We start from the raw sequence: 72,089 nt of genomic DNA on the forward strand, positions 1-72,089 counted from the left end.
TCCATCCCTTCTTTTAATTATTCCACTCCATCAATTCTTTGATATTAGTGTAACTCTTGCCCTGCAGTGAGTTGTCCTGCAGCAAGTTGGCCATGGAAAGTTGGCTGGGGTGAGTTAGCCATGATGAGTTAGCCATGGCGAATTGTCATAGACCCGACAAATAGCTGGTCCCTCAGCTAACGTGGCCCATACCTTGAAAGGCTTTATTGTTCTGACTCAGTCTTCACAGGTAGTGATAAAATGTTTACTCGTGAGTAAAAGAAACCCCTTTTAATAACGGGGCAGTAACAATCTTTTATTCACATGGATAAACAAAAAATCAAATGTAAACCTGGATTTAGTCAAGAAATCTGAATTGCTTGCTTTACACTGGAAAAAAAAACAGTTGTCTGTGACAAGTGGCCATTTCCAAACCCCTCCTATTTATTTCCTAACAGGGAAGGGCTGGCTATTGTCTTCACCTCTCCCTGAGAGAAGGCTTGTTGTAGGAGTAGAGCCTTCTCTGTGGCGGGCCCAGCCCTGTGGAATGACCTCCCTCCGGATATTAGAAATACCTCTGACCTCTGCTCCTTTCGTATTAAGCTTAAGACCCACCTATTCCAAGTAGCTGACCTGGCTCAACTTTGATCTAACCATATCGCTCCTGACGGGTTTTTAATTGGGTATTTTAATTATATTTAATTATCTAGGGTTTTTTTAAATACTGTATTCTAATTATTTTTTATTCATCAGCCGACCTCCTCCTTGTGTATGTCTCGGTATATGTCTCTGCTATATGTTTGTTTTGTCCACATATTTATTTCATATGTTTCATTGTATGCCGCCCCGAGTCCTTCGGGAGAGGGTGCGGCTAAGAAATAAATATTTATTATTATTATTATTATTATTATTATTATTATTATTATTATTATTATTATTATTATTATTATTCTTTTGCTCCCCCCTCTTCCCCTCTCTGCATATTTGCGCATCAGGGAGAGCAACAGATTCCATCTGTTGCTCTCCCTCACTCAGCTCAGGCCCCAAAGACAGCTGTTTCTCCACTTGTGGGCGGACAGAAGGCCCTGCCGCTACCTCTGTCTCTGATACTGTTTCCTTATCACATCCTTCCAAAGGCCCCAAAGCTGGCCCAGGCTCTCCCACCACCTCCTCATCTGACTCGGCAGCTAGCTCTGCAGGCAGCAATGGGCCACAACACTTGTAGACGATAGCATGCTTTTCTTCATTTGGAGTGATATATATATATATATATTTGTTTTCTGAGGTTTTCGCAGGTGTTTGTATGTAGGTCTTTGGTTGTTCGGGTTTTCTCCCGCGTAGAATTGGAAGTATCTTCACGACGTTTCGATGAAGTCTCATTCATCATCTTCAGGCTGCTGCTTCCGGCTTGGTGCTTCCAGGAGCACTTGCTCCCGGAAGCACCAAGCCGGAAGCACCAGCCTGAAGATGATGAATGAGACTTCATCGAAACGTCGTGAAGATACTTCCAATTCTACGCGGGAGAAAACCCGAACAACCAAAGACGTACATATATATATATATATATATATATATATATATATATATATATATATATATATATATATATATATATATATATATATATATATATATATATATATATATACATACATACATACATACATACATACACACACACACACACACACACACACACACACACACACACACACACACATATATATATATATATATATATATATATATAATCTTTGTATTGCATACAAATTTGCAAATGGGTAAATCACACGCTGCTGAAAATTAAAACAATACTTACTTAAAGCAGAAGAATATGCCAAGGGAAATCAACAGCGAAACAAAGGAAAGGCTAAGGCCAGTAATAGCAATGTAGTAGGCATTCCAAGCTGACTGGAATAAAACAGAAACAAAGGTGGAATCTGAATGTAGAAAGTTGTCGTCATGCACAATAGTTCCTGCTGCAAGTGTTCCATGAAATATAAAAGCTGAAAGTAATACATACATTTACCACTAATAATTATCACAATAAATATATCATGATTTAGGGGCCAAGGGTATTACATCACAATATTTATGTGATGTTTGTTCAATTTCTATGGCCGCCCATCTCAATCAATGACTCTGGATAGCTCACAATTCAATGTAATGCATTTGAAAATATTAAAAACATTTTAAAACAGTGAAACCAACAAAACCACTAAAAACACTTCCAAATTAAGTATGCACAGGAGCAAGATACTTCGCTCTTGACCCATTCAGCACCCCAGGCAAGGGAACATACAACCCAGTTTTATTGGGGTGTACAAAAGACTAACAAGGTGAGGTTGTTCTGATCTACAAAGAGAGGATGTTCCATAGAGCATGGGCCATTTTAGTCAAAGCTCATCTTCCAACATTCTTTGGGTGACAGGATTTGCAGCATGCCTATTCTGTTTCACTAGGTTGGACTGGTAGGGACCTTTGAAATTTATAGTTGTTTCTCTATAAAGTGGGCAACCTAGTGGCTCAATAGTTAAGATGATGGGCTTGTCCGCTAGAAAGCCGGCAGCCCAGGTTCAAGACCTGAGGATCATGTATTGGGTGAGCTCCTGTCCTTGTCCCAACTTCTGCCAAACTCGCAGTTTGAAAGCATGGAAATGTGAGTAGATAATAGATATCACTTCGGTGGGAAGGTACTCCATGACGTCATGCTGGCCACATAAGTGGGGAAATGTCTTCAGACAGCACTGGCTCAATGGCCTTGAAACGGAGAAGAGCACCGCCCCCTATAGTTGGCAACAGGGTCAAATCTGCAGGGACTTCTTTACCTTTACCTTATACTAAATGGAACTCCCATTTAATATTATTTAGCTTTTGCTTGTAACAGATGAACTGCATTTAAGATATTTAGGTTCATTGGAAAAGATTTAGGAACACAAACATGGTGTAAATGACTTCTCTATAGTAAGTTATTCCAAATGTCTTTCCCAGAGAATTTTCTGAACAGAATGGGAAAATAAAGTGTACATCTTAGAGCCATGATGGCAAACCTATGGCACACATGCCAGAGATGGCATGCAGCGTCCTCTGTGTGGACACGTGAGCCATCACCCCAATTCAGCTCCGCCACGCATGTGCGCGCGCACCTCCCACCAGCCAGGTGGTTTTCAGGCTCTGCCATGCAGGGCCACGGGGCATGTGCGGAGGGCATGTGCAGGGATGAGGGCACCACATGTGGAGGGTGCGCACACAGGGGGGGCTGTGCGCACATTGCATTTTGGAGGTTCGGCCAGGCATATGTCCTTTGGGCACTCTAAGTGTACATCTTAGAGCCATGATGGCAAACCTATGGCACACATGCCAGAGATGGCATGCAGCGTCCTCTGTGTGGACACGTGAGCCATCACCCCAATTCAGCTCCGCCACGCATGTGCGCGCGCACCTCCCACCAGCCAGGTGGTTTTCAGGCTCTGCCATGCAGGGCCACGGGGCATGTGCGGAGGGCATGTGCAGGGATGAGGGCACCACATGTGGAGGGTGCGCACACAGGGGGGGCTGTGCGCACATTGCATTTTGGAGGTTCGGCCAGGCATATGTCCTTTGGGCACTTGGTCCGGAAAAGGTTAACTATCACTGTCAGAGGATTCAATTCTACAGGCCTCAGTAATTCTGTAGGTTAGAATCAACATCTGGAGTTTTGTTGTTTGGCAGTTGGTTCATTGCCCATATGATATCATCCTCAAGGCCAGTTCTATTTCTACTTCTCTTACCTTGTCATACTGGTTAATACCAGGGCAGAGGCTGTAATTTGTCCATTGTCTCTGGCTCTTAGGATGTACAAACCAATGTCCATTTTCTTCACAGATTTTAATTGCTTTTTCTTGTTGAGAAAAATAAAATCAAATCACCACCAGCATTATTTAAAAAAACCAATACAAAAAATATACCTTTCTGGCACAGAACAATATTTTAAGTATTGTTCAAGCACAATTAAGTAGTGAAAAACACACCTTCTACCTTTAGGTTCTTGTGGTTTTTCTGATTCTTAAAGGTCCCAAATTTTTAATTAAAGGTTATGAGAAATTATGGCCACCCCATGTTTTTCCACAAGCATTTTTACCTGCACAGCAAGCTTTTCAAATGCACATCCCTCAACAGGCATTTTTTGTTCCTCCATTGACTGGTGAGTCAAAACTAAAAATGTCAGGACAAAATTATAAAGCCTGGGTCAGTGAGGTTTCAATTTTGCTTCACAGAGAAGGTACCCATTGTATGATGTTTAATCCTCCTGCCCAGCCATGGACTCCTGCAATAAGAGTCTTAGAGACTAAGGCTTCCACAACATTATTAATGTCCACGGATACTGAACTGCAGGTTATCTTTCCGCCTAATGCAACAGCCCAACAAATTTGGGCCCATTTGGAAGATTGCTACAGTCCCATTTCAATTGAATCCTCATGTTTGCTCATGTCTGAATTCATGGTTCGAAATTGAAACCTGGTGAACAAATTGGTGGACATTTGACCAAACTGAAAGGAACGAGAAGAGAATTGAGAGAAAGAGGCCATTTTATTGATGATGTTCAAATGATCAGCCTTATCTGTCACTGCGTTAATTGTTTGCTAGCTGAACTGAGATATACTGCGCAGGTCATAGGCCCTTATCAGCAATGATTTACTGCGCATGCTTCTTAACACGTTTCTAAATACATCACACATTCCAGAGACTTCTTTACTTTTGATCTTCTGTTCGTCTGCCAAGAAGGTGGACGATAATTGCTCTTGCCAAAATGTAACAATTAGATAGATTTGTTTATTTTCTTATTTTCATATTAAAGGTTTTGTTTTCATTAGAACATGTTCTCGGGTTTTTATTTTTCGCTCTTTCTGAAGATATGCTGTTTGGAAAGCCGTCGATTCTAGACCTCGTTAGCTCAGGGTGAAATTTCCCCTGACATTATCATTAACTCATTGAATTATGAATGGAAAGATGCCATTGCAAAGATTAACCACGTGCCTATTGCTCAACACACAGTCAATAATGTTTGCAGACTTTTAATTGAGGAGGAAGCTTTAATTTTAGCCATGCCACATTTATGAGGGCCACCTGCATCGAGAGCTCCAGCTAGACATCCCTTCCGAGGAAGAGCCTACGCTCCAAGGATGCCAAGATGCTACATCTGTAACTGTATGGGACATGACACCCGGGATTGTCCCCAATGAGTTCCAGCCCCCATCACATACCAGCCCAGAGGAACAAACTCCAGAGGCAGAGGTAGAGGCGGAAGACAAGGTCGTCGTAGTCCAAGGCATGATCCACAAGCTCCACTCATCACAATGGCCTTAACTAATGATCCACAACCTGATCCAGAGTACGACAGACAGCTTCTGTGGACTTTAGACAGTGGAGCAGTGTTGCATGTTACCTACAGAAAGGAAATCTTCACAGAGATGCACGAGCCTGAACCTGATCTACTTTATTCTTTTTCCAATCATCCTTGTAAGGTCATGGGAAAAGGAACTGTTTATGTTGAAGAGCTCGATGCATTCATCCCTGATGTTTATTACATACCTTCAGCAACTAGTAATTTGCTTAGTCAAAGTCACTTGTCTAGAATGTTAAAGTTCCAGGTTCACCACCTCGAAAAAGCAAGTTACATAGTTAAAAATGGAGATATTGTTGCTGAAACCATGCTAATTGGTGGTGTTTATTACATAAAACCAAAGCCTAAACCGCAAGCACAGGCAAGTATACCAACTCCAAAAGAGGAGAGCACAGGCCCAGAGAGAGATGCTTCAGTGAGAGGTCCTGTTGCTACTCCAAAGGCTCCTAAAGCCAACAAACAGAAAATAAGGAAGCAGGTTGCTCAGAGCAAGCCTGAAGTTCTTCATGAAACTGTTAATGTTGAAAATTCACTAACTGGTAAACCTTTGCATTCCAGGTGTATCCACAAATGGCATAGAAGATTGGGTCATGCCAGTTTCCGTATTCTTAGGAAAATGTTGGAGTTCGCAAAAGGCTTGGATCTAAAGGGGTGTAAGTTGTTTTTGGATTGTGCTATCTGCAAGAAGGCCAAATCCAAAGCAGCAGCTGTTCCCAAACACGCTACACACCTGTCAACACGCATTTTTTATTTGGTACACACTGACATAGTGGGTCCTTTTCCACCAACAATTGGTGGTAAAAAGTATTTTCTAACAATTGTTGATAATCATTCTAGATATGGATTTGTATATCCTATGAAAGAGAAAAGTGAGACCTTTCAGATCTTTAAAGACTTTGCAGCATTTGTTTCTACCCAATATCAAGTTCGCATCGCCAGAATCCAGAGTGACCGTGGTGCTGAATTCATGTCTCAGCGTTTCCAGGATTGGATGCGTAAGAATGGAATTCTTCATCAGACATCCACTCTATACACACCGGCTCATAATGGAGTTGCAGAACAAAGACAAGGGGTTCTACAAACCATGATGCGTTGTCTCCTAAAAGACGCCAATCTCAGTAACATATACTGGGGTGAAGCTATCAAATATGCAAATTACATTGTCAACCGTACTTGAAGCAATGTAATAAATCAAACTCCTTTCTTCATGATGTATGGCTATAAACCTGATCTCAAGAACCTCCATATTTTTGGTTCATACGCTATGGTGAACATTCCCTTAGCTCAAAGAAGAAAAGGAGGTCCAGCAGCAAAGAGACTGAGATTTATGGGTATTGATGATAATTCAAAATGGAGCAAATTTATTGATCCTAAATATGTAATTGTGATTTCTCAATCTGCTAATTTTGAGGAAGATATTGACTGGTCCAGGATTCATTCCATACTGCTTCCCTTTTTCTGTCTTTCAGCTCACCCTAGGAGCCATCTAGGCAGAAAGCCATTTTTTAAATGTTGCCTTTGTTACATTTGTGTTGCATTTGTGTTGATAAATGAATAAAGGGAGACTAGTATAGATCTATTTCAAGTTATTTAGCTCTCATCAGCTAGCCATACCTTACTGGGAATCGAACTTGGGCTGTATTACATATCAGGTAGTTGTGTTAGCCACTAAGCCACAGGCTCTCTTCCTTTATCAGCTAAGCCAGGGAAATAGGTATGTATTGTGTCACAACCCCTGGAATGCCCAAATATGGGAGGGAGCATACTGCTTCCCTTTTTCGGTTTTTTTGGGGAGTCTCCCTTTGGATTAGGTTGGTAATTGTTTGGTAATCCAAAGGGAGACTCCTCCCAAAAACCGAGACACAGAACAGGACAACAGCATCGCCCTCCTCCCTTACATCAAAGGCACCACAGATAAAATTAGCAAAATTCTCCACAAACACAATATCAAGACAGCCTTCAACACTGACCAAAAAATAGCCAACGTCTTAAGAAACCCCAAAGACAAAATCTAGCTAGAAAACCAAGCAGTTTACGAAATACCATGCAAAATCTGCCCTGCAACATACGTAGGACAAACGAACAGGAGAATAAATGCACACATTGCAGAACACAAGAACACAGTAAGAAAAAAAGAAAAAACTTCCTCTGTCAATGACTAAATTATGACCATCGGAATTCATGCCAAACTCCTTAACATTATATATCCAAGTTTATACCACAACAATATATACGAGTTTATACCCCAATGACTACTGCAACAGATCTTGAAATAGAGGGCTTTTATGGCATGAATGTTTCCAATGAACTATGAAACAAGTGCCCCCAAAAGACATTGTTTATATCCTGGGCAACTTTAATGCAAAAGTTGGGAAACAAGCAGAGACAAGAATCATTGGTTGTTTTGGACTAGGTGAGAGGAACAATGCAGGTGATCATTTGATCCAATTTTGCCAAGGAAACAGATATAGGATCATGAATATATGGTTCAAGCAGAATAAGCATCACTACTACTACTACTACTACTACTACTACTGCTGCTGCTGCTGCTGCTGCTGCTGCTGCTGCTGCTGCTGCTGCTACTGCTCCTTCTTCTTCTTGAGGAAAAGAAAGGCAACATGGGGAATCAAAATGACAGGCATGGTTCAAATTTCTCAATGCAGCCTACCACTTCTCTAAATTAAATGGAGAAGTCAGAAATCATTTACTATTCCCTGGGAAAGTCATTAACTCATAAAATCAATTAATTAATGAGCATTAATGATCTTTTAAGGTTTGGAAGAATGTGAGCAGATAGGAATTCTACTTGGGGTCCTTATGAGGTGGAAGTCCAGCTGCTAACCTGCATCTTAATCTTTACAGTACCAGTGAAGAAAGAACTGATTATTTACCCAGATTGTTAAAATTCTTATAGTAAGAATGGACAATTCTGTATGGCCGTTTCTCCTGCAGGAGTGTCATCCCAGCATAACCAGCCATCCCATGTTCTATTGCAGTAAAAACCTAAAAATTAAAGAGAAATATGTTCAGTTTTTAATTTGTAATACATTTGTTCTTGTTCATATCAGTTTTCCAGAGAACGATCCGAGAGGATAGATTATTGCAGTAACGGCTAACCTTCTCTGGACTGAGTGCCCAAAGTGTGCATGCCTGCCCGAACCCCCAAAATGCAATGTGTGCACAGCCCCTGTGCACATGCCCACAAGCATGCATGTGCAGACCCTACATGTGCCCCCAGAACCCACATGTGCCCCCTGCACATGCCCCGTCCCCTTATATGTTGGCAGAGACCTGAAAACCAGCTGGCTGGTGGGAGGTGCGCGTACATGCGTGACAGAGCTGAACTGGGGCGACGGCTCACATGCCCACAGAGAGGATGCCATGTGCCACCTCTGCAGATGTGCCATAGGTTCACCATCATGGGATTATAGAAAGAAGGGAGTTATGTTGTAGAATAAGAGTAAATGTATAGCAGTAGTTATAAGTGCTGCAAAGAACATCAGAAGCTTCCTTTTGTATCTTTTTTTCTTTCTTTTCTATTTTTCTTTTTCTTTTTTGCTTTTCTTCCACTTTTAGATTTTTCTGTGATTTTCTTTCTTTTTCTTTTTTCAAAGGTTATATTAGTTTGCATATACTTTTATGAACAGGTTGGTTAGGCAGATGCAGTTTACATATGAGGCTGTGGAACAACTTCCCTCCCTAAGTTTTGGTTGCTCCAACAGTGGAGGTTTTTAAAAAGAGATTGGACAGCCATCTGTCCGGAGTAATATAGAGTAGGGGTGTCAAAGTTGTGGCCTGCAGGCTGGATGTGTCATGCACTGGCCGCACCCACCCCCAGTTTAGTGAAGGGGGGAAAAGTCACAATACATCATGTGATGACAACGTGACAATGCAAGTTTGACACCCCTGGTAAAGAGTCTCCTGTTTGAACAGGGGTTGAACTAGAAGATCTCCAAAGTTCCTTCCAATTCTTTTATTCTGTTATGTATACCTATTAAGAGTCTAGATTACCTAAACTGATATAAGATTTAAATTAAATTTGTTAACCTATTGTATTTGTTGAGAACTTTTGAAATAAACTGAAATCTTTTGGTGCACATGGGAATTACTCTATGTTATAATTTTTAATTAATAAGTTACTTGGCCTAGATGCAGGCACAAATATGTGGTTTGTCTTATAATAGGCTTTCTCTGGTAATTGATCTGGTTTTATTGATTTGTATGTTGATCTTGTTGTTTGAGTAGTTCAGTTTTCTTAATGTCTGTTTTAATTCCATCAAGTGAATGTCTCTGTCAAGGAGGTCAGATCAGAGGTGGTTGAAGTGCATAGTCTGGCTGTCGATGAAAGATTTGGTGGTGGGTTTTGGGTAGAAATAGAAAATTTAGGAAGAAACAATTCCTTAATCATGGAATCATCAGAAAGAAGCCCCAACTCCATCCATGAAGAGGAATTTGTCTTGGAGGATTAATGGAGCGAGGCCTTGTGGGAAAAAATTAAGTTTTAGCCAAAGATTTAATGCAAAAAATACAGACTCTTGCTTTGTCTTTAATCAATCAAAATTATATTCATATTGGTAACATAACAAGAGTACTCTTTTTCCTGTATTCTCATGCACAGGAACTTGTATAAATTTCTGGTAACATTCAAATTGTGCTTTCATAATCATTTCCTCTGTTTTCATTTCTTGTCTTGGATGAAAATGCTTAAATAAGAACCTGAGGGTTAAAAAAAGATAGGACAAGATTTGCTATTAAATGTACCATTCAATTTACTCTAAAGTACACAATAGAATAAAAGAAATATCTGTGAAGAATGGAAATTTCTGTTTCTATTACATACCCCAGTTCAAAATTTGTTTCCTAACTTCTTCAGGACAGAATCTGTAAACATGAAGAGTAATATTATTAATATATTTAAATACACATATAAGATCAAACTCTGCAACACCATACTCACATCAGCAGCTCATGTTCCTTCTTTCTTCTTGTTCCTGTGATTTAATAGACCTAAAACTGTTCACATGTGAAATATAGTTCAAGATATTTTTAAGAAAAAAATGTTTTAAGAAACTGTATATATTAGTATATCCCTTGATTTTGAAAACCTGATGAAAACTGGTTAAGTCTTGCTGTAGCTTCCAAGAAATAACTGTTGAAAAACAGATTAAACGTTAAATCTATCATTTGTGTTATTACAGAGATCCATCTACATATTAAGCAAATTTCTCCAGAGCTTTAGTCCATTAAGTTCAATATCACAGGGTGTAATCTTGATTAGCAACCACAACGTTGAAAGGGAAGACATTATATTGACTTCATCTTGTGATTTTTTCAGCCACTACTAACTGTTGGAAGTAATGTCCTTCTGGGTTCAGTTCCAAGTGCGAGAAAAGACACTGGAAACATGGAGGCTGCTTAGAAAGATGGCTTAATGATGGACAGGACCACATGGCTTTGGGTGAAAAAGAAGAGCGAGAGGAGGGGTTTGCTGGGTTTTTAATACTCTGTTCAGCCCCACCTCTCTGTTTCCTGTTCCTGTGTAAGAAATGTATTCTGATTGGTTGTCAGACTCCCATGGGGCCATGCAGGACCAACTCTCTAGACTGAGTCCAGGTTCCCAGATGCCATGTGGTGAGTTCCTGTAGAAGGCTAATACTATCATAGCCTTAATCCCATCACCCTGGAGCTGAAGGGGAGAACTCTTTATTATGTATAGACTGGCTTGGGCATCTTAATGGCCCATTGACAAAGGCGGATGGGCAGGAAGCTGCAAGGAGTTACTTTGTCTTTAAAACATGTTTCTCCCTTTTCACATCCAGGGAAATATAATTTCTTTTCAATATTTCTTAGGATATTTCATTTTTCTAGGAGAGGTATGAGTGTTAACTTCCTATAATTAACCATGCAGACATTTCTTTAGCATGCACCCTGTGTGTGGAAGGAGATGCAATTGGCAGCAGGTTTTGGAAGTGAGGTGCTTCAATGCCCATTGCAAAAGCTCAGGCAGGCAGCCTCAAATCATGGCCATAGAGATGGCACAAATAAGATATGAACCAAGACAGGAAGGCTGATTAACAGGTAGGAAGCACTGAACAGAAAATCCAAGATCGACCAAAATATAGAATGGATATTAAAGTAGAATAAAATATGGATTAAAATATAGGAATGAAGACATGGAATAAAAGGGACAGTTAGAAGCTTGCTTAAAGGGACAGGGAAATGTCATCAGCCTTCAACCACAACATGTTCCAGCAAATATCCCTATGTCAAAAGTCCAAAACCACAAGGTTCAATTAAAGTTCGTTAATGGCACGTAGTCCATACCAGTAACAAAAGGAGAAGTAAGACCCCCATCTCCTTATAAGGCTTTTTCCTCAAGGTAACCAATAAGAAATGAGTTAAGTGTTTCCGTGTTATGCTGTCTTTGAGAATGTATAAGAATGCATGCTTTGATAATGAAGGTCGTTCAGAAATTTGCAACGTTAACCATGGGCTAACTTTTCTGAACCTGGTTGCCAAATAAACTCCTCCTGTATCCTGAAAAGTCTAATGCCTATCATTTTCTGCAACAATATCATAGTTTCATAATGTAGAGTTGATAGATGGAATATTTGCACTAACTGTTTAAGCTGTTCCTTGGTCTGTGCTCATGCCAGTTTGATTCTAAACTGACTTTAGAAAATTCTGCCTGGTCTGGACTGTATTGAGACATTTTGATATCAGTTTGCAAGTTATTTATTCTGGACTGTAGGATATCATTGCATAGTTTCTGTTTTAAGAAAGTAATTGCCAATCATTTTTCTTACTGTGGACAGATAATCTCATATATATATCTATATATATCTATCTATATCTATATCTATCTATCTATCTATATCTATATCTATATCTATATCTATATCTATATCTATATCTATATCTATATCTATATCTATATCTATATCTATATCTATATCTATATCTATATCTATATCTATCTATCTATCTATCTATCTATCTATCTATCTATCTATCTATCTATCTATCTATCTATCTATCTATATATGCTGGTTTTGTTGTATTCGGATCTTTTCCCGTGTAAGGTTTCCGTGCAACCTTACACGGGAAAAGACCCGAATACAACAAAACCAGCATACCTACACCCGTGAAAATCTACGAAAACAAACAAATCTATCTATCTATCTATCATCTATCTATCTATCTATCTATCTATCTATCTATCTATCTATCTATCTATCTATCTATCTATCATCTATCTATCTATCTATCTATCTATCTATCTATCTATCTAATGTGCATCTTCCTCTGCTCTTCACCCACTTACACACACACACACACACACACACACTCACACACACACAATTTATATATGGTTAAAATTAAAGCTTCAAAATGCATGCACAACTTTTTTTTAAAGCTCTCCTATTGCTTTTTTTTTTTTTAGAGCTACGTTTACCATGAGTGCTAGAATTGCAAAATTGCTATGACTATTGGCCTGTAAAACTCTAATGGCTATTTGGGAACTAAGAGTGAGACCCTTTTACCCCAGATGATTGGGATCTGGCAAATTCTGAAACTGCAATCTTCTTTACAAGGCTTGAAAATAACCAAAAGTTTAACACCATTTGTTCCTGCCCTCCATAAATAGATGCCAATCTGTTCTGGTAATGAGGCAACTAGGCAGTATGGATGAATCTAGAATGTGACAAATCAAGACAAGAACTAGAGGATGGACATATCAGCAAATGGCATCTGATACAGGCAGGGAAGGGAGGCTGCAAATATTTCTAAACCAGGTCAGACCATCATGGTACTAGCTTCTACCTTGCTTCTGTATATTTGTACAAGTGTCAAAAAGCATGTAGGCAGTCATAGCATAAGTTACCACATGTATTCAATGAGTAAACATGTTATTTGTCCTTCTAGATCAGACCGTCATAGTACTAAAGTAGACTGACAGAACAGGAAATAGTTTTATGAGTAACCAATTACTAATTATATCAATAAGATAATTCTGGAAGGAAATAAAGGGCCTCAAAGATCTTTATCACTGTACTGGAAAAATGCTTCAAGACGGGGGAAATCAAGGAAGGGCAGCAGATCAGTAGAAGACCATCCATTTTGATACATTTTGTTCAGTTCTCAGTTAACAGTCCCAAATAGAGTTGGGCCCTGAAAAAAAACACTTGTAGTAAAAGCCAAAGCTAAGTTAAATGGACCAATAGTCTTCCTAAGGCAGCTTCCTATATATTGACCAAAGATAATCCACTTCATTCCAATCTTTTCTTTCATCATCCTTATTCAATATCTTCACAAAGTGATGGGTTACTAGGAATTCTAGTTGTGGGGTCATTAGCAGCATGATGAATTCTTAACTGCAGCCTATCTTTCTCCCTATCTGCTACATTCATTGAGCACCCATTATTTATTTTTATTTTAGCAGCAATATCAAGAGGTAATAGATGGTTAATCTTGATTAGGTTTATGAAACTAGTAAGGTCATTTTACTGAATTCCCTTTTTATCTTCTGAGATATTGATTGGAATGAAATTCGTACAGTATTTTTAAAGTATTTAAGTACAATTCAGTATATTTGCTTTTTCAGTTGCCAAAAATAGTCAAAAGTCTTTTATTTTACAGTGAGCTGCTATATATTACATAGTTTCAAGCTGAAACTTTAGATGAAGTACTATGTGGAGTCATGGTGGACCTTACGCTGGGACTAATATCTCTATGGTGCCCCAAACTAAAATTCTGTTATCTACATCTGTAGTACCAAGAGATGCTTCCAGTATTCTGGTCAGGTTAAAAACAGGAATCTGTAAAATTGAAGATAGAGCATGGAGATTGATGTTAAACTGCTGACAGAAGGTCCAGTTCTTCTCCTCAGGATTACCCCCATTAATAATGACCAGTGAATGCTCCTTAAACTTGAATGATGCCATAGAAGAAAACCAAATCAGTTATCAGCTATCATTAGAGTTTCTACGATTCCTGGGCTATGACCTTGCCAAATGCATACTTCTTCAAAGATTTAATGACATTCAACTTCAGGCAGTAACTAGCTTGTCACAGAGAAATAGGACTTGGGTGACAAAGGGCTTTTGGGAAACAGCCAATTATCTCTCTTTACTGACATTCTCCAAATTAAGAAAAACTTTCTTCTGGGCAAAGCATAATAATTGCCTTTTGCATTACTACAGGACAGATATTCTAAAATCCCTCTGGAGAAACATGCTTGCCCATGTGTAACTGGAATTGTAACAGTCCAACACTGAATTCAGCAATGATGAATATTCTAAACATTCAAATTCTAAAACATACTAAGTTTTAATCAAGTATCTTTAGCTTCTTGAAATTGCGGTAATCTTTCAAAACAGTTTTACTGTTTAAAGTGCTGGGGGAATGAGGAGAGTGGGAGATATTATTTTTTTTAAAGTTACTTAATTTTCTGTATATTAATCTGCCATAAACAATAGCAATACTTGAAAATCTATTTATTATCTCATTTACTTGGCAAAGGAAGGGAGGTCCATCGGTTTTATTTGCTATCCCAACCTAATTTTCCTACTCTGAATAACTTCCCAAGCCATCCTTCCAATGCGGTTTTTCCCTCTACAGCAACTTAGCATCTCTAACAAATATTGAAATTTCAAAAGAAATTTCATTTTGTTATGTTAGCATAATTATGGTAAGTATTAAAGGTAAAGCTTCCCCTTGCACATATGTGCTAATCGTTCCTGACTCTAGGGGCGGTGCTCATCTCCGTTTCAAAGCCGAAGAGTCAGTGCTGTCCAAAGATGTCTCTGCGGTCATGTGGCCGGCATGACTAAACGCCGAAGGCACACGGAGTAGTTACCTTCCCACCAAAGGTGGTTCCTCTTTTTTCTACTTGCATTTTTTATGTGCTTTCGAACTGCTAGATTAGAAGCTGAGACAAGTAACGAGAGCTCACTCTGTTACATGGTGCTAGGGATTTGAAACGCCAAACTCCTGACCTTTCTGATTGACAAGCTCAGCGTCTTAACCACTGAGCCACCGCGCACATAAATATTGCTATAGATCAGTACTCACCAAATATTTTTCGTAAGGTATTGGAAAGATCAATAATTCATCATTCACCTTACAGTTCAAGTGGAGGAATGAGAGATGAGTACTAATATTGTCTGCAATGTGATACAATGAGTCATAGAGTTATCAGTCATCATGTGATGAAAAATATCTGATTGTCCACCCTATGTAACTTACCAGCAATCTGAAGGAAACAGCCTTTCTTCCAGATATACTGTATATCAGTATATTATCTTTGATAGTCTTCTTGTCTTGCCCTCAGGTTTTTTGGAGAATGATCAGCCCTTCTCTGTGGCAGCTCCACAATTACTGGAAGACTGCTATTGTATCACCACCAGTCATTCTCTTCATTAGACTAGGCATACCTAGCTCACCATCTTGCAGGATCTGGGAGACAGTTACTTGATTGTAATACCTGTCTTCTGGAATGCCCCCTCCTCTTCATCATAACCTCCCATTCTTATATTGTTCTCTAATTTACTCACAACCTGGTTGTTCTCCTAGGACCATGATGTGTGTCAGAGGTGGCACACAAGAGCCCTCTCTGCTGGCATGTGTGCCATCGCCCCAGGTCAGATCTCCGCGGCGTTTCTTTCATGAGCTTCTGTTTCTGTGCAAATGATGAAACAGAAGCTCACGAAAGAAAAAGATCTTACCTCTTGCCATGCTGCCGGTGTTGGGATGCCCCACGTCAGCCAGTTGGTCTTCGGGTCTCTGCTGCGCATGCGTGCATGCATGCATGCACATGTTCACACACATTCATGCATGCGCAGCAGAGACCCGAAGACCAGTTGTCAAGCACCCAAATGTAAATCATGTGATTAAAGGGATGCTGCAACAGTCATAAATGTGAAAAATGGTCATAAGCCACTTTTTTCTGTGCCGTTTTAACTTTGAATGGTCACTAAGCGAGCTGTTCAAAGTTGAAGACTACCTGTATATCAATGTGGTAGATATGTATGTATGTATGTATGTATGTATGTATGTATGTATGTATGTATGTATGTATGTAAAAATATAACAGTTGAATTGGGAGATCTGTTGAATTGGGATGAGGGGGTAGGGTTTCAGCTCTTGGTGGTGCATCGCCACATCTGTGCATGTGTGCATGTCCGCGTGCACACACACCTTTCAGTTTGGGCATGCACGCAGTTTGGGCACTCAGTGTCTAAAAGGTTCGCCATCATTGTCCCAGGTCTTAGATTTAAAAGATTGTTTATTCCCATCTACTCACTTTAGTTTTGTTTAAAACTGGTTGCCCACACTCATTGAGGAGTTAATTTCAAAACTGAAATAAATAAACACGCAGAAGTGACTATAAATTTTGGAATAAAGTTTAATGTGGCTTGGATATTGTAACAGAATCTTGAAGGCCTGTCCTAGTTCAAGTAACACAACCTGGAAGTTGCAACCCCCCCAGAACTCAAATATCTTTCCTCAGCATTTTCTTGTGCCGCCTCTGAGTCAAATGAGCATTTCATCACAATCCCCCACAAATACCAATCCTCAAGTCTTCTTCAGGTTCTCTTTCTTCTTTTCTACACACAATCATTTAGCTCTATTTCATTCCCTCCTGGGTGCAAAGATTTGTTAGTGCCCTCCTTCCCTAATTCAACCCAAGTTTAATTAAAAACAGTGATTTGATAGAAAGACTAAAGGGGGTTTGTATACATCTGAAGACATTGACCTGCTAAAAAAGAAATGTAGCAGTATAGTCTCCTACATTATGTTTTTATCTATTGATCTATATATTTTTAAAAAACAGTGTTCAGTTTGACTATTCCTAGATATGATAATGGGATAAAGTAAATTCAAACATGTTTACTAAATATAGAATTTGATACTACATATTTACAGAATATAAAAAGAATCTGATTTATTATTTCTTTTAAAAAGAAGCAATGAGTTTAAAAACCTGCAGTAAAATACACAAAATGCCTAAATTCAGGGCTTTATATATAGCTTTTGATGGAATATTTACACTGAAAAAAACCACAAAGCAGTCAGTGACTCAATCTTGATACGACTGCTTTAAAGAACCTCTGAAGCTGCTAGTTGTGCACCCATTTGCACTGAATGTCTATGGAGATTCTCAGCCATCCAGGTCATGGTTGTCCCAAAGGTGCTTTTTCAAGAGGCAACTGGACTTTCTGGTTTTTCTTTGAAGAATCCTGGATGAGAAGCAAAACGTCTTCGGAGGAAAAGCAGAAAGGCAGTTGCCTCTTGAAATAGCACTTTTAGGATTTGTACTGAATCCAGCTGTACTAAACCTTGTGTTTATTTAAAGCTTTAGCTTTTAAAATAGAAATTGAAATGAAATTGAAGTCTTGTTTAACATGTTTGATAGCAGCTTTTGTGACTTGGAAAGCACTTCTGGTTTATTTCTTCTTGTGTATTTTTGTAACAAACCACTGCCCATCTTATTTTCAAGATTTATTACATTTGCAATAAGCTGATGTAATAGCAGACATGAGAACTAAATTTCTTTTCCTGAATTTCTCAATTCTAGAGTACCCAATGATTGAAATTTCTAAACTGCATTTATTGTCATACAGGTTCAGTGATTACAGTATATCCAAAAGAGTCCATTTATACAGGTAGTCCTTGACTTACATTAGTTCATTTATTGACCGTTCGAAATTATACAACATCACTGAAAAAAGTTAGTTTTATGATCGTTTTTCATACTTACAACCATTACAGCATCCCCTTGGTCATGTAATCAAAATTCAGATGCTTGGCAACTAGCTGACTATATGACAGTTGCAATGACCCTGGGGCCAGGTGGATTACCTTTTGCAACCTCAATGGGGTCAATGGGGAATCCACTTAACAACTGGATTACTAATTTAATAAGTGCAATGATTCACTTAACAATTGTGGCAAGAAAGGTCATAACATTGGTTCAAATTCACTTAACAAATGTCTCACTTAGCAACAGAAATGTTGGGCTCAATTGTGGCCGTAAGTCGAGGATTACCTGTATTCTATTGTCCAAGGATCTATACAGCGAGGAATCAGGTTTCAGGCAAATCAACCACTTCGTGGTAATAAAACAGAGTGATCTGCAGTCACAATGCTGTATATTCAGCAAATTCTGTATCATGTACAAGTCAGAGTGATTACATAGTGTCAAATTAGATAAAGATAAAGTGAGATAGCTCTGGATCACAGCCTTTTATTCTGCAATTCTATGCAATAATCATAGAAAAAAAAAGTCACAGCATTAATTTTACAGTAAAAAGTTTAGCTCCTGCCTGGCAAATCCCCAAGGGAACAGAAAGGCGTAAAGGTTGCTATATGAAACCTTGATAAATACGCACAATGATAAATAAAGTGGGTAATACAAGAATAGTAGATGTCTTCAAATGAAACATTTTCAGAGTGGTTTAATTATATAGTGCTTAAATCCTTTCAATAACAATTTCCCCATCCACCAGCTTGACTAGTTGTTTCTTTCTTTTCCGACGTATTTTTCTGACACCTTTTTGTCCCTTCTTTGAAATGAAACCTGGGGAGAAAAAAGAGAAAATAAATGACATATTTTTCTCCTTCGCTCTGCACTTCAATTTCCCACCCTTCCTTTTGTGGTTTCCTTTTCCCCCCTAATTATATATTACAAACTCCCTAAAGTGGGAACATTAAAAAAAAAACCAGCTGTCACAATTAAGGACTGACAATATACAGCAATTGTTCAGGTGGTTGAAAGCATTATGACAGGGATATTGATGCCTTTGGTGTACCTACACACTTCTATTATGACAAATAAAAGATTAACAAATCAAAAGCCTACTTATGAAAGGCACAGGTGTGATCTTCTGGGTGGGGGCACGCAGGAAGTGTCCCTCCTTTGTCATGACCCCTGCCCTTTGGAATAATATTCCCTGAGATTTGTATAATCCCTACCCTGACCTTAATTAAAAAAGCCTCAAGGCCTGGTCCCCCAAGTGTTGGGTTACAGTAGGTAATAGAGCAGTGGTGCAATTCAGCCAGTTCTAACCAGTTCGGGCAAACCGATAGCGGTGGCGGTGGGAGGCTCTGCCCACCCACCTGGACGACATCACGTCCCATTTTTGATGCTCTGTGCATGTGTGGGAGGTCCTGCGCATGTGCAGAGATGGTGCATGCAAGCCAAGCAAGAGTGCACGCTCACATTTGCGAACCGGTAGCGAAGGTAAGTTGATTTCACCCCTGTAATAGAGCAACTGTGTGGTGTTTTGATGTTGTTTCTTCAAATTCTTCTTTTTAAGGTTTCATACATTCATATCTTTTATTGCTTTATTTTGTAATCTGCCCAGAAACATTAAAAAATAGGGTAGCCTATACAATGAATGAATGAATGAATGAATGAATGAATGAATGAATGAATGAATGAATGAATGAATGAAACCTCGTATCAAAAACACAGAGAGATGATTCTTTTTGGAATCATTTCCAACCCTCTGGAAAAATAAAAGTTATATCTACCTCTAACCAGTTCTTCTGGATGATTTTTTTTTAAAAAATTATTTTATCCTGCCTTTATTATCTTTATACATACATCAGGGTGGGGTATGTACCGAATACTTCTTTGTCCTCCTATTTTCCCCACAACTCTATGAGGTAGGTTGGGCTGAGAAAAAGTGACTGGCCCAAAGTCATCAAGCTGGCTTTCATGCCTAAGCCAGGACTAGAACTCATAATCTTTTGATTTCTAGGCCAGCACCTTCACCACTACGCCAAACGGGCTCTCTTTATTTATTACAAGTGTATTCCACTCTTTTCCTTTACGGAGATCAGTGCATTGTACATGTCCCCCTATTTCCCAAACCCTAGTCTTACAAATTAATGAGAACTAGGTTATTGGAATAAGAATTAATGATGTCAAGAGAATATCAAACTTCTAGGATCCTAAGTTAGGTACTTAAACCAGTACCCCCGACCGGCTCTCAATAGGTGGCATTCAAAAGAGATGCTTCAAAATAGGATGGGGGCCTCGTGAGTATGTTGAAATACAATCCAAAGAGTTGTAGCCAGCATCACTGATAGGGAGAGAAGTTGAAAATTTAGCAAAGTTTTAGGAGCCTTAGAGTCCCATTACATTAGCAAAGTATACTGATTGATAGTATACTTGATTGAATTGAATCTTGATTGATTGAATCTTAAAGGCTTGTGTCTTGCACGTAAACTTCTACTAGGAGACAGTCTGAAACTTTCCTATTCAGCTGTGCTAATAGTGTTCAGGGCTTCCAGAAATTACATTTTGTTGATGCTTGTTTAAAATAAATAACAGGACAAACTTCTTTGACTTGTGCATTCAGTTGTAATAATTTACAAATGAAGGCAAATATATGTGTCCCAGGATAATGTTGCTAGATCCAATCTGTGTCAGTCTTTGGGAGGTTTAGTCTTCTGAGCTTTCAGACTTGTGCTGGAGTTCACTTTCAGGGAACTTCTCTCTTCTATTTCAATACATATTCCAATAGAGAGAAATTCCCTGAAGATGGGCTCTAGCAAAAGCCCAAAAGCTCGGAAAGTAAACCTTTGGTCCCAGTGACCGACCCAGATTGGATCTTGCAGTAATACTTTAGCAAAGAATATTCCAATCCATGTGCTGCAAAACTTGCAACTGTACCTTTCCTACACATCTGCACACATGCCTTCCTAGCGGTAAAATTATTTTCATTCCCACCACATCCAGTGTAGCTGAACAGACGGCATCTTCCAGTAGTTTGATTATAGAAGAACCGTTTCTCATTTGCTTTGCAAAGACCTCTGTCCATGGGCATCACACAAAGAGAAGGGAGCAGGGATAACTCTAGACATAGTAAGGAAGAAAACATGGTGAGAAATAGAAACTTGGATTCTGGTGTTGTATTTTTGGTTCTATGATAAATACATATTTTTCCAGTATTGCATTGCAGTTTTCAGAATTTAAAATGTGTGCATGTGTGTGTGCGCGCGTGCATTGTTGCGGAGGTTTTTTTAAGTCAAAGGAAAGTGTCAAAATTGAATGCGATTATAAATGCATAAAAGCATGAAACTGTGAAATACACATACTTAATATTTCTAATACAATATAAATAGACTTTAAAAAAACAAAAAAGGAAGTGAAATTCATAAAGGCATGAATACAAACAAACAAACAGTAAAATAAATCACAAAAAGAACTGAGTTTTCATGATAAAATCACAGTTTCTTTAAAATCCCAGATTATCCCTACCTCATGATGTCCAAATGTGATGGGCCAGCAGCACCCCCTTCCCTACCCAATAAGGGCCAATAGATATGAAGGCTGTGGATGATGGGAATTTTCAGTCAAGTGTGCCTAGATTGCCAGTTTGTGGCAATGCTATGCTGTGCTAATAAAGCTGACTTCCAAGATAGATTAGCTAAACCTACCCTTGTTTAAAACATGTAATGCTTCTAGCTACTGTTCCAATTCAGTATATAGTTTCTAGATTTAACCAAGTCAACAGGAGTGGTTATGTTTTTCCAATACTGTATCTCATTAAAACCCACTGCAAAATTGTATTTAAGCATCACATCATTCCATTATTTACAAGGTCACTCCTTTCATAAGCCTCCTGTTTCCACATTTGGAAAAAATGCATTCTAGCAGCTAAAATTGTGCACGGAACGCTGTTACCTTCCCATCAAAAGTGGTTCCTATTTTTCTACTTGCATTTTTTACGTGCTTTCGAACTGCTAGGTTGACAGAACCAAAAACAAGCAGACAAGTACAAAACAATCAGAAAAGAGATAGAGCCTTCATGTCACTAACTATTAATGAATGTTGTCTTCTGAAACAGCCATGAAAGAGAAATAGCAATAAGTCTATTTGGTGCAAAGATGTCAATGATTTGTGCGAGGAATAAGAAGGTTTTATGAAACTTGAGCAAAGCAAGGACTGGCCATTGGAGGCTTAAAGGGCCTTGATTTTCTAGGTCTGAAATAATGATAAAGATAGTATCGTACTATGGTAATCAAATCTGCCCAGATTCATAGCTTGTAAAAAAAAAGGCAATACAAATCTGAAGCTTACATTATTTTACAAAACTCAGTATAAATCCTAAATTATATTTATGTGCTGCTAAGTTACAGAAAAAAACAAACAAACAGTGGAAACCTAGGGAAATAGCAATTTGCTTATAAAATGCCAGGAAACAAAATTTCTCCCTCAGTCAGTTTAAACTAAATGTAGAGAACACGTCTTTTCATTGAATAAAGCGACAGGTGCATATTGTGATTCTGAGGAGGTCCTTTCCTATAAAATTAATGAACAAGCTTTTCTTCGGTGCTTTTCATGCTCTTTGCACAGAACATGCAGGACTTTCTAATTTAAACTCATTTCCAGTTTATCCCAGCGGTTGACTGAAGGGATTTTGGTGTCAAGAGAATGTGAACCAGGGGCTTAATTCTACACTGGGCTGATGACACAGCTTTGCACATCATGGCTCCTTCCTTTAGGAAGATGAGAAACGATGGAAAACTAAACAAGGAGATAAGGAATCTAAAACTAAGGAGAAATTTGCTAACAGTTAGAACAATGAATCAGTTCAACGATTTGCTTTGCCTTCAAAGTGCTCCATCAATGGAGGCTTTTAAGAAGAGAATGGACAGCCACTTGCCTGGAATGGTATAGGGTCTCCTGCTCGAGCAGGAGTTTGGACTAGAAGACCTCCAAGGTCCCTTCCAATTCTTCTATTCTATTCTATTCTATTCTATTATTTTTTATATTATGTTAGCAGAGCCATTTCCTAGAGCATCATGAGGCGTTTCTTAATGCCTAGCTTGCATTTTGAATTTATTCTTTTGCCTCTTCTGTGAAGATGACCAAGGAGAACAAAGCCAAACGGAGACACATGCACACATAAACACACACTCACTCACTACACACAAAGAGAAACAGCATGAAGCCAAAGAAAGTAGGCAAGTAGGTGGATTAAATTCTGTGCATAAATTTTTTCCATTTGTGAATATCTATAAAGAGAAATAATGGAGCATTGTCGACTGCCATTTCAGCAGTCAAAAACAGCACAATAACCATTGTGGCAATATGACTGAAGCTTTGCCTCTTTACCTATGCATGTGACATCAATACATCTAAGGTGTAGAGCTTCAATCACATTGCCGTGACCAGCATCTTGCCTTTTTTGACTCCCTCCCATAAAACTCGCTCTGCTTTCCTAATTTCACACGTGTGTGTGTGTGTGTGTGTATGTGTGTGTGTGTATCTTTCTCTTTGTGTATGTGTGTGTGCCTGTATTTCACATTTCCCAATTATGATAGCTAATTATGAAATACAATTTTCCATGAAAATATGAAATTAACAATTAACACAGCAGTAATAAATGGGTGATATTATTTAACTAGCCCAAAGAATATTTGGTGGCTGGCTGTTCTGTCAAGGAATGATACTATAAGAGTCAGTTGATCCAGAAACCATAGTAGTTCATCAGACTATCTAGACTCAGAGATAATAGCAACATTTCACGCCTTATTAAAGCCATTTAAAAACAGTTCATAAATTTATGGCAACTTCAAATCTCTTTCATTAGAGTAAAAAATTTATCTAGTTTATCTATATAATTATCTGATTACTTTTCCCGCTTACCAAGAAGATTGTGGCGCAAGCAAAAAGGGCAAATTAAATTGTTTCCATTAGGCCTTGCCAGTTGGCATTATATTTAGTTAGGCATTTAGAGGAAGATACATGGCTGTGTGTGTGTGTGTGTGTGTGTGTGTGCATGTGTGTGTGTATATATATTTGTCTGTGTGTGTATATATATGTGTGTGTGTGTGTGTGTGTGTATTTATTTGTGTGCATCTGAGTAATGTAGAGGTATTTCTCGACTGGTCACTTTGCAAATGTTTGAAGTTACAGTAGATACCCCACCCACAGCAGAAAACACCCCATAGTTGTTTGCCCTTACGACCAATTACAGGGATGCTACAGGCCCCCTGCTTATCTCACCCCCCCCCCCATTCTCCTCACCAGGCCCCACACTTTCTTCCTTACCCATCATCCATTGCACGCTTGCCTTTTGAAGAGATCTGGAGTTGGGGTTAAGAAAACACAGTAAGTGTTTGTTGCTGGGTTGTATGGTGAGGTTTCAGAATGGTGCCTGCTCGAGAAATGGTGGCCATCTCTGGGTTCATGTCGCGTAGCCCAGCAACAAAACGGCTTGCTTTGCTTCCCTAATCCGAACTATGGACTTTTTTGAAAGGTAAGTGTGTTGATATGAAGTAAGGAAAAAGGTATTGGGCCCAGGGGTGATATTCACTTACCTTCCCTACTGGTTCGCATGCTCACCTACGCGCATGTGCTCAGCCTTCTGTGCATGCGCTTTTGGTGAAAAAAGGGCCTAAATGGGATGCCATAGAGCTGGCGTGGGTGGGTGGGTGGGTGGGGCAACCCATGATTTCCGCTACCGGTTCAGGCAAATCAGTCCGAACCAGTAGAATACCACCTCTGACTGGGCCCAGTGAGATGGGATGCAGGGCCTGTGGGGGCCCCTGAGGAGCAGGAAGTGGAGCATGGGATGCCTTAAGGGTGGGGAAGGCTTTGGGAGGTCTGGGCCAGGGTCTCCTCCAGGGCCCAAGCCACCTTATGCTTTGCTTAATGATCAGCATGTTCACTTAACAACCACATTGGGAAGAGCCGGGATGATCACATGGGTACTTCACTTAATGACCATCATGATATCTGACTGTAATGGGCAGGCTGCATTACAGCCTTGAGTTGAGGACTACCTCACCAGGATTTTGTCATTCTGTCAGACTGTTCCTCATAGTGGCTCCATAGGAGTGTCAAGATATTCTTAGAAGATAGTGCTTCTAAGTTCTAAGAACTAGAACTAAGAACTTCTAAGATACCATGTTTTCCCACCAATATGTACCTCTGATTGGATAGGTTTAAGTTTTGAGTGGGTTGTCTAAATTCAACAGTAGATCCATGGATAAGCAAGGAGTAAGAATCAACATAAAGACATGAGTTGCATTTAACAGCTCAATCAGGGCCAACTCCAAGACTAAGCAAAACAAAACAAAAAGCATTGTCAATTACTCTTGAAACAGTTTTAATGCTTTATTTATTTATCTACTCAGAATATTTCTCTACCACCCTTCATCCTGATTGGATTTTGGCTGACACAAGAATGCTTTCCTTCATCCCATTACTGGATTAGGTGATTATAGCCCAAGCAAAGTTCTATGTTCTGTGATGAATGAAGCCAGGATATAGAAAAACTACAGCACTTCCCCATCATAGGCAGTCCCAAAGTTCATTAAGAAGATCTCCCTGGACTTCTCTTACATGCACTCCAGATTTCTAGCCAGCATGCATAATCCACAAACTACCAGCCAGTTCCCAGAAGCAAATCTGAATGAAAGTGCAGATGGCCAGCAGAAAAATATAGCAACCATGATCAGTCTTTTTCCAGCTGTTCCTTTCTCCCTGACGTACAACTGTGGATCATAAAAGTGAGAAGCCTCAATCTCCAGTATGGCATATATTCATGGCAAAACAATGGCAACAAAACTTTCAAGGAAAGCTTTCAGACAAAAAGAAAAAATCGGGAAAGATTAAAAAACCAGCAAAAACAACAAAAGAGATTTATTTCTGCCACTAACAATTACCTCAGAAATATTAGTATTTATTACTCCTTTCTTGACATTTATATATGCCAGTCTCAAGACTCGAGGAGGTATGCAGAATAGTTAGGTAATAATTAAAAACGGAACTTAAATGAAACTCTGATTTAATTTATTGACAATTTTATAGTGCATATTTTTGTATTGGCTTCCCTGGACTCATCCATGTTTCCTCAGTGATGTTTGGAGTCATTTGTTAATAGCAGGGGTCAGCAACTTTAAACATTCAAACAGCCACAAAGATTATATTGTATTGTATTGTATTGTATTGTATTGTATTGTATTGTATTGTATTGTATTGTATTGTATTGTAATATAATAAATATAATGTAATGTAATATAATATAATTATATTATATCAATTATATTATTATAATATATTATAATATATTATTATATTATATTATTATATTTATATTATTTTCATTAGCAAACCATTTCACAATATATACATAATATAATTACATATTGTTTTTGTGATTAATCACTATGCTTTAATTATGTTCAATTTGCAATAGTGAAAATACATTCTGAATATCAGATATTTACATTACGATTCATAACAGTAGCAAAATTACAGTTATGAAGTAGCAACAAAAATAATTTTATGGTTGGGGGTCACCACAACATGAGGAACTGTATTAAAGGGTCGCGGCATTGGGAAGGTTGAGAACCACTGTTCTAAACGGAAGCCCCCTATTCAATTCTGGAGTCGACTGGAAGTCCGGTACTCCCACCATAGATCTCCTCCTAGCATGGCATCCTTTTTCCTCTAACTGTCCTACCTGAAGGCCCTATCAATTGTGGAGCCGACCAGCAACAGGGAGCTGCAGCAGAGGGATGAATGAGCCATATGTGGCTCCAGAGCCGCAGGCTGCTGACCCCAGACAAAGTGCATATTTCTGGTGTAAATGTATAGTGCCACTGACTCTTTAAGGAAGAAAGCAGTAAAATACAAATCCAGACATTCAGAATTAATAATATGTCAGATAACATGCTAGGTGCTAGCATGTATTGTGTGACTATTCCCATGTTGCAATGGCATGTTAGAAATTTGAGATCTCCTTGGTAAACTATAGTTGTGCGATGGCACAGTCAAAAGAGAAATTCCCAGCAATTTCTACCATACATAGTATTAGTTAGCAGGGTTGAGTATGTTTTTGGCTGTTAGAATAAATAATATAGTTTGCACTATGTGACTCTGCTTAAGGAAACTTCATACGTATGTTCGTACGAAGTATGTTCGTATGCTATTGTTCTTTTTTGTTTAGGCATTATATGTGAGAGTGATGAAAAGGGAATTTTACCATCTTTTCGTAATAATAGAATGCACAAAGTAGCAGCTTTTCCGTGGAGGGAGGGCAAAAACACCTGCTTTTTAAAAAAAGCAAGTATACAGATGATGGAATAGAGAGGAAACTTTTAAAAAAATGGAGGAATCAGTCACCCATCTTTGCAGAAACCCCCCTTAGTTATTAAAATGAGTGCCCTTCAGAATCATGAAATGCGAAGTAGAAACATGATGGGGAAAAATTCAGATGAGAACTGTAGAGTGAGCCTGACTCTTACTCAGGCATAAACTATTAATACATACCTTGCTTAATAAGTGGAGCACTATTATTACTATTAGTACCAAAAACCATGTGGTCATCATCTATTTGTAATGAATTGCCTGAGGGGACTGAAATAAAAGAAAAAAAGTTTGATTAGAATGGTATAGCGGGACAGAGAAAACAGCAATTAACATCTATTTAATACCCCAAGGTTGTAATTTTCTGAAATCCTCTTTTCATTTGAACTTACTTAAACATAAGAAGTAGTTTTTATTTTATTTATTTATTTATTTATTTTATTTATTATTCACATTTATAGACCGCCCCCTCTCCCGGAAAGGACTCGGGGCGGTGTACAGTCACTAAAATGCATTATAAAATACATACACAAAACAGTTAAATAATTAAATACGTAGGTGAAGGAGGTTATAAGACTGTAATAGAATAATAAATATAGTACATTAAAAGCTTATTAAAACCCCAAACCCAATTAAAATGAATAAATCCCCGGGAGGTGAAACTAAGAAAGTGCCAGGCCAGCTGATTGAAATAGGTGAGTCTTTAACTTTTGCCGGAAGGAACGGAGGTCGGTGGTAGTTCGAATGTCTGGGGGGAGGTCATTCCAGAGGGTTGGGCCCATCACAGAGAAGGATCTACTCCTAGGTGTCGCCCGCTGGCATTGCCTAGCAGACGGCACCAGGAGGAGCCCCTCCCTGTGTGAGCGGATAGGTCGCAGGGACGTGTGTGGTAGGATGCGATCCTGCAGATAACTAGGTCCTCTGCCATGGAGCGCTTTAAAGATGGTGATCAATACCTTGAAACGCACCCGAAAGGCCACAGGTAGCCAGTGCAGCTCGCGCAGGAGAGGTGTTACGTGGGAGTAACGTGTACTTCCCATAATAACCCGCGCGGCTGCGTTCTGAACTAGCTGCAGTCTCCGGATGCGTCCCAAGGGAAGCCCCATGTAGAGGGCATTGCAGTAGTCCAGGCGAGACGTCACCAGCGCATGAGTGACCGTGCGCAGGGCACTCCGGTCCAGTAGGGGGCGCAATTGGCGCACCAGGCGAACCTGGTGGAATGCCCCCCTTGCCACGGCTGCCACATGGTCCTCCATTGACAGCCGGGCATCAAGGAGGACACCCAAATTGCGCGCCCGCTCCACAGGGGACAATTGTTCGCCCCCTATGGCCAGCGATGGAGTCAGCTGGCTGAACCGAGGTGCCGGTACCCACAGCCACTCGGTCTTGGAGGGGTTGAGTTTGAGTCTGTTGTCCCCCATCCAGACCCCGACGGCTTCCAAACACCGGGACATCACTTCGACAGCCTCGTTGGGGTGGTTTGGGGTTGAAATATACAGCTGAGTATCATCAGCGTAGAGATGGTACTCAACCCCAAAACCACGGATGATCTCACCCAGCGGCTTCACATATGCGTTGAACAGGAGAGGCGAGAGGACCGACCCCTGTGGCACCCCACAAGTGAGTGGCCTCAGGGACGACCTCTGTCCCCCTGTCAACACACATTGCTTCCGGTCGGAGAGGTAGGAGCCGAACCACCGCAAAACGGTGCCTCCGACTCCCATCCCCTCCAACCGGCGCAATAGGATACCATGGTCGATGGTATCAAAAGCCGCCGAGAGGTCTAATAGGACCAGGATAGAGGAGCAACCCCTATCTCTGGCCCTCCAGAGATCATCGACCAACGCGACCAAGGCTGTCTCAGTGCTGTGCCCGGGTCGGAAGCCGGACTGGCGTGGGTCTAGATAGTCGGATTCGTCTAGGTGTCGCGGGAACTGCTGCGCCACCACATTCTCGACAACCTTCGCCAAGAAGGGGAGGTTGGAGACTGGACGATAGTTAGCTAGCTCCATTGGGTCGAGCGAAGGCCTCTTGAGCAAGGGTCTCACCACCGCCTCTTTCAAGGCGGTTGGTAAGTATCCCTCACCCAGTGAGGCGCTCACCAGGCCCAGGAGCCAGCCTCGTGTCACCTCCCAGGCTGCCAGTACCAGCCAGGAGGGGCACGGGTCCGTTAAACAAGTGGTGGGTCGCAGCCGTCCACGCAACCTGTCTAAATCCTCGGGGGCAACAGAGTCAAACTCCTCCCAGAATGGTCTCTCAAGACTCGCTGTTGGCGGCTCGTCTGGTCATTTAAATTAAACTGAAAAAGGAGCTTATCCCCACCTTCTGTTCTACATCATACTAGCTTGCTAATACATTGTTTATGCAGTTCTTTCACTGAAGACTGAAAGGGACTCCTTATCACCTTTGCTTTTTCTCCCCAGTTCTGAAAGCACATGATAGCAACCACCCATACATGCAGCCTTCAAACTGAACATGTGAATGAGTTTCTATTGCAACTCAGCAGACCCGCTACCGTTCCCATGTGCTTTGAATTCTATAAATTCCAAGTCCTATCAGCCATTGGTGATTCAGCCAATAAAAGCTAGCAACAGTTGCTTTCTAAAAAAGATCTGGAAGGATAGAGGGTCTCCATTCCTGCCTTACACCAACAGGCACTGAGAGATGCAGTTAAGTATCAAGAAACAGCTCCACTTACCCCTGTCATGGCAGGTATTTTGGCATTCTTGCAAAGATTTAAAGTTGTTTGGGTTTCCCAGGCAACCTCCATATTGGAATTTTTCACACTGCTGTGACTCTTTGTTGTAGAAATACCTGGGAATTAATCCTCGGCAGACCCCAGGGTCATATTCCAAAAGGCAGAAGGATGGCTTTTCTGTGAATTAGGATTGTTTCAGGGAGGAAAATGATGTTGTTTCTTTCCACAGTTATTGTTCCCTCTTAACCTCGTAATGAAATCATTAAGTTCTAACTAAAGTTAAATGCTACTCAGTCCTCCTATTGACTTCAGGAGGAAAGATTTAGGAAAATCCTTCAATACTCTAGTTTTATAGGTGGAAGATTTTTGTATATCCAGAATATGAAACATAATGTAATTGTAGTGTATTATCCACAGTAGTTGTCTAGGGACTTATTATATACTCTACTTTGGTTTGCAAATAATATGGCTGATTCAGTTTCCATGATACCCATAACTGAGATGGAATGTGATGAGTTTCACAGGTCGGGTTTATTCTGATATTTTCAGCCACAGTTAGGCAATAGCCCTCAAGAGGGTGGTAAACCTTTGATGCCGCCATAATATTTAATATTTAATTTCAGAATCCAGATGGCCTCAATTTTTCAAGAAGGGAAGCTACGATAGAAAATGTCTCCCACAAAAATATGAGATTTGTATCTTTTTTCTTTCTTCCTTATTATACTGTTGTCAGGCTTAAACTCAGCTATATTTACAGAGTCTTCAAGCGTATGCTGCACAAATGGTCTCACCACAGACTGCTGAAAGTAAGAACAGCTGCTATAACTTCTAATGCAGCTGGAAAATGGACAATGGTTTGAAAATGGTTTGGTCCAAAAGATTGCATAATGGTAACTCAGCTAAATTTGTTAATTAAACATCCGACTTCTCATTCTGTTATTTATTTACAAAATTTATATCCTGCCTTTCCTTCAGGAGCTCCAGGTGGCATAAATACGTACCATTCCTTCCTTCCACTTTTGATGCCAACAACAGTGCTGTGAATCAGGTTGGGCTGAGAGAACAATTGGCCCAAAGTTACCCAGTGATATCTCTCATGTTTTTACTATCCTAATTGTTTTATATTGTTGTTTGATGATGTTTTAAGATGCCCACAATTGTTTGACAGCAAGATGGATGGCATATGAATTAAATAAATAAATAAATAAATAAATAAATAAATAAATAAATAAATAAATAAATAAATCTCTGGGGATAGATCTGAACTTGGTTCTCCCACTTTTAATTCAACCGTTTACGCACTATATCTGTGTTAGTCTAATTACAGTGAAATGCACCATATCATTTGATTTTAATCTCAAACTTTAAACCTAAGGGGCCAAACTTAAATTTTGGTGATATGGGAAGAAATTAGTCTATTTCAGGATGAATCTGACTTAGTGTTAGTAGCATCCAGGGGTATTTCTGCTTGATGCCTATATCTCCTAAGAAAGAATAGATAGCACTGTCCTTTTTGTCAGTTTTTGGATCCAGAAATTAATGCAATTCTCCCAAAACTATGGATTCTTATGGGTAAAAAATATCCTTCTGAATAATAATAATAATAAAAAAGAAAATATGTCTTGCAACATATTGATTCTAATTCTCATGCCACTGCTTTCCATTGCTTTGATAGGTTTAAATAGGTTTTAAGATAATGGTACTTTTACATCAAGATATTCATGTGCAAGGCAAAGAAGATAGCCACTTAAAACCTAATTAACTAAGGATAATTGAGTTGATGTGATATGAACACTAATAATTTATCTTGACAATGTTAGTTTCTCATTCATTATTCATTTTACAATACAAACTTAATTGTGATACAATTATATTGCATTATACATTGTAAGCTATGAGTTAAAAATTATTGTACTGCATTGTACTGTTAATATGACGCCCTACAAAATCAAAGTCAAACATCATAAATAAAAGTGATCTACTTAAGCCTGTCTCCTTCTTACAGATGAAAGAAACATTAAAATAAATCATTATAGTTATTGTTTCCTATGATAAGTACAACAATCTTATAAGCTCATAAGAACTTGAGATATTTGAGTAAAATCTGCACAGTAACTTAACCCAGCCATATTTCTGTTGGGAAATTATTCCTTAAAACTGAGAGATTACAAAACACAATGAAACAGTTAAGTTACCATTCTTAAGTCTTGATCTCTTTGTCTTTTCTAGCATACCTGTAATGGAAAAAAGAAACGTAATAGTAAAAGTCCTCGTGTGGGCATAATCTTTCCCTCTCTAATATAGATATATATATATATGTATATGTATATGTATATCTATATCTATATATCTATATATCTATATCTGTATCATCTCTATCTCTGTCTGTCTGTCTGTCTATCATCTATCATCTATCTATCTATCTATCTATCTATCTATCTATCTATCTATCTATCTATTTATCTATCATCTATCTATCTATCTATCATCTATCCATCCATCCATCCATCCATCCATCCATCCATCCATCCATCCATGAATGATATATATGAATATAGTATCTAGGGATTTTGTGTGTGTGTGTGCGTGTGTGTGTGTGCATGTGTGTGTGTGTAGATTTGGAGATACAGATGATGACGATGACTTATTTTCAATAGAAACATCTTGTGGAGGTTGGTTTTTAGTTTTTTCCTTTGCTTCTCAAAATTTGCACATCACAATTATTTAAAAAAAATACGTAGATTTACTTTGTCATTGCCGCATCTACGTGGAACCCCTTTCTTTCAGAAATATCAAACAGTGAAGCTACAAGCCATTAGTGTCATTGTTGGACTATGAATGTGTTCCTCTGAATACATTAATTTTATTTATTTATTAAATATATATATATTACTCATCTCACAGTGTGAGCTGACACCGAGCAGCTAATATACTTTAACATACTGATATCAAGAATTAAAAAAATCAGAATAAAAATCAAGAAAGACACATACGTATATAGTGCTGGGGATGATAACTCACAAATCACCTATCAATGGCCTGTGCAACATCCTGGCCAGAGTACCAGGAGGAAGAATTGGGTCTAAAGGCCAGGAGGATCAGGGTCATCTGAATCTCAGTGATGAAGGGGAGAGGGGAATGCTGTTCTACAAGACCGCCAGGGCCACAGAGTTCCTGGGTTCTACAAAATAAAACTCTTTAATAGATGGTGCTTGTAACATGTCAACTCAGTCCAATCTGGTTGGGCAGGCTGAGATAATTGAGAGATAGTACCAACAAACTCTGCTGAAAACAGTGAAGTCGGATATAAGAAATGTAGACAAAGCATCTAAACTAATTTCAGCAAATAGACAAGCAATGGGCAATTCTGGGGGTTCTAGTAACTTGAGAGATGTTACAAGCTATACATGTTGCAGAACATATGACCATCTTATGGATGTATGGACACACATTGTTTTTCACATGACTCAGAAAATGTAACTATGACATCTTTTTTCAGTTCCAAATTCAGAGCGCTTCCATGCAGTTTTGTTTTCCATGAGTATTTATTTATTATCTGTCAAATTTAGATATTACCAGTGGTGAAATTCCAAAATGTTCCATACCGGTTCTGTGGGCATGGCTTGGTGGTCGTGACTGAGTGGTTGTGGCTTGGTGGTCATGTGACCGGACAAGCGTGGCTTGGTGCAACAAGCAGGAACCTCACAGAGAGCTCAAAAACAAACCATCACACTTTACACAAAAATAACACAAAAGCTGCACAACTGACTCACACACAATCTCACATACGATCAGCTGCGACAATCAGCTGTGCTGCGTGATCGTGGGAACCTTTTTAAAAAACTTTTTAAAAGCATTTTTTACTACCAGTTCGGGTGAATAGGTAGTAAAAAAAAAGTTTAAAAAATGCACAGCACAGCTGATTGTCACAGCTGATCGTCGGAACCTTTTTAAAAAAACCTTTTAAAAGCATTTTTACTACTTACTCGCCCTAACTAAAATAAAAAATAAAAGCTAAAAAAAAGTTTTAAAAAAAGGTTCCGATGATCAGCTGTGACAATCAGTTGTGCCGTGCCAACCTCAGAACCTTTTTAAAAAACTTTTTTAAAGCATATTTTTACTACCAATTCGGGTGAACCATCCCGAACCAGTAGCATTTCACCCTTGGATACTGCCCATCTCCCAGAGTGATTCTGGGCAATATAAGATTAAAAGCTTAAAAGCCATCTAAAAATACAGTGCATCAATAACAAGAGCCAGATAAAAACAAGCATAAAATAAGTTAGAAGTTAAAAGGTGCATGTCTGTGTGGGTAGGGGAGAGACTTCAAGGTGCCAACCAACCCCACTGTTGTTCAGTAAGCCCCATTCAAATTGGCAGAGCCAGGTCTTCAAACTCCTTGTTTAGCAATTTTATTTAAGGGGATTTTAAACTGTGTTTTAATTGTGTTTTTAGCTGTGTTTATTGTCTTTCACTTACAAGTCTACTCTCCTCCACGCACAAATGAAATTGTCCTTTTTTCGTATGTATGTGTGTCCTATGTGTATTTTATCCTTCTGATTGTACGCCGCCCCGAGTCCTTCGGGAGAGGGTTGCGGCTAATCAAATAAAATTTATTATTATTATTATTATTTATTCCTTCAAAAGGCCAGGAGAGTGATGGCTCACCTCACCTCTGAAGGGAGAATATCCCAGAAGATGGGGGAAATGGAAGAGAGGCTCTTGTCCTGGACCCCTTTCCTATTCTTTAAATGAAAAGCTCTGCAACAGACCTTCCCTGCCTGCATGATGATGTCACCTTCCTTCTAATTTTAAAAGGACTTTGGATTTTCTTGGAGATTAAAGCTGAGGGGCATGACTTTAGCTTTTTTCCCTTGGAGACCGGGATCTTATTTCCTCATCTGACTTTTGTTTTGTTTGAATTAAACACTTCTCCTTACGCTGCATTTTGTGCACCCTTAAACATGCACCTGGGGACCTGACTGGTTTAGCTTCTCCAGGTCAGCATACCAAATTCTTGATGTTTATTATACTTGCCTACTGCAGCGCTTTTCACTTGCCTTGACTGAATTAAGTAAGACTGTTTTTTCTGGCAGAAAGATTTATTAAAAGTTGCAGCTTGGGATTTTCTCAACCAGCCAGCTATTTGATAGTACTTTTCTCTGCTGGAAACTCTGGGATAACTAAATCCCTACTGAATTAACTTCTTGGTATAAGATATATTTCCCACTTTGGCTTTTAGTATATATGGGCATAACTTGTTTCATTGCGCTTTACTTTATTACACTTCACACTTAGTGCGAGTTTTTTTTTTACAAGGCCCTCCACTAGCAAAAAGATTATGATTCGCTGAAGGCTCAGATGATTAGCATTTTTTAGCAATAAAGTATTTTTTTAATTAAAGTATGTACATTGGTTTTATTTTTTAGACATACTATTGCACACTTAATAGACTACGGTATAGTATAAAGATCACATTTATATAGACTGGTAAACCAAAACATTTGTGTGATTTGCTTTATTGCAATACGTGCTTTATTACAGTGGTCTGGAACCAAATCTGTAATATCTCTGAGGTATGTATTACTAAACCTGGATAACAACTGCTTTATGTGTATTGTGTTAGGACTGACTGAAGTTTAAAACAGGGAAATTGCCCAGAGCATCAAATTTACATCTGTTGGAATGTGGGGTAGGCTGATGATATTTAGGACTTAATGTTCATTTTGCCTGTTGAAAATGAGATATGAAACTTACTATTTAAAATACTTTTTGAAGCTTTATATTTATCTTTGATTTAGTTTTAATTCCAAAAAGGACCAGAGTTCAGGTGCACAAAGATGTTTCACATGCACATGGCACCAAATTTAATTTGTGATGTCTCCAGAGATGGCTGTAATCACTGACAGTTTGGGAAACTACAAGAATAGAGTGAGTTGGATCAATGATGTAATTTGGTGCAAGGCTGCTTCCTATATTCATGTGCTTCCAAACACTACCCTGGAATAGATATGAAGCCTCCAATACAAGCAACAAGCAATATCCAACTGTTCATTGCAAGATCTCCTGCCATCTTTTCTGACTATATAGCACAGGTGGAAATACGTAACTATTCTAAATCATAACAAGTTTTTTTTTAACTGACATTATCCTTGCCTGCTTTGTGTTTCTGTTGTCAAAAATACAATCTGACAATAATATAGTGGCAACTGTTCTTGAATCTGTTTGAAGGAAATACTCTTTTCTATGACGACACCTAAACACTCGAATTTCCTTTCGAAAAAATATGAAATCATTTTTATTCCAATTTGTACTCAATGTTTACTTATATTGTTATGTAATAATTGTGACTGGGACTGGTTGTTTTTTTTTGTGTGTGTGTGTAATATGTGTGTGTATATATATAAAATAAAGGTTAGTGGGACACAGGGGCTCAGTGGGTAAGATGCTGAACTTATTACTCAGAAAGATTGGCAGTTTGGTGTTTCGAATCCCTAGCACCGAGTAACGGAGTGAGCTCCCGTTACTTGTCCAGCTTCTGCCAACCTAGCAGTTTGAAAGCATGTAAAAAATGCAAGTAGAAAAATAGGGACCACCTTTGGTGGGAAGGTAACAGCGTTCTATGCGCCTTTGGTGTTTAGTCATGTCGGCCACATGACAACGGAGACGTCTTCAGACAGCACTGGCTCTTTGGCTTTGAAACGGAGATGAGCACCACCCCCTAGAGTCAGGAATGACTAGCACATATGTGCGAGGGAAACCTTTACCTTTTTATTATAAAGGTTAAATATTCTTGCCCTGAGGACAATGATCAGTTTTAAAGGCACCACATAGTAGAAGAAAAATGACGGAAATTAAATGGCTATGCTTCCTTTTTAAAGAAGGAATACATTTTTTAAACCGCATGCATATATTACATATCTGCATGCATATTTGCAACAAGTGACTAAATGAAGAATGTAAAAACTTTCTCACATCGTTAAAATCCTACACTTAATTGCAAATACTTCCCTCCCGATCATGTATATATTTGCACAAATTCTGCAGGTAACCCAGTAGTACATAATATGACAATCTGATAAATTGTCTAAAGAACTGGCTTTCGTCTGAGACTTTAAAAAAGTATTATTGTTTTTTTGAAAAAAAAATAATTGTAGGAGGGAATATACTGACCTTTTACAACACATGTTTTTTCACATTCGTCTAGGGTTAAAAAGTTGTTTTCATTGCCTTGACATCCACCAAAGTTGAAAAGTTCACAGTGGCCAGTATGAATGTCGAAATGATAGCGGGTGTGCAGGGCTTTGCAGGGACCAGAATCAGCTTTCAAGGCACAGATTGACATGCCTAGTATGAGTGGGGATGAATTGAGACCTGGAAGAATGCAAATGACAATATTGATTGACATAAATTGCACAGTATAACAGTCAAATGCATTTGAAGGAATCTAAACATGATATATCATATATACTCAGTTCTTTTTCCAAGAGGCAGAATGAGAATAAATGTGAAATATATCAAGGAGCTGCTGATTCAGTTCTACAGAGGAATCATTGAGTCTGTCATCTGCACCTCTATAACTGTCTGGTTTGGCTCTGCAATCATACAAGACAGACACAGACTTCAACAGATAATTAGAACTGCAGAAAAAACAATTGCTACCAACCTGCCTTCCATTGAGGACCTGTATATTGCATGTGTCTAAAAGAGGGCTGTGAAAAAAATCTACAGACCCCAGACCCCTCACACCCTGAACACAAATTGTTTCAATTTCTACCCTCAAAAAAAGGCTTTAGGGCACTGCACACCAGAACAACTAGAAACAAGGACAGCTTTCCCCCCCACTCCATCACTCTGCTGAACAACTAATTCCCACAACATTGTCAAAACTATTTAGTAAGGCTGTATTACTATTATTTTTCTCATCTTTCCTATTACCTATCTCCTTTCTACTTAGGACTATAACTTTGTTGCTTGCATCTTTATGATGTATATTGTTTTATTTAGTTTCCTAATATGATTTATACTGATTGCTTATTTAGTATCCTATCACTAAGTGTTGTGTCTTATGATTTATGATGAATGTATTTTATGATGATTATGATCATGATTTATCACATAGCTTTTATGTACATTGAGAGCTTATGCACCAAAGACAAATTCCTTGTGTGTCCAATCACACTTGGCCAATACAGAATTCTATTCTATTCTATTCTATTCTATTCTATTCTATTCTATTCTTAAATTCAACTCTACTCTACTCTACTCTACTCTACTCTATTCCACTCCACTCCACTCCATTTTCCGGTTTGGTCCAACATTACTGTACATTTTGGTGTGTGTGTGTGTTTGTGCATCTTCAAGTCACTGCTGACTTCTGATGACTGGCTGAACTAGTCCCTGTAGGTTTTCTTTTTCATGCCTTTTTATTTTTATGAATAATAATTGAACAACCCAATACTCCTTCCTCCTTCCATTTTTCTTTAGTAAAGTTCTGTTTATCCTTGCCTCCTTCTTTGACCTATAAGAGAGTGATTGACCTAAATTGACCCATTTGGTTTAATTTCCAAGGCAGGATTGGACATCTAGTTTATAACCTGGTACCCTAACCACTGCATCAAAATGGTTTTCATTCTTTATGTATGGAGTACCATTATACCCTAAAATCAAATGAGTTTGTGTGATTGCCCTGGGAATAAAATAACTACAAACAATTAATTTTCAATCTCAAACTGTCTACCATGGACCTCACCCCATTCTTAAGAGGTCCGTAAAGGGGGCATGCAAAAGCGCACCAGCATGCCTACTGTCCCTGTCTTATTGTCCCCATTTATCTGTATTTACTTCCTTTGTTCATGTTTATGTTCATACCTATACTTGTTATCTTGTACATGTTTGACAAACAAACAAACTTGTAACTGTAATTCATATAGAATCTGGCAGTGTCATAAAGTAAAAGAAATCTACTGGATGTAAAACTCTTGAATCTAAAATCCAGATTTTAGTTTATTTAGTGGAAAGAGAGCAGCTGCTTAATTTGGCATTTAGTCTGCAATCTGAATTTTATTTATTCAACTCCCAGAATTCCACAGCCAGGCATGCTCAGTTCCGATTTAAAGTGACAGCATTTGTTTTTCTCCTTTGCGAAAGAAGCTTCCTTCTTTCTTTTTCTTTTTCTTCTCCCTTCCCCTTCTTCCTCCCTCTCTCCATCCCTCCCCCCCCATCTCTCTCTCTCACACACACGTTGGATTGGACTATTTCTCCTACCCCCTTCCCTCTCTCTCACTCACTCTCTCTCAAACAAACAAACACACAAACACACACACACACACACACACACACACACACAAAGTTGGATTGGAGGAAAGAGCACCAGCAAGGAGACCACAGGAGGAGGCAGGAAGCCAGTCAAAGAGCTATACTGGAGCACACACACTTTCCCCCAGCCCCGGAAGGATCCAGCCCAGCTTCACTGATTACAGGTTTGAAAAGGCAACGTGGCTCTGCCTGCAATCAAACTACACCCCAGGGAGAGCACAAGCGAGCCAGAGTCCTTCCCTCCAGCCTTTGCCTAAAGTCCCGTACCAGGAGGGTGAAGTTTGAATTCCTCCCCCTCCCTCCGACCCACATGTACCTTTTCCAGCTGTTTCAGAGAGGATTTCAACTCTGCTCTTGGTCCTCTGAAGAAGCCAAACGAGCGCCCTCTACTATGAGGCAGGAGAACTGCATGCCCCCCCCACATCAGGAATTTTTAGGCTTTTAACCCTTGCTTAATTCTGCTCGAGTGATCATAAAACGCCTAAAGTGAGACTAGATGAGGCACGCAGTTCTCCTGCCTCATAGTAGAGGGTGCTTTTTTTTTAGAGGCTTTTTTGAACAGTTAAGCAGAGTCATCCACGGTAAGGCAGCAAATGGCTCAGCCTGACCTCAGCTCTCGCCTTTTTCCTTTTACATTTTTTCTTTTCTTTTCATGATGACAGTGGTGAGGCTGTGCCTCCCCTGCCTGCACATTACTGCTCCAGACAGACTAGGAACCCATTCTGACAATGCTCCTGCTTTTAAAAAATTGCCATGAGGTTACTCATCTAAAGCAAGGACCCAGTAAAAAATCACTCTGGGTTTGCCTGCATCAGCCAGTGCCGGCTTACTTGCAAGATAAAGCATGGAAAAGTACTATCAGCTATTCAGATATGCATGCACAAGCGGCCCTGAGCCCAGTTTGTAACCCCACTTATATTTGCTGTTTGGGGAGGCTGCATATAATAGCGTTTGCAAAGTCTTTCACTATACCTATCCCATAAATAAATATATTGGTAGCTAGTTCCAATATAGTTTTTCAAGAGCAATAGTTAAACAAAGATACCTTACCAAATGCACCAAAGGAATGAGAAAGGTTTCGTTTGCTTAAAACTGCTGGCCATACACTGGGAGCTTATCAAGACACTGGAAGAGCCTAAAACCTCTTTTCCTGGATGGAAGATCAGCAATTTCACTCTTCTTACTATGATGTTCTTTATATAACTATTGCTTATACTATAACCTTTCTTTTTATCAATTCAAAGAACATGTACCCCTTTCAACCTTGCTTTAAAAAAATACTTGTTTCCCTCTCCATTGAAAGCATAATTACTATGTTTATTATTATAGGATGTAATTATAAAAAGAAACAAGAATATCACTGACCATGAGCAAACTGCTGAAAAGTAGTTCATTGGTACAATATTTTTTCACTTGCAAGTTAGCATGAAAAAAGACTGAATGTTTATGCTACATATAGCATACATTGTCTATATATGTTTATATTATTACAAAGTTCAGTATTAGCTTATCTCTTAAATGACACTATTTTATCTATACATCCCTATGTATCCCTATGTAGATGTACTGTATAGCTTCATTAGATGTACTGTATAGCTTCATTCAACCACTTGACTATGTATTGTTGAGACTTAAAGAAGCATAACTGATCTCTAGGGGGCAGCATCTGCCCAGAAATTATACATCAAAGTTCCCTGGAAGTTACAAATTAAACATCAAAGTTCCCTGGAAGTGACAAATTAAACATCAAAGTTCCCTGGAAGTTACAAATCCGAAGTGTCACACACACTATTCATTTGTTCATTTCCTTTGAAGATTACAAATAACAATATGATATAGATCTATATTTTTTTTAAAAAAATGAGATAAGACGTAATCAATGTTTAAGGAGCCTATTCTTTTAAAGGAGTCACTCTCCCCCCCCCCCCCCCCCCGACTGCTTGGCAGCCTTTTAGTGCAAATGCAAAATCTGGAAAAGATACTCATGTGTACACATCCGTAGGCAGAGATATTTTAATTTTTTGGTTCTTTTGCTGTGAAATTTAAGAGCAAGAAATTTTTCCCACTTTTCAGAAGTTAATTGTTCCCAAGCGGCTTTGTCAGGTGGTCCTCAACTTACGACTACAATTGAGTCCAAAATTTATATTTCTAACAGAGAAATTTGTTAAATGAGTTTTGCTCCATTTTACAACTTTTCTTGCCATAGTTATTCATTGAATCACTGCAGTTGTTACATTAGAAGCATGGTTGTTAAGTGAACCTGGTGTCCCCATTGACTTTGCTTGTCAGAAGGTCACCAAAGGGGATCACATGACCCCGGGACACTGCAACCGTCATAAATATGAACCAGTTACCAAGCATCTGAATGTAAATCACATGACCATGGGGATACATTGCATCATTACACCCAGTCAATGCTGAATTCAGACTCCACCCCCTCCCAACGTGATAGGAGCCGTAATCAGGGCTCTGCATATTTCAGGGTAAAACTAATCTGATCCTAGATACAACCCCAAAAAACTGTTGTTTTGTTAAACAAGTTCCTCTTGAATTATTCCCCTGCCCTGATCCCATCCTAGGACTGTCCACAGGAGGTCATTCTGATTATTTTCTTCCTTGCAGTTGCTATCAGTTTAGATCAGCATCCCTCAACCTTTTGGGCAACAGGGACTGGTTTCATAGAGAAAGGCTTTTCCATGTACCAGAGGGGTGATGGTTTTGTGTGCTGCCTGCATCCCACGGATGGGGCTTCGCTTGTTTGTGCATACCAGTTTCTGGCATGCCATGGACTGGCACCAGTCAGTCCATCGACTGGGGGTTGGGAATGCTTGGTTTAGATCAGGGGCCGACAACCTTAAACACTCAAAGAGCCGCAAAGGTCCTACCCGGAAACCCCTCATTCAATTCTGGAGCCAACCGGAAGTCCCGTTTCCCCACCAGAGAGTCTCCTCCTAGTGCAGCGTCCTTTTTCCTCTACCTGTCCTAACCAAAAGCCTTATCAATTGTGGAGCTGACCGGAAAACCCACCCCTTGCTATAGAGTCACCTCCTAGCGTGCCCTGCTCTCCCACCAAAACCGGAAGCTCCTCTCAAAATTGTAGTGCTGACTGGCGACAGAAGCCGCAGCAGAGGGATGAAAGAGCTACATCCCTCCAGAGCTGTGGGTTGCTGATCCCTGGTTTAGATCATTCCTGTCTGTCAATGGGGATGGTTATGATTGGAGCCAGAAAACTTCTCCGCCACCCCAAAATGGCCAGGCCAGATTGGGAGAGGCCTAAAGCTGGTCCATCTGCGTCCCTCTTTTCCTCTGCTCTGACCAGGGAGGGAGATAAAAGTATAAATTGTTTAGTAGAAAGGATGGGACAAATTTCAGTGCCCCAAAGAGAAGGAGGGCAGGGAGAAGGAAGCCATTGAACAAAGGGAGCTTAGTGCTATCTATCATGTATAACTGGGAAAAAGAAAATTCTTTTTTTAAATATCTCAACAATTATTAAATGACATTAAAAACCTGAGTTTAAAAACAATCAAATCTCGATTCACTATGTTCATGTGAAAATGTCTATGTGTACATGTGGGGTGGGTGGATATTGTTTGCATATTGAGTCCGTTGTTGAATAATCTTTTTGTGGTTCACCACAGTTAACTTGGGTTTGTCCCGTATGACACTTATTATCTTATAGTGAGCTTGACTGACATGGAAATGACCTTGTGTAAAATAGATCGGAGAGATTCTCATATGTCTGAATGCCCTGTCAGTGTGGCAAAGTTAATGATTTTACATCATTATTACTGCAAAACATGCCTCGTTTTTATTAAGTGGAATCCAACAATATCATTCTTTAGTGGAAAAACTGTTTTCGGTACAGCAAAAGGCTATCTGCAGTTTAGAGGAAGCCTCAATCTGAGCCAAATAAATGCAAATCAAAGGCAAGGTCTTCTATTCTCAAGAGCTTTTGTAGCCCCTTAAAATATATATTCCATTTTCCACATTTGGTGTTTTTAATAGTTAACACATTCCCAATAAATGGTGCAATTGCACACAGTACTGGGAGGTTTCCATTAGCTTTTACATGTGTAATAATTTACACAGAAGGAAGAGAATTAATGGGTTTTTTTTTCCATCCAAGGATTTGTTCTTCTGTTTGATTCTTGGCATATCTTGGCATCTTAGTTTCTTTCTTCTTTGTGTTCAGGGGAAGAAAAAGAAGAGAAAGCAGCTTCCCTCACCCTCACTAAGGTATCGCCAGATAGTAAAATCTGTGAGTATGAAGTAGATTTTTTTTCTTTAATTTCCTGGTGGTGTATTTTTTGTCAAAAAATTCAGAAGCAACATAATGGAAAAAAATATGACAAAACACTGGAGATTATTTTTACCGTTTGATAGAAGCTCTCCTAATCTTTCATCCAAAGCTATATTTAAACTAGTTATGTTGGCCCCTAAGGCACAAAGAGTATGCTTACTCTTAGCCATTCTGGGAATGACAAAAAAACACCCCACAACATCCTAGTTTTTCCATTGTATTTGACATTATTTATACACCGCGTGAAGTGCAGCTGTCTTTGTTTCTATTTCAAACATTAGAGATTTCCTTTTTGGAATCAAAGGCTTCTAAACATATGGGAGATACAAGAGGTCAATATTTCCTCAGTAATAAAAATATACCAGACTTGGACTTCTTTCTAGCGAAGATACTTGCTGAGTTGCAGAAATTCCACAGGAAACACACTACTGCGTCTCATGCTCTACTGGGCTCATTTCTAGCAGGACAGAAGTGAGAGTGGAACAGTATATTTGAACTTTTTCCTCCATACGTGACAGTTCTCCCATCACGAGCTCAACTACATTAGTTTCAACAAGAGGACGACGTGTACACATACACACTTCTCCCAAGGAGGCTTCCACAGCAGCTGGGAGGTAGTAATAAGGTCAAACTACCCTTGTGGTCCTTGGAGAGGAACACACAACATATCCTGTGCTGCTTGAGATGCCTCATCAGCAACCACAGGATTGCAAATATAAAATGTTTCCAGTGAATATGGCAGGAAGAAAGTAAGCCAGAGGGGGGAAATGTGGGGGAGATGGACAAAAGCAAACAATTTAAAGAAATAACGGTCGGGGACGGACTGTTCACCAAAAAACCCACTGGCTAACTAGAGCTAAAATTGATAGGGCAACCTCTTTATTGCCTGCAAATTTCTTTAAAAAAACCCCACCAATCTTGAAAGATGAAATTGCCAATATAGATGGCAGCCAAAGTACAAATGGCATTCGTGTCCTGCTCTTCAGTAGGAGTTTATGGTAGACCTGTAATTACGTGTTACACTAACCTGTTTCAATTCCTATTTCCCTTTCTCTTAGAGCTGACCGATGACTAATTGAAAAAGGGTTGCAAAAATAAACACAAAAAAGCAAAACAAGTAAAAGTCAATGATGGCAAATAAGTGTATTCTTATATTTACATGGGTTTTTTTACCCACTAATGTCTCGGGAATTAACTTCATGCCCAATAAGAGAAACATCCGTTATTCATGGATGGGCTAAATACAAGAGAGGATTCAATTTATGAGAGGGAGGTAAGATTTTTTTACCCATTTGTCTCTTTCCTTGTTCATAATGGAATAGGAGCACACCAAGAGCTCTAATGGAAAAGCAATTGTGGAAGCCACACTCAGAATGATACAGGTTCCAAGAAATCCAGAATGCAGCTTATCCTTGTGGAATGTTCCTGCAGCTGAAATTGATGTCCCAACTTGTCCTTTGATTTCAGTAGGGATTAGAATGACAGCCATAAACTGGATATAATGGAATAAACTCATCATATCATTTCTCACAATTCTGAGAAAGGCAGGGAAGGAAAATCCGATACAGTATTTTTCTGAAGAACTAAAAAAACCCGTTTTGGTTCCAGTTTCCCATCAATGGCATCAAACCCGATTTCATTTGTCTTTCTAAGCTTGAACATGTGTTTTTGTTTTATGTGGCACGGCAAGGAACAGACTCCAATATATACGTATGGCAAGAACAAAGAACTGAATACTAGAAAGGCAAAACATTAATGTGATTTAATTTACACTAAATGTAAACTGCATTATCTTTAAAGTTTATTTCTTTTTAATATTCCTGTGTTCTTAACCTTTTCCAAGGGATGTGTAGTTAACGGGAAAAATAATGTGGGTCATTTATTAATTATCCCTTAAAGCTAGATAAAGTTCTGGTAAAGCCTAAGCTAAGCCAAGTCAAATTTATTGCAAAACAGTGATGCATAAACAGCTTATAGTATAGTATAGTATAGTATAGTATAGTATAGTATAGTATAGTATAGTATAGTATAGCATAGGATAGCATAGCATAGCATAGCATAACATAACATAGCACAGTATTATCTTACCCAACCTAACCTAGCCTAGCCTAGCCTAACCTAAATATTGTATTTATCACAGAAGATTCTATTTAGCTGAGGGGTTAAATTACTTAGGTTTTGCTCCTCATTTCCCCCCTCTTGTACTTATCCCATTTTGCACTGGGCTTAGTTATTAATATATAACAATACTTAAAGAATTGTCTAAAGGCTTATAAAATATGGAGAAGAATTTATTTCAAAAACGATGCTTCATATAAGAGGTTTGATAAGGTTGACTTGAAAGAAGAATTAAAGGAATTTATTATCATTTAAAGTTGTATTCTTCTACTATCTATATATCTTCAAATCAGTCTGGATAGTTGTCAACTTGTTTTAAAAGTGGTTTGTTGTTGCTTTTTTCCTTAAACTAAGAGATAGGGATTGATCCAACCTCACCTAGCTTGCTTTGGGCATAAAAGAAGACTGAAACTCACAGCATGTTTGTTTGTTTGTTTATAAATAATTCAAGATGGCTAACATACCTACTATTCCTTCTTTCTCCTATTACTACAACAATAACCACTGGGTTGGATTGAGAGAGTGTGAATAGCCCAAAGTCACTCCGCTGGCTTTCAGGCCTAAGGTAGGACTACAATTCAGTATACTGGTTTCTAGACCAGTACCTTCACTACCAAACTGACTCCTTATTTCTTACTCCTACTAAAATGAGCCTTGTGCATGTAGGTTTGGCTAAGTGCATTTTTTTTACTCACCCAAATCAAATTTCCTTGCAGAATATGACAACTCTTTAATTCCACAATCATAACTAAATGATCACCTATTTATGATAAGCTGACTTGACAGGAAAAAATATTCAGTATTCTTTCCTATGGCTGATTGTTCTGTTGTCTCCCAAGTGAAATGCTTCGTGTCTATATATTCTATTTATATTCTATTTATACAGTTCATCACAAGGCTCTGTTCAAATTATTCTTGTTGATGAGCATTATCAAGGCAAAACAGCTTGTCGCATTGAGAGAAAATGACTTTCTTTTTTGTCCCCATCATAAGATTGATTTGACAACTTGCCGCCCATCCAACACCCACGCCTGCTAAAAGCTTTTCCTGCTAGACAAGCTGAATCTCCAAGGAATGATGCTAATAAGTTATGGACTTTCACCCTTTACAAGAAAGAGGCAGTTTCAATGGCTGTGACTCATTTCCTTCAGGAAATGCGTCTTTCACATAATTAATACGTCAGGATCCTCCTTACAACCAAGTTCTGTGTATTCCTAGGAATTTTTTAAAGCTTGCATTCCATACAAAATATTGGGGTTAATACAGCTTTATTGTCAGAGTAATGCCTCTACCTTTTGTGATATTTGCTTTGTAAATAATAAATAATAAAGTAATGGATAATACCTTTTTCACACATTCTCTGGGCCCCTGGTATATATATACTTGACAGCTATTTTCTTTTCACACCTAGTGTAATGTTCTTTCTTTTATTTTTTGGTCAAACAAAATTCGACAGTAACAGGAATTGTCTGGGTAATTTCAAATATTGCAATAGTGAGCAGGATATATTTGAATGCCAAAGATGGAAACTGTTTTGTTTTTGACTACATTTTAAAAGCATTTCTTCTGTATTTACATTATCTTTGAATTTCATACCTCAAATAAATTGCCATAATTAATTTACACTTTTAGTTTAGATAAAATATGCTTTGAAATTAGGTTTGCTGCTAAAAGGATATTTTGTGAAAAGTACATTCGAAACCATATGTATGAATGGATGAAATTGCAGACTAATTGCAAATTAAGACAGAACAGGCTCATGAATGATAACCAGTGGAATTCAATCAGGGCTGAAAATATGATTACCCATTCATCTTGAAAATGCATATCACAATTAGGAATTGCATTAAATACACCCTATTAAACGCGGGACATATTTATTTCTCTGTACTGTAGCTTTGTGAGAATAAATAAAAGAGCACTTACCAATAATCTCTGCATATTCCTCATTCTCTGAAGCTGCAGCCCCATCGCAAAGGACAAATTGGAAGAGAAGATACAAGGCGGCAGTTACAAACATATTGATCCTCCTTCCGCTCATCTTTTCTAAACAAGAAAAGGAAAATAAACTTTAGTACAGAAGGCAAGAAACAAGAGAGCTTTGAAACATCCTTCCTTCTACTGCCAAGGAAAAATGGTCTTAAAGGTGTTACAGTTCAATTCACATCATCATCCACCAGGCAAGGAGAAAAAAGGGCCTGGATACACACACTTACTTATTATGATGCCTGTGTTTAATGCGGAGGCATGAGCCCCAGAGTTGTGGAAGCTTAACTCAAAAATATTGTTCATCCTGAGGGGAAGTTGAAAAGCTTGTCCCTGCTTATCCTGAATAATACTGAGTCTAAAGAAATGGGCTTTGGAGTTTAATCAAATGAGGTAAATCCTAACAAATTAAGTGGGTTGAATTAGCACCAGTTTCTCTATTTTTTTCTTATATTTGGCCAGATTGATTGTTGCCAATTCATGGTGAATTATGCATTCTGGGTGCTCTCTATTAATCCTGGAATTGGCAAAGCATTATATTGGCTTGCAATTTCCTCACCCCACTGCTAATTCCTATTTAACCTATGATACCTCTGTTTTAAATTGTTGCAGTCCCTTCCATCCAAAGTAATGTATAATGTAGTCTATCGTTGAATACATTTTAATACATTTACATCTCTCCTGAATAAAGGAGGACTTATATTTATACCAGTTAAGGGCTGTATAAGGACCTCAATTTAAGAGGAAAAAAGATTAAGATTAAATGCAAAAAAAAAGACCAAATTAATGACAACAGGTACAACAAGCAGACTTACCACTGTCTTTATGATTATTTATTAGTTTTATGCTTATTGTAAGCCACCAGAGATGCTTAAGAGGGGTGGCCATTTACATCTTAATTGGCAATGAAGACAGGATGGACAGCCTCTGCTTTTTAGGGTCAACTATAAAGTATAAATGAATCAGCAGTTATGAAATATATATCAGGGATGCCTCTACACTTACAAATACATGGGGCTTCCCTTGAAATGCACTCGGAGACTGCAGTTGGTCCAGAATGCGGCCGCGCGGGTGATTATGGGGAGTACTAAGTACTCCCATGTGACACCTCTCCTGCGCGAGCTGCACTGGCTTCCTGTGGTATATCGGGTGCGTTTCAAGGTTTTGATTACGATCTTTAAAGCGCTCCATGGCTCAGGACCTAGTTACCTGCGGGATCGTATTCTGCCCCATACATCCCTACGACCCATCCGCTCGCACAGAGAGGGACTTCTCCAGGTGCCGTCCACCAGACAGTGCCATGGGGCGGCGCCTAGGAGCAGAGCCTTCTCTGTGGCGGGCCCAGCCCTGTGGAATGACCTCCCCCCGGATATTAGGACCACTACTGACCTCCGCTCCTTCCGTGTAAAGCTCAAGACCCACCTATTCCAAATAGCCGGCCTGGCTCAATCATAACTTCATAACGCTCCTGATGGGTTTTTTAATTCAGTAATTTTATTTAATGGGATTTTAAATTGTGTTTTTTAATTGTCTTTCACTTATGAGTTTACCTCCTCCATGCACATGTATATGTCTTTGTTCTTTATGTATGTATGTGTGTCTTTATCTGTATTTTTATCTGTTTTGATTGTACGCCGCCCCGAGTCCTTCGGGAGAGGGTTGCGGCTAATCAAATAAAATTATTATTATTATTAAATATCAGAATTGTGCAGGCAATGTGAGGTTCTGTCAAAAAGAAAGATGAACTTCGAAGAAGCAGAAAAGAAAGAGTATTGAGACTTTTAGACTTGGTGTTGGAGAAGATTCCATAGAATAGCATAGACAGCAGAGATAACATACAAGGTTATGTTACATTCCAGGTCTGACACACATTCAATCTGTTCCACAAAAGTATGTGAAGATAAGTCTCTGCTCCTTTTCTCTCCTTCCCCCCCCCCCCCCCCCCTCTATCAACAGGACAAAAATGCTTATCTTTGTCCTCAGGAAACCTGTATCTGTAACCTTGGCCATACTTCAAGAGACAAGAAATAATTATACTTAAATAATGGAGAGACTACCTGTCTGTCTCCTGTATGCTTAAACAAAAAACAAAAACAATCTATTTGGTAATGAAAAAGTTTAGAATTAACATAAACATTTATGAGATACTGATATGCTCTATAAATACATTTTCTAATAGAAAGAATTACCGGTAAGTCCAATTTGGAAGGAGAGAAACAGAACATTTCTTTTTTTCCCCAAGGAATCCAATGATATTGGTTATTAGATTGAGACTGAGGGTATCCCTTTTTTATTTGGATCTTTTTTCAAATTCTTTAGAAGCATACTAAGATTTTTCTATCTTTGGAACCTTAATACTAATATGTTATTATGTTCAATAACATATTACCCATAATAACACATATTATACATGTATTGATCACATTTATGTAACCACCCATCTCACTAAATGCAACTTATATGTTCAATAAAACTTATTTTTGTCCAGCTTTGATCAAATTATCATGTTGAATAGGTTTTCTCTATAATTTGCAGCACTCTGCATTGTTTGGTGGCAGAACATGGAGATTTTGAAAGGTTATTTGAAATGCACCATCAGCAAATCTGTAGACTGTTAGATGAATTTGATTTTGACAAAGCCTAGAAGTGAAATTACACAAAAAGGTACACTTTTTCTCCTTTCTTCTGGAAAGTGTGCCTTCAAAATCTGTTCCATGTTTTTGAGAACACAGGGGCAAGGTGAGGAATAGCTCCAGAAGAGAAAGTAAAGCACCATCAATGGTAGGATTGCCCCCAGTAAAATTATCATATTGACTTTTATGAAAATATTGCTTTTTTTCTTCAAAAGGTTTATTATCTTAAATCTGCTCATTGCTTCCTGAAAATCTAGTCTAGTCACAAAATTAATGTTTTGATCAAATATCTAGACTGCACAAGGCAGACTGAAATAGTATAATGTAAAATCCTTTCCCTTTTCGGAGAAATCTGTTGTGTGGTTTCAAGTGAGTCAGGACAAATTTCCACAAGTAATGTTCTCTAACAAACATTCCTAAGCACTTAATTTGGAAACAGTTCCAGCCAATTATTAATGTTATGGTTTATTATTTAACAGTAGTTTGATATTAAATCACAGCTTCAATCTGTATTGCAAGAAATTCCCTGGGAGATTCAGGATTAGGAAACAAGGATTGTAGAGATCATCATCAGCCTGTCTCGTAGAAGCCAGTAGTATATAATGATATGACATTAGTAAGCAGCAAAGAATGTGAAATGCTTATGCAATATGAATACAGTAGTAGATTCAACCTGAAACTAGGTTCCATAGAAAGCTTTTTTTTAAAAATCACTCTTAATATAAAAGCTGAGTAATAAATCAAACACTATTAAATGCAATCTTATTATGGGAATGGAGCAAAAGGAAATGGGGAGCGGGGCGGACGGACATTCCTGTTCATTAGAATTTATAATTATCTGTTTCAGTTTACCAAGTACCTAGATTTTGTTTTAAATCTTCCATCTGTTTCGTAATCTCAGAAACGTGACCTATTTATTGCACCATCTGGGAGATACAGAAACAGGGACTGAAGCTTCCAAGATTAATTACTTTTTGTGGTTCCCTTCTTCCTTGTTTTGTATAAACCATTGTTAAAAATAAAACTTGGGGTAACATTCCTTCACTGAGCAATTTTAAAACATGTGTCTTTTTCAATTTTTTGCTTTATAAAAACAAAAGCAGAAGCCAGTTTTCGTTTTAGCTTTCTGTCTTTGCATGAGGTGTACAACCTGGTAATGCTGAAAAACTGACAAAGGGAAGGCACACAGGACTTGTACATTCAGATATCCAACTAAATTGAGGTTAATGTGCTCTGCAGATCTTACAATCTTTCAGAACCCTGAAAGGATATGAGAAATATTATCTGTTAACCTCTGCTGGCCAGGCTCGGCAGAACTCAACATTATCCTTTCCTGCCCCTTCGGAAAAAGCACCTGTGAGAGTGTTGTGGCCCGCCAGCGGCAAGCAGAGCCAGCAGCAGATTTGGACAGTGAGGAGGTTGGGGAGGAACATGGGCCAGTCCTTGAGTTTGGGGAAGGCTCTGACGAGTGCTCTGCATCAGAGGCAGAGATGGGGCCAGGGCTGTCTCACAGTTATCAGCTGCCTTCGGAGTCAGACATCAGTGAGGCAGATGAACATCTGGAGCCTGTTCCCAATGCACGCATGCGCAGAGTTGCCAGATGAAGGGAAGAGCTAAGGAACGACTTGGGAGTAAGGCCACAGGTAGATGGTGAATGGCCGTTACCATAGGGAATAAAAGAGGAGCGAAATGGGATGGGTGTTTTCAGGAGACAATGAGTTCATTCCTGCATTCTTGCCAACTATTGCGGCATCTGAAAGATATCGGCCTGGCCACTCTCCAAGCCTGATAAAGGTCGGTAATTGTGAACTATTCTGAAAAACTGTGGGAGAGGAAAGACTTTGCTGGAGAGGAATTCACTGTAAATTAAATAAAAGGGGTTTATTGGGACGCGGACTTGGCTTCGTGCTGCTGGGGAAGCCTAGGTCAGAACAGAGACAAAACCCATGATCTGGATGACTGAGAATCTTCAAGATGGTTGTTGGCTTTGTTTTGGATCACAAATCTTATTTGCAGATGATTTATGCAATTCACAGTCCACCCAGTTTCAGCATAAAGACTTGCTATAAGATAAGGAGTGGGAAAATGCATTGAGAGGAAGAGTCAGGTGGGAGATTAGGACCATCACTTTGCTCACATGAAACCAAGCTCTATCCAAAGTAGCTTTTTGGTTCTTTGCTTTTACGAATCATCACCATACTGCCAATGTTTTCAAAGAAAAGAATCAAGATAAAAAATACCAAATCACACTGCATTGTGAATTGCATGCCTTGATCTAATTTAAAAACAAACTGGGAAAATAATTATCCACATTGCTTACTCTCTTGAGAAATATTTAATAAGCGGGCCACAGTTTTAGATCTTAATCCTGAACATCTTCTGCCTGTGTGCAGTGATCTTCCAAGTCCTTTATGGTAGAATTTCAGCATATTTGTATCCATGTTCTTTTTAGAAAATAAAATTGCTAGGGATCAATGTTGTTTGAGCTTGAATGATAAAACAACACGTTTGCCATTTTTTTAATCTGAAAGCACAGATAAATAACTAGACCATCCAAACGTTAATATAATTCTGGTTTATCAGATTATATATGTCTGGCTCCCCTTTACAACACTCTTTTGGAACAGTGTGCTAAATTCTGAAGGAGTGAATAGAGGTAGTCCTCGACTTACAACAGTTCACAGATACATTTACAGATATGTTCAATATAGGAATGCATGAAGAGAGTCTATTTTAGCAATAAATAATCCTTTGTTATTTTGCTTTCTCAAACCTGTAACAATCTTTTCTTCAGCTTTTCCCAGATCCTAAAATATTTTTGTTTACTTGTTTGCATAAGTACATCATTAGTTATTTTAACTATGTGTGTTCCTAATGGATAGAATTTTTTTAAAAAAGTTCCTAGGTTGATTTTGAGCTTCAAAACCCTTATGTTTTTTCTGTTCAATTTCCTGGGCTGTCACTTTGAATGAGTCACTTTTGTGGCTGTGGAACAACAGGAAGAATAGAATGAAAAACCAAAAAGAGATAAAAGGCTGAAGTTATTAAGAATGCAATTTCAATGAAAGATTTTTAAAGGTCTGCAAAGATAGCTGTCAAAGAAAAAAAGATGTCATAACTTTAGTAGTAATCTTTTATTATTAGAAAAAATGTTTCTGTGGTTTAGCAAAAAGTCCCCTGTCTTTTAATATAGTTGTGTTCATTAGTCACAAGAGATAAGTCTTACTGAATGCAAACTTGGAATATACATTGGGATTGTTCCCCACTATTCCCATGTGCATTTGATACAATGTCTGACTAGCATTCAAACACAATTTATGTGTGTTTGTGTGTGAAACTTTTGCTCATGCCTTGATCAGAGGTGGTATTCAGCAGGTTCTGACCAGTTCTGGAGAACCGGTAGTGGAAATTTTGAGTAATTCAGAGAACTGGTAAATACCTCCTCTGTCTGGCCCCACCTCCATCTATTCTCTGCCTCCCAAGTCCCAGCTGATCGGGAGGAAATGGGGATTTTGAAGTAACCTTCCCCTGGAGTGGGGAGGGAATGGAGATTTTACAGTGTCCTTCCCCAGCCATGCTCACCAAGCCATGCCACAGAATCTCACCATTGGTCTTGATGTATATACCTTGTCCATCTGAAAGCAAAATGTCTAATGAGCTCAGAGAAGCAGAATTGGATGCTTTGCTGCAGAAGGCTCAAGCTTTAATTTTCATCTCCAGATAGGGATGGGAAAGCTCTTGCATAAAATGTTAGAAAATTGCTGGAAAGCCTGAAAAAATTGCTGGAATGCTGAAAAGAGTAATATTGAACTAGATATACTTAACTCAGTATACCCCAAACCTATGTATAGGAAGGCAGGAGCACAGAAGCACAAGCTATCAGGAATTAATTTTATACACTACCAGCGATGTCTATTAAAAAAGTATCCTTAAATTCAATATTATTACTGACTTTCAAGTAAAGAGGTCTGTTTGATCTCTTTGAGAGGGTGACACAGATTCAGAGTTTTAAAAACCAACATTTCCGATTGAGCTCACTGAGGAAGAACCTAAACCTGAAGCTTGTTTCCATTTTAATCAGGACTGTCTCAGTCAAATATGACAAGTAATAATGTTCCCCATATGACAGTAATCACTCAGGACAGAAGTCCATCGTTAAGCCAAGCTATAGGCCTTTCTATATCTTCATCTGTATCTACTGTATATCGGTATCTATAGCTATAGCTATATCCATATCTATATCAATGGTATATCTATGTCGATAGGTCTATCGTTAAATCAAAAGCTATAGTTCATATAAATTTCTACGATACTCAGTGTCTCTATAGCTCAGCATCGTATCATGACACAGGATAATGTATAATGGCACATGAAAAAGTAACTAATTAGTAATACGAAACTATCTTTATTTTGTGAAACAATAAGGCTTATCAGTGGTGACCCAACCACACAGATAACTTACCACTACATTTTCCAGTAGGAATTAGTCTGCAGAAAATAAAACAATGAGAAAACAGTCTTTGATTTAAAATGTGTTTTAGCTAAGGCAAGAATCTTGCCTTAATGCCGGTTAAATATTAGACTAACTTTAAAATCAACAGCATTCTTTAGGGAGTTTTTATTTCAGTGCAGGACAAATATTTGAATCCTGGAAAGCACTATTTGTGCAAGTGTTTCATTTCTCTAGAGAGATAAAGTTTTAAATGAATATTATATTTCTTAAGAAGTAAGGAAAAGTGTGTGCAGATGTAGATACTTGCAGAGTTTTAAATCAAACTCTAGAATGAGTTAGAGAAAACCTGGAGTGGGAATTAGCTTTAGATTTGAATGGATCATATTATAATTCTATATACTTTCTATTTTGTGTAGAAATGTCACAGGAAATTGCATAGCTCATGTTGACCATGTGCGTGACATCTTTAGAGCTTCAAACATTAACATTTCTTAGCCCTTCCTTAAAAAAAAACCTACCAAGAATAACTTTTTGAACCAAAGGAAATACTTTTTTTAATCAAATAAAGGAAATTTGCTACCCAAAGGATATTTATTGCATGCTATGTTCAAGGTTGTTTGCAAAAGCAACTTTCATATGCCACAAATGTTAAAATTTAGGAGTTTATGGGCATCCATATATGTGTGTGACATTATTATGCGAATGCCATGGTTTTTTTGTATCAGCTTTTTTCCTCCCTAGACACATCCCCAAGCTGTCCTAGTTTTATTTCTTTTAGTTATTTAAAGTATTTGTTTGTTTTTATCTTGCCTTTATCATTTTTATAAATAACCCAAGGTGGAAATTAATACTAATAATACTCCGTCCTCCTATTTTGCCCACAACAACAATCCTGTCAGGTGGATTGGGCTGAGAAAGAAAGACAGGCCCAAATCACCCAGATGTCTTTCATGCCTAAGGTGGAACTAGTACTGTACTCAAGAGTGTCCTGGTTTCTTCACCACAATGCCAAACTGACTTTTGATTCTTTCCAGAGATAGTTATAGGAAGGATAAGGAAGATAATGAGAGGAGGAGGATGCTAGGCAGAAAAGCAACACTGTATTTCTAATAAGTAAATTCAAGGCTATTAATCTGAAGGGATTCAAAATCAATGGCAGATTAAATGAGATAGCGACCTTTTGGCTAGTGGGAAGACATGTTTACTTTCATTTATTAGAGTTCTATAATTACTTTCTCTTCTGGCCTGAAGCACTCAAGGCATCAAACCCAATTTAGGACAAAAGTAATATATAAAAACAGGATTATAGATTAAAATTAACATTAATAGCAATTATAACAGCAAGTAATGAAATGATCTAACAATTCCAACTTGGCCAAGTGACATACTACCTATACAAGATTCTAAATACCAAGAAGGGCAAACACAGCTCCCAAGGGAGTAGTAGGATCTTCTATATCTAGGAGCAATCAGGACAAGATCTTCTCTTGCATGTTAAAAGAACAAGCCTCTGACCTCAGAAGCAACAGAACTTCTTCTGTCAATCGTATCAACTGGACAGGTGCGAAATGGGAGAGATGGATTCATAGAAACCTAAGCCCCTTTGAGTTTTATCAGTCAAGACTCACTTCTTAATATGTACCTGATAAATCAGTACCCATCTTTCAGTATAGACATCATCTCTTCCCTTTTCCTTGCACTTGTTAACAACTAAAATACTGTGTTTTCCACTAAGTGTAACAACTTCTCTCTCAAACTGTCAAGTATATTTCATTGAACTCTATGATAATTATACAAGAAGAGAATTGCAACATAAAACCTACTCTTTTCCCTCCAGTTTCATAGAGAAATTTTTATTTATCACCAGCTTTCTTTTATACAAATGGCATAGGCAAAACCTATCACCAACTGTACTAAAACTTGTTTCACGAAAATAGTGGCTGATTAACTATTACATTCTTCCTTAGTTCCCATTCATACATATATGTACGTGAGTAAATCCCTTTCTTTTATAGATTGCTTTGAAACAGCTTCTTCAGTACATAAGTCTTTCATAATATCATATCCTTAACATAATATCATATCCTTAACTTGGGATGGAATTCTGCATTAACATACACAAGAAGGAATCCCAAGGATGTCTCTTGTAAATGATGTTGCAGGCAATAGTGGATGTACAGAGCCAAGAAAATAAATACTCTAAATCAGCGGTTCTCAACCTGTGGGTCGGGACCCCTTTGGGGGTCGAAAGACCCTTTCACAGGGGTCGCCTATGACCATCAGAAAACACATATTTTCAATGGTCTTAGGAACTGAGACACGCTCCTCTATGGTTGGGGGTCACCACAACAAGAGGAACTGTATTAAAGGGTCACGGCATTGGGAAGGTTGAGAACCACTGCTCTAAATCTAAACGATATAAACATTTATTTCCCCCCATACTCTATAGAAAATATGCCTATTTACATTGCCAACTGTCTGCATTTAGTTGCTTTAAAACTTTGGGTCTGCGAAGGCACTACTCACTGACCTTGCTCAGGTATCCTTCCAGCTAAATTACAGTGCGTTTTAATTTTGCGTTCAGCATACAAAAGCAGACTTCGACTACATCAATAAATCTGACATCTGAAACTCATCTGGCAACAAGGCATACCCAGCCAGAGAAATAACATGAAAAGAACATCGCTGTTGCCTTACCACCAAATTGCTTGCAGGGCTGCAAAACGTCCCCAAAGTTATCACAAGATTCCAGGAAGGCTTCGGTATTTGTTTCTTCCAGAAGGCAGGGCCTGGGGTGGGGTGGAGGGAGCGGGGACAGAAAAGACAAGGGGAGGAATATAACCTGATCTTATTACCAGACTTTTCAATAGACAGGCTGGCAGGGGGCGGGGGGGATCTGAACACACTGCTCTGAAGTTGCTCCTTTAATGCCGTGCAGAAAACCTTGGGATCCCAAAGAGTTCGCCTGGCAAGGATCAACATTCAGAGCTTCCGGTTCAAAGCATGTTGATGATCTTCCTGTGAAATTATCTTGCACCTCTCTCCTTCCAGGGAAGCACTTTCTCTGTAATCTTTTCGGTATGTGGGAGGCAGGATGAGCAGCCCTTCTGACTAATTTCAGGCTGTCTTCTCTGATTAGCCGCTTCCCTTTTTCCCCCAAACAAGGAGTGTAAATTGATCTCGAGACTGACTCTTCAGCAATAGGTTTTCTGCATGCCTCGGATCTGGGCTACTGCTATAGAATCCCCCACAAGGTTTCCACCCCATTTATCAGAAGAGTTTGTCTTTTGGGGGATAAAACTAAGTTTCCGCCTGTTTCCCCCCCCCCTCCACAAGAATATTCAGGATATATTTTTAATGTTTAAAATCCAGACAAAGCGTGCATATACTCGGACCTGGAATCTTCTGGTTTTGCTGTCTGCTCCTGCCTCCTCAAGGATGGGTAGGAATCTTAATGCTACTGCTCATGAACTTAGAAAGAACTAGGCAAAAATGTTAGGCAAAAAAAGCAGGCTTTCCTAAAAAAACGAAAAAAAAAAATTGCAACTATGAAATAAATCCAGGATAGGGGGGGGGGGAATAATGCCAGGTATGTGTGTGTCTGTGTGGGGAGGGGGAGGTTTAGCATTTTCTTCTCTTCATATTCCTATTTCAAATAAATATCCTGCTCCCCCCCCCCTTCCCCAACTATGCTCTGAAAAATGGCAGTTTTTCATGAAACTGTGCCACGAAGAAACAAGATAATATCAGAGTATCGCAGACCTCATTCCTGTTAGGGCATGTTACTAGCAACTACTGGGTAAAAAGGAAGTTGTTGGCTAATATGATCCTGTATAAAGCAGACGGTTTGGCTCTCATCCAGACACAAAGACCTGGGACCGTCATTCCTTTTCCATTCCTCCCCCTCATAGTTCTGCTTAGCTAAGTCTGTTAAGTCCAGTTGTTCCATTTTGAGAAAAAGCACTCTCAAACGCTGAAGATGGTAACAGCAGGAACGTATTTTTGAAACCACAAGCTGTTGCAAAGTCATTGAATATAAACATGCAGACGGAAGACTGCTCAGGAGGTTGCAGTGTTGTCATCTGCAAAAAGATGACTGTCATATGAGAGTTTATTTTCACTATTCTCCTGTTTTCTGGCATCTATATGGGCATTTTTAAACAATCATGAAAGGTGGGAAGCATTGGAAGAAAAGAACTATGATGATGATGATTTGGTTTGTGCAAGGGAAAATTATGGTTTTAAGGTAAAAAGAATCCCACAACTCAGGGACCTGGGAAACTCCTTAGTTACAATCCCCCCAAAGCAGCAGCTTGTAATGACAGTTGCCCTAGGTCAGACTTCTGAATAAGATCATCTTTGGCTCTGATTATGTGACTTTCTGTCAATGACATATAGCCAGTGCCAGACATAGACTTACCAGTCTGAGTCATTTTAGTGCCTGGCCTCGCATTTAATCATAATATTATTGGCATTCTTTAATTACTTTATATGTCATTTCCTGTGTCATAAACACATTGATCGAAGCAATAGATGAAACATGGTGGTAACTTCAGCTCCAGTAAGTCTAACCCAGTTTTTTGGCCAAGCCCCACCTAAGCATCTCTAAAATCCTGGTCCGTTCCCCCCCCCCCTGAAAAAAACCCGGTGACATATAATTCTTCATTTAACTCAAAAAGGGAACTCTGCTCGTGCGAAGGAAGCTTAAAAGGCCATTAACTTGGTTTAAATAAGGTTCAAATTGCCCCTATTAAAAATCAAATTTCCCCCCTGTGGGGCTTGGGCCCATTGTTGGGAACCACTGGTCTAAACCATATTTCTTGATCAAATAAAGGAACTAAAACACATTTACCTTTCGATGATTGCACTACCTGAAATTTATATTATTCATTGATTTCAAGTATAAATGTCTGTTTATCAGCTTTTTGGGCTGTCCAACTCTAAAATGATTCTAATTGTTTTCATGAGATTAAAAAAAAACCCATTACATCAACAGAAATAGCAATGTTATATAAAACATTGCGATTGTGTAGGCTTAACTACTTAGCACATTTTCATATCACTCTTCTCACAAAGATCAAATGAAAATTATGTATGCATTTTTATTGTGGACATTTGTAACTCAATTCATAATTACTCTAAATCATTGTTTATATGCAATTCTATAAATTTGAAATATGTGTTTCAATGATCAACACTTTGTTTTGCAAATTTTTGTCACACTGATTTTTTTAGAACCAAGACAGATGAGAGGCCTCTGTTTTCAAAGCCTTGAAAATCTTGAAAAAAATGGGGAAGATTCCAATGAGATAATTGGGGACATTGGTAAAAAGGTAAAGGTTTCCCTGACACTTGGGTGTGACTCTTGGACATGGTGCTCATCTCCATTTCTTAGCTGAGGAAGTCATTTCCATGGTCATGTGGCCAGCATGGCTATAAACCAAAGGCCCACAGAACGCTGTTACCTTCCCATTGACATGGTATCTATTAATCTACTCTATTAGATAATCTATTCTCCAAAGCACCTGAGGCAGAGGTGGGTTGCTCCCGGTTCAGCCTGGATCAGCCGAACCAGTAGTGGCGGTGGCAGGAGGCTCTGCCCACCCTCCCAGTCGCTTCTGGTAGCGCCAGAATTTGAAACTCACCACTGTCCTGAGGGCAGGACAAGAAGCAATGGGTAGAAACTAATCAAGGAGAGAAGCAACCTAGAACTAAGGAGAAATTTCCTGACAGTTAGAACAATTAATCAATGGAACAACTTACCTCCAGAAGTTGTAAATGCTACAACAATGGAAGTTAAAGAAAATATTGGATAATCATTTGTCTGAAATGGTTTCCTGCCTAAGCAGGGGGTTGGATTAGATGACCTCCATGGTCCCTTCCAACTCTGCTATTCTATTCACATTTGCATGCTTTTGAACTGCTAGGTGGGTAGGAGCTGGGGCAAATAATGGGAACTCACCCCGTTGCACGGGTCTCGAACAGGGGCAGTTAGCTCTCCAGCTCTCTTTAGCTGCTGAACCATCACAGGGATATTGAATCTTGAGAAAATGTAGTTTTTTATTAAACTTCAGAAAGGCAGTAATAAACTCAGTGTTAGTATTTATTTTTTTGTTTTTTCCCCTTGCTTTTAGTCAATACTAAATTACCATACTTTGCTCATAACTTAAAACTGAGCATAAGGTGTATCAAAATTGTATACTCTATGCTGCACTGTATTTATCAAATATACTGTAAATAAACTACATTTATATTATTCATATATATATGAATACCATTTGCTTCTTCATGTCTTAAATACAGGAAATATACAAAATGTCAATGCAAATCCACAGGAATTAGCAGCTTCAGCAAAGAATATTGGTCTACATCTGTGAATGTTTTATCTATTTCAGTTCCATAAGACATCTCAAGGCTGAGAAGAGAAGCATTGCATTGTAGACAATGCATGCAAAAGAAACTGAAGGAAATAATTAAGAAAAACATTCAGGAAGAAATAGTTAACATATGAAATATTTATCAAGTTTCAGTAAGTTTCTTTGCTGGTAGCATTTAGTCACACACAAAAACAAACACTCATAAATCCAAAGCAATGAATAGGAGCTTTGTTTTGACTATATATTTCTCTGGAACAAAGAATGAACAATAAAAGATAACCCAAAAGTAAATTCGTTATGGGAAAGTCCAGGTCAACGGATGGAGCAAATTTCAAATCTTGTGCTTCCCAGCATGATAGAAAATCTAAGTGTGGTACATCAAGAGCAGGTAGTAAAAAGCAATGCATTTTTAAAACAGCTACATATAATATTTTGGTGGGTTCTGTTTTTTATCAGTTCTTTCAGTTTTCACATTTCAGGTCACCTCTATTTGTTCTGTATGAAAAAGCAGTCTATATATTGTCGACAATAATACTAGACCTTAATATATAGAAAGAATCAATTGCGGAAGAAAGGGAAAGAAAAAGAGTTACATGCCTAAAGTAGCATGGTATGACATCTTTAAGCTTCCCACCAAGGGCTGGGTTCTGACAGTCATTACTGCCGGTTAGCTTATGGTTGTGCCGTGCATATTTATTGCACATTCACAGTGCAATAAAAATTGCTTTGCGCAGGCGCAGAAGCAAAAAAGAAGATGGCGACGCCTACAGCGCCATCCCGAGAACCGGATAAGGGGCATGGCAGGCCTGGGTTGCGGCCGGTTTCAGCGACCCAGACCGCCGAACCACTACCGGTTTGGCCGAACCGGTAAGAACCCACCACTGTTCCCACCTAGTTGCTTAGTGGAATTGATCAGCCTTTGTTTTAGCCTAAAGTGAAATAACTGCTATCTAAACCAGTGGTCTCCAATCTTTCCAGTTTGATGGACCAGCAGAGATGGCGCAGGAGAGGGTGAGGGAATAGTGAGGGAATACACTCGGGTCCACCACTTCTGTGGCCCAACACCAGGGTACAGATCAGGGTTGGGGACCCCTGATCTAAACCATTGGTATCTCAACCAAATCATATACTGCATGATTGTAGGTATATGTGAAATCAATACTGAGAGATCAGGACATGAATTGCTTAATCTTTTAAATGAGATGTAAATAACCGTAGCCAACCAGATGCTTCTGTTCTATGATTCGTAATGTTTACTGGCCATGTTAATGAAACATCCAGCGGCTACAGTTTCCCCATCCAACCTTAATCTATCTTCATGCTCTGTTCTGAATAAGATTAGATTGGCACAAACACTGTATATGCTGGCCCCAACCCAGCATCCTTATATGTACTGGATCTTCCTACCAAATCTAGGGACCTCAATAAGCATTATCTTTATTTCTAAGAATTCCTCTACAATCCAGATGATCCTATAAGCGTTGTTAGAAAATAAAAACGATGGAAGGCTGTGGCCCACTTACCTGGAGTGGGGGGAACGGAGTAGGAAACCTCCTACAAGGAGAAAAGATGAATGGGTTACCTATTGCAAAGTGCTCTCAGTGGAGCTGCTGTTGAGGACCACCCACAAGCCTTAATTGGTCCAGAATGTAGTAGTGAAGGGCATAATTCAGTATGATCATATAACACCTATGATTCCCTAGTTATACTGTGTCCAGTTTGCTTCTGGATGAGATATAAGATGCTGGCCATTATTTATAAAGTCCTACATTGCATAAGGGATGTGGTGGCTCAGTGGCTAAGACCTTGAGCTTGTCATTCAGGAAGGTCAGTTTGGTGGTTCAAATCCCTAGTGCCGCGTAACGGAGTGAACTCCCGTTACTTGCCCCAGCTTCTGCCAACCTAGCAGTTTGAAAGCACTGCTAAGTAAAAATACAAGTAGAAAAATAGGTACTACCTTGGTGGGAAGGTAACAACGTTCCATGTGCCTTCGACAATTAATCATGCTGGCCACATAACCACAGAGACGTCTTCGAACAGAGACATCTTTGGCTTTGAAACTGATATGAGTACCGCCCCCTAGAGTCGGGAACTACTAGCACATATGTGCAAGGAAGTGGTGGGATACGACCAGTATGCCCCTGTACAGACGTACCAGTGTCTGCTGGGAGCATCAGGTATCGTTCCAGTAGGGTGCTCCAGAGGGCCCACCCACCTGCCCGCTCTCCTTACTGCTATTTGAGCTGATCCTGACATTTGCGCACATGCACGGAGCATACGGCGCCTGCACGACGTTCCGTTGAACAGCTGGAGCAACATGGGCAGTGGGTATGCATGCTGTGCGCATGCACGTGGTGGGCGCTCGTCCCCGTTGCATTGTACTGGTTGTAACGGGATCCGGAACCCACCATTGATGCAAGGGGAACCTTTAACTTTACATTGCATAGGGCCCAGCTGTTTGAGGTATCAATATGTCACTCACAGTATCTCCCTGGCTAATTCCTATTATTAAAACACACGCCATCTTTTGGTATCTCAGAATTGCACTATAGCAGTGCCTGCCCTCTGGAATGAGGTTTCCTCAAATATCCACATCTGCTTATGTTTCAAAGGTCTTTTGAAACAACAAGTTGTTTGCTCAGACCTTTGACATATGGGATAAGCGATGTCACTCTTTGCATTTCAAGTAGTCCTCAACTTAGAACCCTTCATTTAGTGATTATTCAAAGTTACAGCAATGAAAAAGTGACTTATGACCATTTTTCATACTTAACGACCATTGGAGCCTACCATGGTCACATGATCCAAATTTGGATGCTTGGCAACTGGCTCATATTTATGACGGTTGCAGTATCCCAGGGTTATGTGATTGTCTTTTGTGACCGTCTGACAAGTAAAGTCAATGGGGAAGCCAGACTCACTTAAAACCATGTTAATAACTCAACAACTGCAGTGACTCACTTAACAGCTGTGGCATGATAGGTCATAAAATGTGGCAAACAGTCTTGCTTAGCAACATAAATTTTGGACTCAATTTTGATCATAAGCGGAGGACATGTGGGTTGGTTTCATTTTGTTTTTTGTCACTCTCCACTCCTTTTTATTAATGGATATTGTTCTTTCTTGTTTTTAAATTTTTTTTTTAACATTGAGAGTTGGATAGCATCTAAATTTAAATACTACTAATAAGGGGCAAAGAACAGATTTACAGTATTTTGTCACAATGTACAGTATGTCTTCAGAATATAAATGTAAATAGTTTTTGAGCTTATTTATAACCTCTACATTCTCCTATTACATCCAATGGTCACTGAGTTCTCCTAAGATCAATTTTCTTCTTCTGATATTCCAATATTTCATTGTTATTCTTTCTCTCTCCATCTCTCCCTTGCAATTATTATAACCAGTTTATGATAAATTGGCAGTCATTTTGGCAGGACATTCATAATGTCAAACAAGTCTTTGCTGTAATAGTTCTTCTGATGTCATTTATTCAAGTATTCCTGCAGAGTTGGTAGCCTTTTTTCACTGTGCATTCTAGTTAGGACTATCTGGCCATTTTTGAACCAGTTCTTCTTCCTGGAACTAGTAAGAACTGCTTTGTACTATTTGTAGAGATATCCTCTCTCTACTTGTTTCCAATACTAAAGCAAGAATTAGAAAATCAGTTGAGGAACCTGGGCTAGGGAGATCTTTCTTTAAGCTTCCACCAGGTAATGGAGCTAACTGAGTAATATTTGAGCATGCTATTCCTTTATTTTATTTTAGGGGACACGGTGGCTCAGTGGCTAAGTGGCTGAACTTGTCGATCAGACAGATAAGCAGTTTGGCAGTTCGAATCCCTAGTGCCATGAAATGGAGTAAGCTACTGTAACTTGTCCCAACTTCTGCCAACCTAGCAGTTTGAAAGCAAGTAAAAATGCAAGTAGAAATATAAGGACCACTTTGGTGGGAAGGTAACAGCGTTCCATGTACCTTCGATGTTTAGTCATGCCGGCCACATAACCACGGAGACATCTTCGGACAGTGCTGGCTCTTTGGCTTTGAAACAGAGTTGCGTGCTGCCTCCTAGAGTCGGGAGCGACTAGCACATATGTGTGAGAGGACCCCTTACCTTTACCTTATTCCTTTATTTCCCAACCTATTTGATGGATATTGTGGGGATAAAGATAGAGCTCCCTAGAGGATTTTGAATCAGAATTAGGGCCATTTGGATATTTCCATTCCACCTTGAATTAAGAACCACTTACAATTCCCTTCCTTCATTTAGTTCAGACTTTGTGCCAAGTCAGATGATTGTCTACGTTTTAAGACTCCATTGTGGTTTATTCTAAGTGTTCTAGGGAGATGCGAGTCATTCTCCCTTCACTTTTTTGAATTTCCATTTAACAACCCTCTCATTTAATTCTGAAGAGGGGACTTGATTACGTGTACTATATTCTAACTTGCTGTTTACATTTGATGCTAGGTCAAAAGCCTTTTACGGAGACTGAAAGGCATGTGTTATCTTTTGTGGCCCTCTACTGACAGTGTTTAGCACCACACATTCTTTAGGCTAAAGCTATCCAGCAGATCTGTACAAACTAAAACCCATGACCGTTCAGCTGAGGAATTTTGCTTCTCAGGATGCATCCATCCTGACTTGAATAACAAAGTTACGAATGCTAAAGCTACATTTATTGCAGAGTTTGTGTTAAACGAATTTCACAACACCGCTTCCTCAAGCTTGTTTCTGCAGCCCATTACAAACGATTCCTTTGCTTTATCTCTCTTGCTTTGCTCCTGGAAATGACCAAAGGGTCAATATTACAGATTAGGAAATTTAGTTTACTGGTTTGAGCCAGTTTGGTGTAATGGTTAGAGGATTAGGCAGAAACTGGGAGGCCATGAGTTCTAGTTCCTCCCTGAGATTGGGAGAGGCCAGTTTGGTGACCTCTCCTGCTCTCCCTCTCCTTCTATCAGCCTGAGGAAGAAAACAAGAGCAAACCATTTCTGAAGAAAATTGCAAGGACTTGCCCAAGCAGTTGTCATGAGTCAACAATGAATCAAATGCACACACACAAAAAAACGTCCTGGTTTACTGCAAAGTTCGAGAGATGGCATTTTTGAAAGAAATAACCTGCAATCAACAAAAGCTTATTTTTCATGTATTGTTTATAGTAATTCTACCGTACCTTCTTCCCTCTGTAATTTGTTAATCCTTTTAAAAACAATGGTTAAGTCAAAACTTTTGATACTGGCATGAGCTACCTACCTACCTACCTACCTACCTACCTACCTACCTACCTACCTACCTACCCATTTATTTATTTATTTATTTATTTATTTATTTATTTATTTATTTATTTGTAGATTGTATTGTCTTGATAGCTTTTTATATCAAAAGGTAAATGAAAAAGGAGGATCACACAGGATCCCAGAGAATAGCTTGCCTCCAAGTGACTTCGCGTTGAGAAGGAACAGACCCTTTTTGATCTGAAATCAATCCAAGAAGTTAAAGCGTTGGTATACCATACTTCAAAAATCTCTGAAAGAAAAAGAAAATTGGGGAAGAAAAATGGGACAAGGAAGGAAAAGTGAAATATCTCCAGCCAGATGCTGTTTTTTAATGTCTCGTTAATCAGATAATAGGCAACTATGAGTCCCTTTTCAGAGTGAGATGAGCAGCATGAATGGATGGGGTGGGGAGAGGAGGGGGAGAAAAAGAAAGAAAGAAAAGGAAAGAAAGAAAGAATGATTGAATGAATAATGGAAATGAGAGTTTCCAGAAGACCCAGATTACTTCCCATCTCCAGATTGGAAGGACCTCTTGGTTTTCCTTATGGGATATTTCAACCTGACAGCCTATTTAAGGAAGCTTCTCCAATTTAGCCAACAAATAGCTGTAGACAGACTTCAATCTTTATTTTGTTTGAATTATGCATGCTTTTTAGCTACACATTATTTTATAGTCTCAATCCTATAATAGTTTGAAATGTCTTTTGTGTATTAGAATCTATGCTCCCTCCCCCCAATTATATTGCATGAATTGAATGTGGTTTTGCATGACTCTTCCAAACTTCCTTTAATATTTCTTTTCAGGGTGGATTTGTGGAGCCTCTGGATTTAGTCTTGGGAATTTAATTAATTAACATTCTAAACTCTAGAGTTAACCATGTAAGTGGAGTTTATATTTCCATTCCGGACCATGACTGCACCATTAAACATGACTATTGTGAATACAATTATTAATGCACACCTTAATGCTTTTCCTAAATTGCCTAATTCCTTAGAATAGCTTTCTAAAATGACCCGTTTTTAAAATGATTACTTTGGATCACTCTATTTAGTCCAAGGAATGTTCGGGGGCTGGCAGTGAATGAAAACAATTAAACAGATGAGTCTTTAAAGGCCAAATATTCATGGTGGTTTCCTTTATGTGAAATGCCTCCGCACTGGTAAACACAATAAATGTCTTGGATGTGGATTGATGATATTTAGAGGTATACATAACCAAGAAGTCCCTGAAGATAAAGTCTTATGAAAAAAAGAGAGGAAAAAGGAAGCAAGGCAGCATTTAGTAGTTGGAGGTTTGTAGCCTGGCTTCACTTTTGCATATCTTTTGAGAAAAACAGCAATACTTCAGAATTAACCTTTATCACAAATATACAACTTTAAAAGGTAAAGGTTCCCCCGCGCATGTGTGCTAGTCAGTCCCAACTCTAGGGGGTGGTGCTCATATCCGTTTCAAAGCTGAAGAGCCAGCGCTGTCCGAAGACCTCTCCGCGGTCATGTGGCCCGCATGACTAAACACTGAAGGCACACGAGGCACTGTTACCTTCCCACCAAAGGTGGTTCCTATTTTTCTACTTGCATTTTTACGTGCTTTCGAAATGCTAGGTTGGCAGAAGCTGGGACAAGTAACGAGAGCTCACACTGTTATGCAGGGCTAAGGATTCAAATTGCTGAACTGCTGATCTTCTGATCAACAAGCTCAGTGTCTTAGTCACTGAGCCACCACATCCCTTTAGTATGCATATCTTTATTATGCCTCAAAGACAAACAAGCTCTTTTTTCATATGTATCAAAATCAGGGACAAGTTCAGAGTTACCTGTTCAGAACATTTCTTAGGAACGCTTATGCAAAGATAAACAAAGAAGTCAAAACTCAAAATGTCCACCAGCCTTTTCAAAATGATTAGTCAGATCCAATAACATAAAATCGGATGTATCATGACATAACTATAAGGTTAAAATAGACAATAGACAAACAATTATGGAAACTCATAGAAAATTAATAGTCACGTCACATGTTTCCAAAGCTCCAGATCAACTTTCTCAATGTCCAAAAATATAGCAAAGATGGATTTGCTTGTTAGTTGAGTTAAAACCATGACATCAATTAAGAATCAAATACTATCAAAATCATGAAAACTGTATATTTATCTAATATGAGCTGTGCATTATTTGAGGAATGACTGATAATCAGTGGGTCAAGGTGGCATCCACATTTGTCAAATGAAAAGGTCTATAATAGGAAAAGTTAAGAAGATTTACGGTATAATACTTGCCTCCTTGAAAATGAGGGGCAAGAATGTATTTGAAAAGGCACTGATATATTTAATAACACAGCAGCAACTGGAAGATATATTTTTGAAGGAAAAATCATCAGAAGCAAAACTTTAATTTGACACAATTTCTTTTTTTTTTAAATAATATTATTGAAAAATGTAATAACAACAGTAAAGGTCAATGCAAACTAAACTCAGAAAGAAAAAGAATAATGAAAGAGGGAATAAAAAGTAGAAAGAAAAAAGATATAAGAAAAAGAAAAAAAATATTTAAAGAAGTGGCTTTCAATCTTCACAAATACAACCAAACTTATTCATTCTTCACCCCCATAAGCTTACATGTAAGTATCTCTTCTTCCCATAGCCCATCCCTTATTTATACACAAATTTATTAATCATTAATATTTCAGTCCTGGTGTCAGCAAAAAGTCTGTAAAGGATTCCCAGAATTGTATGAAAACATGTCTTAGTTTAACCTTGGTCAAACCAACCAACCAAGGTTAGAAAAGGTTCTAACATTCTTGGTCTTTAACTATTTCAGATGTTGTAAGATTTGATCTCTCTTCAAAAATTCTTTATCATTTTAAAGTCCCCCCCCCCCAAGGCTTTAGAAAATCTGTTATAAATACTGTAATTAGCTATTATCCAGGTCATTCCCTTGGCTTGTCATTTGTTTTTCCATTTTAATTGTGACCTATAATCCACATTTTAAAATTTTTCCTATGTTTCAATCATTTCTTTATATTCTTATATTTCTGCACTGGATGAGGTTTGTTTCAGCTCTTTATCCTATATATCTTCCAAACCATTCTATGTTATTTCTATGTAACATCTTTCGGAAATAATCTATCCTTAGAACCAGACATCCTTGCTGACATATTTGTAATTGTTTGGCACAATTTCTTGAACAGAAAGAGATAAGCAAACAATTATAGTCACACATAATTTTCTCTAGCATGTCTTCATCATCCCCCAAATTGACATGTTTATACATAGCTTTTTTAAAATATTGAACTTTTTAAATTTATATAGAGCCCTAAGAGATGCTGCTTGTATCTTATCAAACAGTGAACCCAGGCTGTCTGTCTCCCCCGCTTTCTTTGAAAAAAATCATTTATTGATTTAAAGAACACAATGCAAAAAGAATGCATGGTGAATACACATGGAATAGGATGGGAAAGGTACATCCTATACTCACTGTTCATTCAAAATTATCAACAAGCCAATGGAAGGCCAAACAAACTTATAGAGTACAGATTTTACCACCTGACATGAACAAGACAAGGGAAGAAGAACTGAAACAAATGCTTTAATCATCCTTTAAGCTCCCTTGTACAAATCACCAAATGCGCAAAGCCAATATTCCATGGTACAGAATATAAAGAAAAATCATGGCATAATACACGGAATGCCTGGGAGATATGATTCCACAGAAAGTGCATGAAGAAATGAAGTGTATTGTGTTTGCTGTATATGAAATAAGAAAAGGTTAGAAAAGGTTTTCACACAGAAAAGCAAAATCGGGGAGCTACAGATACAAAAATGATGGCAGTGATAACTGAAATGTCTCTAGAAGACAGGAATCAGTATGAGTCTATAGATATTAAAGACATCAGAGTTTTGACCATAAGATATCAACAACTGATTGAATTGCAAGGTTATTAAGCCTCAAGATCTGGACAGAAACATGGAATGTGGAAATGACAAACTTAATGCACAACACTACAGATACATTAACAAAACAGGAAATTAGATGGGCCAAACAGTAATTGCTTTGCAGCTCAAAATCTATGATTCAGTCAATAAAGAAAGTGCCTCTCATCGCTGAGCTGATCCTGAGCTACTAGCAGGCACTCAAATGGGATTTTGGGAAGAACCAAATATATGCGCATTTCAAAATAATTTTCAATATATTTCAATGCCTAATGCTAATTTTTGTTCTGCTACCCTGCACTGTACAGTTAATACTGTATTGTAATGGAAATGAACCGTGATTATAGTTTGCACCATAAAGTATTTTAATGCATTATTAAGTTAACCAGTTAGATCAGCTTCTTCCATCTCCTCGAGGCAATCCAAAGCAACTTGAGGATATCTAATATTTTTCTAGATAACCCTGCAACCATTTTGTCTGGGTAAATATAAAAACTACATAAAAGGCATGGCCTCTACAACCTTCTCTGCTCTGAAACACGCATTCTATCATGCATACATCCCTGTCTGGCCATCAGAAGAATTATTATCCCAAGTGCACAGGTACAAAATACAAGTACAGCATATGAGTTGTGAAAAATTAATGCAGATATAATTGCTTTCTAGTTTTTAATGGACACAGAAATATCAAATGGGGAAGAACAAGTCTCTCTTTCTTTCCTATGTCTTGAAGAACCAGAAGAATTGAAGTTCACATGAGCTTGTAAAACCAGGTTAAGTAGGATACTAGTGAATGAGCATACAAAAAAAGTAAGTTATGAATAACAACCAGAACAAAATGAGTACAATGATTTGCATATAATTTACATTCAATAATAAATGCCTATATGTAGAATTTAGAAAAAAAATTAAGATATTAAATGAAAATATGCCATGTTCCAGTGAAATAATCTGTGAGCAGATTATCTATTTAGAATGTAGGAGATTAAAATCAATGGCAACATCTCAAGGTCTCTATGCTTTTTTCCCCCTTAGTTTTTTTTCTTAGTGATGTTTTTCCTTTATGCTGCCATTGCATGTAGATCTGAGTTCTTAACTTCTGACTGGAAGAGTGGATTGAGCACAATGATGAGCAGCAATGAGGAGAAGATGGTTGGTCTACTTGAAACATCTTAGCCAAGACCCTTCTCCAATCCCCTGAGGAACCAGTCAAACATCTGTTGTGTACTTTGATGGAAAAAGCAGTATGAGAAGTTGCCCTCAAAGTTCCCTTAGCCTAAGCCAGTGATGGCGAACCTATGGCACGCGTGCCACAAGTGGCACGTGGAGCCATTTGTCAGGGCACGCGAGGCGCTGCCCTGTCAGCTGGCCAGCGCGCATGCGCGCCCTGGCCAGCTAAGTTCACCTTTTAAAAGCTATTTTTCACCTTCCCCAGGCTCCAGAGGCTTTATAGGAGCCTGGGGAGGGCGAAAAGAGTCTCCCCCGCCCCCCCGGAGGCTTCAGGGATCGTCCGGAGGCTTCCCT

At 38.8% G+C, this 72,089-nt stretch overlaps 1 protein-coding gene across 3 annotated transcripts; it reads right to left on the reverse strand.

The window, feature by feature from the left end:
• Positions 1–16,745: 16,745 nt before the first annotated feature.
• On the reverse strand, positions 16,746–58,436 carry TFPI (tissue factor pathway inhibitor). Of its 3 annotated transcripts, none has more exons than XM_081937149.1 (8): positions 57,841–58,368; positions 47,840–47,959; positions 37,351–37,551; positions 32,373–32,411; positions 30,178–30,354; positions 27,663–27,749; positions 21,048–21,230; positions 16,746–18,944 (listed from the first exon to the last, which is right to left on the reverse strand). In XM_081937149.1, exons 1-8 carry the CDS (start codon positions 57,965–57,967, stop codon positions 18,838–18,840), a joined length of 1,041 nt encoding a protein of 346 aa, XP_081793275.1. In that variant the 5' UTR covers positions 57,968–58,368; the 3' UTR covers positions 16,746–18,837. The 3 variants fall into 3 exon arrangements, with proteins under 3 accessions (XP_081793275.1, XP_081793276.1, XP_081793277.1); XM_081937150.1 differs by having other exon boundaries at positions 57,683–58,292; XM_081937151.1 differs by lacking the exons at positions 16,746–18,944; positions 21,048–21,230 and adding an exon at positions 25,335–25,882 and having other exon boundaries at positions 57,841–58,436.
• Between the last annotated feature and the right edge of the window lie 13,653 nt (positions 58,437–72,089).

The sequence above is a fragment of the Natrix helvetica genome, assembly GCF_964273705.1.
Source record: "Natrix helvetica genome assembly, chromosome: 1".
Classification (NCBI taxonomy): Eukaryota; Metazoa; Chordata; class Lepidosauria; order Squamata; family Natricidae; genus Natrix; species Natrix helvetica.

Excerpts from the sequence above, each read along its gene's own strand:
- TFPI (XM_081937149.1), bottom strand. The coding sequence starts at position 57,967 with ATGTTGATCCTTGCCAGGCGAACTCTTTGGGATCCCAAGGTTTTCTGC. Across the intron at positions 37,552-47,839 it reads GGAATATGCAGAGATTATTG|GTCTCAATTCATCCCCACTC; the intron begins GTAAGTGCTCTT and ends GCATTCTTCCAG. Across the intron at positions 30,355-32,372 it reads GAGATCAAGACTTAAGAATG|AAAAGCCATCCTTCTGCCTT; the intron begins GTAACTTAACTG and ends CCTAATTCACAG.